This window comes from Ambystoma mexicanum, chromosome 3q (assembly GCF_040938575.1).
Source record: "Ambystoma mexicanum isolate Mex_15411 chromosome 3q, UKY_AmexF1_1, whole genome shotgun sequence".
Taxonomy (NCBI): Eukaryota; Metazoa; Chordata; class Amphibia; order Caudata; family Ambystomatidae; genus Ambystoma; species Ambystoma mexicanum.
In genome coordinates, this window is record NC_090926.1 from 821,007,506 (window position 1) to 821,079,594 (window position 72,089).

A 72,089-nucleotide genomic window follows, 5' to 3' on the forward strand; every position below is an offset into this window, starting at 1 on the left:
GTAATAGGGTAGGGGGCTAATGCAGTAGCAGAGGGTTCAGGCAAAGATTGCTTTGTTACAACATTGATGTTTCCAGATCTTAAAAGATATTGCTCTGTACGGTGAACGTTTTAGATATTTTGCCAGCTGTGTGGAGCACTGGTTATGTGTGTTTCAGGTAGCTAAGGTACTTGTTTGTATTATTGACAGAACATTTAAGTTTTTTGCTTCTTCTTTTTGCCACCAGCTCACCAGAGAGACAAAGGAGGGATGGACCAAAGGATCACCTGCAAGGGATCCAAGGCAAGGACCAGTAGAGAGTTCACCAGAGCAGCCAAGGACCAGAGGGGAAACTGACCAGCAAGGTTCAGTTTTACCTTAGCTTTACTTCATTCTATTTTTGCTGTAAGCTGAAACTATTGAACTGGAGTACAATTAGGAAGGACAGGACTTGTGAGGAGGGACCCTTGAGGGCGTTTTATTTACCAGCCCACTGATTGCCCATGGCCATGCTAATTCCTATGGCCAATCCCACCCACTACCTGAAGAGTAAGAGTATTCCTAAGAAACACTTGAGTATGAGCGCGATCGTATCATAAAGTCTAACCTTTGAACTGCCTGTTTTTTATGCACACTGGCAGGTGGTGACTTTACCTGGGTTGTGGTCTCAGTGAAACAGAAAATAGTAAAGGAAAGATGTGTCGCTCAAACTTACAATTAACATTCTGAAAACTAAATTGGAGATAGCAGAAGAGCTGCCATTTCAGAAACTGAAAATAAGCCTTTGGTAGACCTTCATGTTACCATCAACCTGACTTTCCTAAGATTCTTTTGTGGAGGCCAATGCGTAAAACATACCATTGGGTGCATTCCCATCATAAATAATGCAGTCCAATGGCAAGATACATCTAGTATTCTATTCCTACATAACTCAAACCCTGCGGAGTGCATCATATTCGATAGACATGTTGGCAATTAAAAACTCATGAGTGAGGATTTAGAGTGTGTCAGAGAGTGACGAGTCAAGGGAGAGGAACAAGGTAAGACAAAACAATGACCTTACTAGACCCAGTGACATTGAGAACACACAAGAGCAGGGGGGAGAGAAGAGAGGAAAGTGCAATGGAGAGGGAAAAAGTGGAAAGTGCTGAGCAACGGGTACAACAATACAGAAGGTAGTGCAGTGCAGGTTTTGAGCACACACAAGGGGTGTCTGGTAAGTGCAGGTAAGGGGACCATAGGGTAACAGATACAGACTCAATTGCAGGTGTTGCCAGGGGCAGTGCGGGTGAGTGGCTGGTTGGGCATGGACCTGGGCCGGAAAACAGTGGGAAAACCAGGTGCATTGTGCCAAAGTAGACAGATCAGCAGGGAAGAGGGGGAGCGAAGGTAGAGGCAAAGAGCAAGAGGTGCGTCTAGAACCATAGATGGTTTCAGAGTGGCAGGGAGGCTGTTCCAAAGAGAGACCCCTGCTGCGGGAAGAGTTCTGACACCAACTTGTTGCTTGGAGAAGCGACAGACCCTGAAGGAGTTGGAGGTGGAGAAGCGAAGAGCTCAAGAAGGAATGTATTTACAGAGGGAACGTTGAAAGTATTTTGGATCCAGGCCCCAGAAAGCCCTGTGGACAATGCAAAGGGTCTTGAATTTAATCCTTGCAGCCACTGGGAGCCAATGAAGAGATTTCAGGGTCGGAGAGATACAATTCCAGGGCTTGAGGCCAAGGACAAGTCTCGCACAAACAGGATTGTGGAACTCAAAATGTGAACCGTACTGGTATTAGTCTATGCGCATCAGACAAATTAATTAGTTAACAGTTAAATAATAAATAGAACTATATAAATATGCAATTCCTTAACTCTCATATATACAGAGTTTTCAACTGGACTATATACTACAACGGTATAATAGATTTCCTGAAATTCAGTTGTGTGTTTGTTTTGATGTGCCACCCCAAGATTTCCAGTTGCCTCATCAGGCCACCCCTATAACAATTTTCTGGGGGCGTCACTGGCTGCATCTTGCTATCTTACATATTCTATATTCTTTCTACAATGGTTGGTTTTTGTGGTGTTTTCTATTTAGTTATTGTTGCATATGGTGTGTTTAGTTAAAATGTTTATATGTTTCTAAAAACTTGGTTGGACATTCCTTTATTTTGGACTTTTGGACTTTGCTATTTGGGTTGCTAATGAAGGCACACCATGTGCGCTCACACCAGAAAAAATACAAGCTGCCAGGGAAAAAAGGGCAAGTGAATTCTTGCACGGATAACCAGTTTTAATCATACAAAAAGTAAGGGTGCAGGCAAAGAACTCTGCTGCTTGAGAATGTTCTGCCAGAATATGCATGTGCAACACATTATAAGGGTACACAGTGTCATCAGTGATATCAGTACATACAGTAGAAACCCACGCGGATGGTTGGTGAGACCCTATACATGGGCTTGCTCTAAAGGAGATGCCAGGCTACGATTGACTCCAGTCTTGTCCGTCTGTCTTCGCTCACATGGGGGCAGCTGGGCTCATCTCTCCAGGAACTGAAGTCAGGCTCTTCACAAGTTGCTATTACAGAGTTACTGTTGTATGATAATACTACTACATCATTATGGCATGTACCTGGGAAACTTTGGGACTGGCACAGGTTTTGAAACACGATCATGCTGACCCACACATTCTTTGCTCAGTTCATATCGCACTCTCCGCACCCAAGGCATCCACCAGGTGCATTGTGCCAAAGTAGACAGATCAGCAGGGAAGAGGGGGAGCGAAGGTAGAAGCAAAGAGCAAGAGGTGCGTCTAGAACCATAGATGGTTTCAGAGTGGCAGGGAGGCTGTTCCAAAGAGAGACCCCTGCTGCGGAAAGAGTTCTGACACCAACTTGTTGCTTGGAGAAGCGACAGACCCTGAAGGAGTTGGAGGTGGAGAAGCGAAGAGCTCAAGAAGGAATGTATTTACAGAGGGCACGTTGAAAGTATTTTGGATCCAGGCCCCAGAAGGCCCTGTGGACAATGCAAAGGGTCTTGAATTTAATCCTTGCAGCCACTGGGAGCCAATGAAGAGATTTCAGGGTCGGAGAGATACAATTCCAGGGCTTGAGGCCAAGGACAAGTCTCGCACAAACAGGATTGTGGAACTCAAAATGTGAACCGTACTGGTATTAGTCTATGCGCATCAGACAAATTAATTAGTTAACAGTTAAATAATAAATAGAACTATATAAATATGCAATTCCTTAACTCTCATATATACAGAGTTTTCAACTGGACTATATACTACAACGGTATAATAGATTTCCTGAAATTCAGTTGTGTGTTTGTTTTGATGTGCCACCCCAAGATTTCCAGTTGCCTCATCAGGCCACCCCTATAACAATTTTCTGGGGGCGTCACTGGCTGCATCTTGCTATCTTACATATTCTATATTCTTTCTACAATGGTTGGTTTTTGTGGTGTTTTCTATTTAGTTATTGTTGCATATGGTGTGTTTAGTTAAAATGTTTATATGTTTCTAAAAACTTGGTTGGACATTCCTTTATTTTGGACTTTTGGACTTTGCTATTTGGGTTGCTAATGAAGGCACACCATGTGCGCTCACACCAGAAAAAATACAAGCTGCCAGGGAAAAAAGGGCAAGTGAATTCTTGCACGGATAACCAGTTTTAATCATACAAAAAGTAAGGGTGCAGGCAAAGAACTCTGCTGCTTGAGAATGTTCTGCCAGAATATGCATGTGCAACACATTATAAGGGTACACAGTGTCATCAGTGATATCAGTACATACAGTAGAAACCCACGCGGATGGTTGGTGAGACCCTATACATGGGCTTGCTCTAAAGGAGATGCCAGGCTACGATTGACTCCAGTCTTGTCCGTCTGTCTTCGCTCACATGGGGGCAGCTGGGCTCATCTCTCCAGGAACTGAAGTCAGGCTCTTCACAAGTTGCTATTACAGAGTTACTGTTGTATGATAATACTACTACATCATTATGGCATGTACCTGGGAAACTTTGGGACTGGCACAGGTTTTGAAACACGATCATGCTGACCCACACATTCTTTGCTCAGTTCATATCGCACTCTCCGCACCCAAGGCATCCACCAGGTGCATTGTGCCAAAGTAGACAGATCAGCAGGGAAGAGGGGGAGCGAAGGTAGAAGCAAAGAGCAAGAGGTGCGTCTAGAACCATAGATGGTTTCAGAGTGGCAGGGAGGCTGTTCCAAAGAGAGACCCCTGCTGCGGAAAGAGTTCTGACACCAACTTGTTGCTTGGAGAAGCGACAGACCCTGAAGGAGTTGGAGGTGGAGAAGCGAAGAGCTCAAGAAGGAATGTATTTACAGAGGGCACGTTGAAAGTATTTTGGATCCAGGCCCCAGAAGGCCCTGTGGACAATGCAAAGGGTCTTGAATTTAATCCTTGCAGCCACTGGGAGCCAATGAAGAGATTTCAGGGTCGGAGAGATACAATTCCAGGGCTTGAGGCCAAGGACAAGTCTCGCACAAACAGGATTGTGGAACTCAAAATGTGAACCGTACTGGTATTAGTCTATGCGCATCAGACAAATTAATTAGTTAACAGTTAAATAATAAATAGAACTATATAAATATGCAATTCCTTAACTCTCATATATACAGAGTTTTCAACTGGACTATATACTACAACGGTATAATAGATTTCCTGAAATTCAGTTGTGTGTTTGTTTTGATGTGCCACCCCAAGATTTCCAGTTGCCTCATCAGGCCACCCCTATAACAATTTTCTGGGGGCGTCACTGGCTGCATCTTGCTATCTTACATATTCTATATTCTTTCTACAATGGTTGGTTTTTGTGGTGTTTTCTATTTAGTTATTGTTGCATATGGTGTGTTTAGTTAAAATGTTTATATGTTTCTAAAAACTTGGTTGGACATTCCTTTATTTTGGACTTTTGGACTTTGCTATTTGGGTTGCTAATGAAGGCACACCATGTGCGCTCACACCAGAAAAAATACAAGCTGCCAGGGAAAAAAGGGCAAGTGAATTCTTGCACGGATAACCAGTTTTAATCATACAAAAAGTAAGGGTGCAGGCAAAGAACTCTGCTGCTTGAGAATGTTCTGCCAGAATATGCATGTGCAACACATTATAAGGGTACACAGTGTCATCAGTGATATCAGTACATACAGTAGAAACCCACGCGGATGGTTGGTGAGACCCTATACATGGGCTTGCTCTAAAGGAGATGCCAGGCTACGATTGACTCCAGTCTTGTCCGTCTGTCTTCGCTCACATGGGGGCAGCTGGGCTCATCTCTCCAGGAACTGAAGTCAGGCTCTTCACAAGTTGCTATTACAGAGTTACTGTTGTATGATAATACTACTACATCATTATGGCATGTACCTGGGAAACTTTGGGACTGGCACAGGTTTTGAAACACGATCATGCTGACCCACACATTCTTTGCTCAGTTCATATCGCACTCTCCGCACCCAAGGCATCCACCCTTGTTTTGAACTATAATGTATTCCTCCCTGTATCTCGTATTACAAAGGGTGCATTTATGGGATAAGAAGAGAAGGTAGTGTTCGTTTAGATCATTTATGACCATTGGTTTTATGGTTGGTGCTCTAAGGTCACCTACTACCGCAGAATTCAGAGGGTCTTGGACTGGGTCAGTGATGGGTGCCATTATTCGTGGTAGGCTGGGTGGCGGTTGGAGATCTGCTGTTGGCCTGGCTGTGTTGAATGTGCGCCACGAGGAACCTGGTTCTGTCTCATGGCCTTGCAAGTAATTGCAACAGTTAAGGTACAAAGGTAAGTTTCTATGGGAATTAGCAGTGCAGGGTAATCTGCCCTCAATGTTTGGGCCTTTTTGTGTTTCTCTGCCGGGCCTACCTTTTACTGCACAGCCTTGCAGGAACGAATTTGTGTGCGATAACTATAAAATGGCATTTCTTTATACGAGCGCACTAAGTCTCTGCATCTATATTTCCTGCAATATTGTGCTTTTGCCAGCTTTCTTAGCATAGCCCTCACCCCCTGATACATCACTCACCTATCTATGGGACTCGCCTCAGAGCCTAAGGGGGTGGGAAAGGCTCATTTCCTTCCAACATTCCCCCCTTTCATTACGTCTACAGTAACACGTTCCTTTTTATAATTACCCTCATTTTCCCTCCTAACCACAGCTTCATATGGGGGCATATAGGCTGTCTTCCACTTGTGCATACCCTTGAGGAATACATGTCATATAGATGCATCCCCCATCCCTTGCTGAATCTACCAATACCAGCTTATAATATTCAGGTCTGGGTGAGGGACAATGATTGTGTGGTAGAGTCAGTCTACTTCATCTTCATAGAGTATGGGGACCATACAGGGAATGGAGTTGTCAGTTTGCATTACTATCTCCTTTGTGCTATGAGGTACTTTTGAAATGCCAATTGACACCATCATCATTGTGCTATTAGGCACTGCTCTGGCACAAAATCGGAGACCCAGTTGGCAAGATGCAAAAAGGACCAGGATTAACACGATGACAGGTACCAGCATTTTCTCCAGTGCTCCCAGCCAGGATGGGGCCCAGCTTGATGCCATTGTAAACCAGTCCTCCTCTTGAATGCCAGCTTCTTTTTTTCATTTTGAACCCTAGGTCGAGCACTGCAGCTATGATGTGTGACAGGGACCCATTGCTTGCATTTCAGAAGGCACAAACAGGCAACATGAATGCCCAATCTTTTTGCACACACCTCCTTCCATTGCTTTCATCATATCCAAGACATAGCCGTTCTGCATCATCATCAGTCACAGGGTGCGCAGCTCAACCTTTATGACATTGAACTCCTGCTCAGTGTCATTTGCCAATTGGACCAATTCCCAGTGCATTATTTGGAGCCATTTGGCATTGGCTCATGCTTGTACCCCAGATAGCAGTAGTGATGCAAAGAAAGTCTCAGCTGAGCTAAACAACTTTTATTCTTTGGGTATGTCGGTGTGGACCTTTACCTATGCCCCTTTACTGAAATAAGGCCCACCTCTAAAATGAGTAAGTTCGCCTTTTGTCCTTAAAACACGTTTATTGTACAATGTCCGGGAGGGGGGCTTACATGACATCTAAGAGTCAAATGAACCCTGGTCTCTCTGAACCATACAAAGAACACACATTATATACAATTTGCAAAGAATCAATACACTCAATTTAGCATTACAAAGTAATCCCCCCAAACATGATTGGTTGTCCTGTACAGAGAAGTCTAAAACCCACACAGTTCATTGGACACAGACATTATAACACAATCCTCTAAAAATGTATAATTACAAGGTTGACATTTTCAAGACACCCCTTCCCAAAAGTCTCTCCATAATTGGTGGTAGCCCTGCCTCTTAGTTACTCAACAACAGAATTCCTAATAATGATGCACACAGACCTACCCTAAAAATACCTTAGCACATGAAGACGAGAGAAAGACATGTAAATTCCCTATTGAACTATTTGTGTGTGCTAATCGCATTGACCAAACCGGTCCATTGTCTGATTTTTATGACTACTGACCTTTCCTATTCTTACTCTGCCCACTCTCTGACAACACAATTATTCTCCTAAAATATATTACTATTAGTCTCTGCAAGTGACCCAGGCGAGCCACCTGCTCCAAACAACCCCATGAATTCACAAGATGCCTATCTCTTACAACAATGAGCTCCTCAGTTCAGCAGAGATCATAACTTCCCTTGCCCTTCAGCACTTGAGCCATCTGCAAACTGACCACAGCTACCCCATAGATCAACTTGAAAATCATGTTCCCCAACTGCTGACAAAGCCTTTGCAAAAACACCCTTCTGATTGATCCACATGTTTCTGCACACATGCAAATCTACAAATGTATCCTGTCAACAGAAAATAACACAAAGTAACCTAAATGTAATATTATCCCATTTACCATAAATATTGTAATATTTGTAGCAATTTGCGAAAGTGAGAGAAATGATGGTGATGACGTGTCCCCCCCCCCAGTCAGTGGTATGGTGCACACATTGTTCCAATTTCCCAACATTCCACCCTTTAGTTAATCCATTAACTATAACAAAACAGTTTCCAAATCATCAACCTCACTATTTTTACAGAGCAAATCTTCACAACCCTTTTCCCATAATCCTCTGCTAAACAACCCCAATTTGACTCATCATTATTTCCGCAATCTACCAATCATTCTACACATTCACTACAACCTGGGTAAGGATGGAAAACCCCCCTCAATCATTCCAAAATCAGTTGTGTGCCCATGTGAAGAGGATTGGTCCTATACCTAGCCTTAGACGGGGTACAAGAAACCTGGCAGTAATCATAGGCATCTGAGTCGAGCAGCATCAAAGACATAACTGACAAGAGAAAAAAGTTTCTAGAGTAAAAATCAAAACAGTTGAAAGTACTTGTAAAATGATGTGTGTCCATGATGTCTTCCAAGAGAAAACAGAGTTAAAAAAAAGTATTGTCAGTAATTCCCGCCTCCCTCTCCGTGGCCCCCTTCAGAGTTTTGCAGTTCAGTAATTGTTCAAGACAAAGTTCTGTTATACCAGTCATTAGGAGGCACATATGTGAAGCAAGTTTTGCCCAATTTATGGCACTCCCCTTCCTCCATAGCTGTTAGGGGGTCCAGGATGCAACGATTCTGTAGGGCTGCAAGTCGCAAAAGCCCAAGTTCTTCTTTGATGGAACTGAAAGCTAACACAGAGGAATTGATGAATAATAGCAACTCGTAATGAGTTATTTGAAGCCATTTTGCAATAACAGAGTATTGCATGCCTGGGGCCAATAGAGAGGAGAACATTTTTTCTGTACGGCTAAACAGTCAAATGATCAGGAATGTTCCTTAGAGCCTCAGAAGATGCTGCTGACACATAGTTAGATTTTTTCGATCACCTCAAAAAGTCAGTTTCTTCAGAGTCCTGTAAAGTTTGTAGATTGTCCATGTCCAATGACACAAGGGATGCAAAGGGTATGGGGGACAAAGGGAGTACAAATGTGGTTTCATACAGTGTCAGGTGGCTCTGCAGAACCACAGGGATGGGTACATGCAAAGTGGTGATGCTGCATACAACAATCCAGGCTGGAGGTAATTGTTTGTATGAAAAGGGCCCACATGACCAGAATAAATTGAGAATTTGCGCAGTACCTCCCGCCAAATCAGGAATACACAGAGTGGTGCAGCAGTTTTGATTTATGACCACAAGCACCGTGACATTGCCCTTAAAACACACACAAAAAGTGTAAGTAACCGATTCTTAACAGGTTTCTCAGGCTCCTTGAGCCATATCAAGAAATTCACATGTTTTCTCCAAACTTTTCCACATGCCAAATTAGTTTGTGCCACCATTCCTCCAGCCTTGCGACTCATTACCCCTTGCTCCCATTGGTAGTTCACGAGTATCAAACCCTCAAATTTAAGCTGCACTCTTTGCATACAACAACCATCTTTGCGATCTTCCCCAGTTGAGTTTCAACATTCTTCATCTATCTGAAGGACGGACTCTGTGACAGATCACCCCTGAAAACCGCTCTCGAACCCTGCATAGTGCTAGTCGCACCAGACAACATGCTTCTGCCACTTATACCTCATCAAAATAAATAATCTCTGAACAGCAGAGGCATGGAGAATGAGGGAGCAAATGTAACTTGACTCAGTTACTCTCACCCGTCCCACTCTCTTATTGTGCTGGTAGCATATATAATCAGCTGGAGAACTGTGTGCATCACTTACAATTTCTGAAGTCCCATCACAATCATCGGATGCAAAATCAATATTGAAACTTTGTTGTATTTCCAATATTGTGTCCATTGTACCCAAATGTCCCAATGTTTCCTCGTCTGTACACATTTTTTACCCAATACATATGACCCAAAAAGAAAAAAAGAAAATAACTCTATGGGCCTCATTACGACCCAGGTGTTAACCATGGCGCTATTAGCGCAATGGTTGACGCCGGTACCTTACCGATTCCGCCATGGTGAATGGCGGAATTACCGCCCCATTCCAAGGTTGGCAGGGCGGTAATTCCCCATTCACCATTGGCCCTTCCCCATTCCCATTTTTGCCCCCATAGGGCTCAATGGAAATGGGGAAGAAGGTATCTTTCACAAACTGACGCACAAGGGCAGTCAGCTCCTCATGACGCTGCGGCCCCACCGGTACTCGCTGTCATGGTCCGAGCCTGTGGGGATCGAAGAGAGGGACGGCATGAGTGATGGTTTGAGAAGCATCATGCATACATTTGTATAATTGTTCATCTACACATTAGAGGGTAATAGGCAGTTGAGTTTGGACGATCATGTTGCTTGCTACATGGGTGGGTAATGCAGGCATCAGTCAGTGGTCACTCATGTTGGGGCAGACGTATGGTATGTGACATGCATATTTCTTGGGGCCTGCATGCAGTGTGACTCATGCCATTGACATCTTAGTGTGGTTTGTGTATGGTATGGCATTGCCTAGCTGCAGGCATCTGCATGTGTTTGTGCTGCGTACCACAACTTTGCTGGGAATGTGTGTGTATTGGGCCATGGTTTGCCTCTTTAGACAGACATATTGGTGGACTATTATCAGACTCTGCATTACAGTGCTTTCTTAGGACACACACCTCCGTCCGCCGATGACGTGGCGCCACACTCCATGCCAATCAGGCTAGCATGTATGTCCTCCCACCGGGACAGCTTTATGGGGGAGCTTGCTCCTCCGCCAGTTGACATTGCCTGGCTCCTGTTGGCAGAGAGTATGTGTCATGATGCCCGCTCCTGGGGAGCCGGTTCAAGCCCTGCGTCCCCAAAAGCGGACATCCAGTCCCCAAGGAAGGACCCAGCAACCCCATATAGGGGCCCTTTGGACAGTGTCCTGGCGCCTATGGCGCCAGGCTCATAAAAGACATCAGTCCTGGCGCCATAGGCGCCAGGCTCATTATGGATGTACTTGGGTGCACTTACCTGATGCAGACCATGCTGCAGGATCCCGGCCTCCTTGAGGCCTGAAAGGAACTACTTTACCTGTGGGACTAATTTACCATCCGGGCGTGGTCGGGGAAGGATACATACCTGATTGGGGGAAGGATACATACCTGGAACTTTTTCCAAGGCTATTTAAACCCCAACCGAACAGCCACACGTGCTTTGCGTTGTTCTGCATCTAACAGCTGGATGCTCACCGTGTCTGCTCCTGCATCCTGACTTCTGCCACGCCTGCCAGCATCCTGGATCACCTGCAAAGGAAGAGAAGAAGAGAACAGAAGAAGGAAAAGTCTTTACCTGCTAAAGCCGCACCCCGGAGACATCTCGCCGACAATCCTGAAAAGGAAGACTTTTATTTAAAAGCTCATCGCGTCGATCGCTGCAGCGCCGCATTCCACTCACCTTTACTGGGCGCCTCCATGTTCAGCAGCGATCATCCGGATTCGCAGTCACGCCCCAGCGCCTAGGGAGACAAAGACCAGAACACAAGGGTACCTGTTGATTCATTCCCTCTTCATTTCGGGCCGCACCGCATCCTGGCATTTCCGGACCCCGGCCCCTAAGGGGAAAAAGAGACATCAGCGTTAATGAGCGAATGAAAAGACATTACCAAAAAACGCTCATTAAAGACTTACCTGATTTCTACAAGGATTTCACCTCTCATCTCGGGTCGGTGCCTGTTCCCCGGCATTCCGTACCCCGGCCCCTATCGGGAAAAAGACACTAGCATTAGTACATTAATGCATGGACACAAGGGGAACCTCTTATCAAAAAACTTAACTGGAAGCCAAGCAAGTTTGGTTCTCACCAATCCGAAAATCAAGCGAAGTAACTGGATACCAACGCGCCCCTGCATCAGAAGCAGGATGGTGAGCTCGTCCTTCCAGACCCTAAGGTGAGACGCTACGAGGAATCACAGAAGGGTTTCGAGGAGGGTGAGAGGGGAAAGTGGGAGGCTGATTGCATTAGCGGCAGACAGTTAATCCCCTATTTTGGACTACAGAAGGATACTTCTGCGAGCCAGACAAGCCAGATTTGGGGGGCCGGTCCAGTCCGTCTTTGGAACCCTGTGCATCACCTTAGAAGAGGTCACAGCAGCGCGAACCAGGCCAGCGCCTCCGTGGGAGTCAGGTGAGCATTACAGAACGCGAAGCCTTCCTACAAATTCCCACCCAGGCGCTATGGAAAGTTCTGAGACTGATCAGTTGGCCCAATTACTGGGGGAATTACGGGCCGAAGAACATGCCGCTCGTCAAGAGACTAATGCCCTCAGGAGGGAATTAATAATATCAAAGGAAAGAACTGATGACCTGGCCAGACAGCTTTTGCAAGGTCAAGCTGGGCAAACTCCTCTACCCGGTTCCGGAGGGAACCCCGCTCCTGTGGTTTCCAGTAACCCTGTGCAGATTAATCTACCTGGAAACATGCCGCTGGCCCCACCCGAACGCTTTGCTGGGGACCCCAAACGATTCGCCGTATTCATGAATCAGTGTCGTTTGCACTTCCTATGCAGACCTGGGGCCTTCCCTAATGATCAGACCAAGGTAGCCTTTGTATTGTCATATCTCAGCGGCTGCGCTGCCGATTGGTCAGTTCCACTGGTTACTCAAGATGACCCGATTCTCCCTGATTTTCAAAGGTTTCAAGCAAGCAGGGAAAGGTTATTTGCTCGACACTCTCAGGGGCAGGCTCTGGATGACGAACTTCTATCCCTGCGACAGGGCAATCAGGACCTCCTATCCTATATTGCAACCTTTAATAGACTAATTGTGGAAACGGGATGGCCAGAGGATAAAAGAGTCACGTTGTTTTATCGAGGCCTACGCAGAGAACTTAAAGACATCTTGGCCCAAGTTGTAAATCTGCCCCAAGAATGCACAGAGTATATAGACTTAGTGGTCCAATTGGATCACAGACTTCAAAACAGAAAAGCAGATCGGTCCAGGTTTGAGACCCGGGTGTTGGTCAAGACCCATGCTAATCCCAAGGGAGTTGATGTCTCTGAGCCTATGCAAATTAGAGGGGTTAAAGGACCCTTAACTCAAAAGGAACGTGAAAGGAGGCGGCAGTTAAAATTATGTCTTTATTGTGGGAATTCTGGACACTTTCTACGAGATTGGCCGGCAAAACCGCCCCGAAAGGCGGTAGGAGCCGCTGATAAAAACCATGAAGACTCTGTTTCGGGAAACGACTCTGCCCGACAAGTGTAGGGGTCCGCTTGCCGAGCTTGAAAACAAACTCTCAGACCTCGCATTTCATTGTGCCAATGGTTCTCGTAGATCCACAACAGCCTAAGCGGTTGCATGCAATAAAGGCATACATCGATAGTGGTGCTATTGGAAACTATGTGGATCGTGAATTGGTCTCTAGGATTAACCTCCCTCTCCGTCCTAAAACCAGCAAAGATGTCATCACCACAGTCGATGGAACTGTAATTGCCTCTGGACCGGTAACACATTCCACTACTGAGGTGACTCTTATTGGTCCCGACGGCCATCGGGAGGGTGTTGTGTTTGATGTAATCAAGGCTCCACAGTTTCAGGTTATTCTTGGAATCCCTTGTTTAGAGACACATAATCCTCGAATTGATTAACGAGCTAAGAGAATAACCTTCCCGGATTGTACACAAACCTGCTACCCAGAAAACCTGAAGATTAATCTAGCATCTGTAACCTCTGCCTCCATGCAACTACCTCCGGAATACCAAGACTTTCAGGACGTCTTCCAATACGTTACCTCCTCACAGATCGTATGATTGCCAAATCGATCTGGTGCCCGGTGCACAACCCCCTTGTAGCAGGATTTATGCCCTTACCGAACCTGAGAATCTGCATTTGAGACAATATTTGGATCAATACCTAGCTAATGGTTTTATTCGCCCGTCAAAGTCCCCGGCATCCTCGGCTTTGTTCTTCGTGCCCAAAAAAGAAGGCGACCTTAGAACTTGTATCGATTATCGCGCATTGAACCAGATAACGGTTAAAAACCGTTATCCTCTGCCTCTGATCCCTGAACTCCTTGACCAGGTGAAGGACGCTTGCATATACACCAAGTTAGATCTCCGGGGGGCTTATCATCTGGTACGAGTTAAAGAAGGCGACGAATGGAAAACTGCCTTCCGTACTAAATACGGATTATTCGAGTAGCAGGTGATGCCTTTCGGATTGTGTAACGCGCCGGCTGCCTTCCAATACTTCATGAATGATGTCCTTCGGGAACTCATCGATGTTTGTGTTGTCGTAAATATGATGACATTCTGGTGTACTCCTCTTCGGAATCTGATCACAGAAAACATGTCAGGGCAGTACTTGAAAAACTGTGCCAACACAAACTATTTGCTAAATTGGAGAAATGTGTTTTCCATACCACGGAAGTCGAGTTTCTAGGTTTCATCCTGACACCCAAAGGAGTCCGAATGGACTCAAGAAAAGTGGATGCCATCCTCAAATGGCCATCACCTAGCTCTGTAAAAGGGGTTCAAAGCATGCTCGGCTTTGCCAATTTCTATCGCAGGTTTATCCCGGAATTTTCACGCGTGGTACAACCCATTACTGCACTCTTGAGGAAAAATAAACGATGGTCTGAAGAAGCCGAGCAGGCCTTTCAGGATTTAAAAGCTAAGTTTACCTCTGCACCTATATTGAAACACCCACGTCCAGATCTTCCTTATGTCGTCGAGACTGAAGCATCCAGCCTAGCCATGGGAGCTGTCCTGTCCCAAAGAGATCCCGAAACCAACCAACTGCATCCCGTAGCATTTTGGTCCAGAAAATTCTCGGCACCCGAGGTTAATTATGCAATCAGGGACAAAGAACTGTTAGCCATTAAGTCCGCTTTTAAAGCCTGGCAGCATTATCTGCTTGGCGCTCGACATACCATCACAGTGATCACTGATCACCGGAATTAACAGTATTTGAAAACCGCCAAGGCTCAGTCATCACGGCAGCTCCGTTGGGCTTTGTTTTGAACTGAATTTGATTTCGTGATTACCTATCGACCTGGCTGCAAGAATGGCAAAGCAGACGCCTTATCCCGAATTGGAATGGGAGAATCTGATACAAACTCAGAACCAGTACCAATAATTCCCGAACAGAGGATTCTAGGCATGACTTCGTTACAGACGCTTGAAGACATTCAAGCCAGAGTGAAACAACTCCTGGACCCTACAACCTTACAGGATTGGATACAAAAGGGATCAGACTTAACCATAGATAATGGTTTACCTTATTTTCAAGGACGCTTATTCCTGCCACATGAGGAATTACATGATCTAGTTATTTCCGGTTATCATGATGCATTAATAGAGGGACACCCTGGTATTGCCAAGACAGAGGAAAAGGCGAAACGACAGTTTTGGTGGCCCTCTTGGCGAAAAGATGTTAAATCTTTTGTGATGTCCTGTGGTGTTTGCGCCCAAAATAAAAGTCAAAAGAAAAGACCAGCCGGTCTCCTTCAACCTCTAAACATACCGCCAGCACCCTAGCACACCCTATCAATGGATTTTATTACGGACCTGCCTCCTTGTTCGGGGTACAATACTATTCTGGTAATTGTGGATTTGGGTTCCAAAATGGCCCACTTTATTCCTTTGAAAGGTTTACCTTCAGCTTCTGTCCTAGCCAAAGAATTCCTCGAAAATATTGTTCGGCTACATGGATTCCCATCTATACTAATCTCTGACCGGGGAAGCCAATTCATTTCCCACTTCTGGCGCAAATGTTGTCAAATGGCGCAGATCGACATAAGATTATCGACCAGTCACCACCCTCAGACCGATGGTCAGACCGAGAGGACAAATCAGACCCTTGAGCAATACTTACGGTGTATGTTACAGCAATCTGAAAGCAACTGGAAAGACATTCTTTGGATAGCCAAATACGCATATAATAATTCCGTACACTCTGGAACTGGCCACAGTACTTTTTATACTTTGTTTGGGCATCACCCTTGAACCTCAAACCTTGACTCACCTCAGAACCTCAGAATGCCTGCAGTAGAACATCTGCATTCTACAATTACCCAAGCCTTCAAAGAGGCAACTACGCATTTACAACAAGCCAAGAGAAAATACAAGGAGAATGCTGATCTACATCGGAGTGAAGCACCTCCGTATCAGATTGGGCATCAAGTGTGGTTAGCTACCAGACATTTACCACTCAAAGGGCCTCAAACTTTTAACCCAAAATATCTGGGACCTTATTCTATTACGGCAATAATTAACCCAGTGGCTGTTAAACTTGATTTACCAGCTAGTATGCAAATTCACCCTGTTTTTCATGTGTCACTTCTGAAACCAGTGGTACCCGGAACCCGACTACTCAAACCTCCAGAACCTATTCTAATAGATGGGGAGCCCGAATTCGAAGTGAAGAACATTTTAGACTCAAAAATGTTTAGGTCAAAACTGTTCTACCTAATTGATTGGAAGGGGTACGGACCTCAGGAGAGGTCGTAGGAACCCAGCGACCATGTGCATGCACCTCGATTAGTCAGGAAATTCCACCGACTCTTCCCAGACAAACCAAAACCCCCGTAGGGAACAACCTTGGGAGGGGCCTTGGGGGGGAGTGCTGTCATGATGCCCGCTCCCGGGGAGCCGATTCAAGCCCTGCGTCCCCGAAAGCGGACATCCAGTCCCCAAGGAAGGACCCAGCAACCCCATATAGGGGCCCTTTGGACAGTGTCCTGGCGCCTATGGCGCCAGGCTCATAAAAGACATCAGTCCTGGCGCCATAGGCGCCAGGCTCATTATGGATGTGCTTGGGTGGATTTACCTGATGCAGACCATGCTTCAGGATCCCGGCCTCCTTCGCGTTGTTCTGCATCTAGCAGCTGGACGCTCACCGTGTCTGCTCCTGCATCCTGACTTCTGCCACGCCTGCCAGCATCCTGGATCACCTGCAAAGGAAGAGAAGAAGAGAACAGAAGAAGGAAAAGTCCTTACCTGCTAAATCCGCACCCCAGAGACATCTCGCCGACAATCCAGAAAAGGAAGACTTTTATTTAAAAGCTCATCGCATCGATCGCTGCAGCGCCGCATTCCACTCACCTTTACTGGGCGCCTCCATGTTCAGCAGCGATCATCCGGATTCGCAGTCACGCCCCAGCGCCTAGGGAGAAAAAGACCAGAACAAAAGGTGAGAGAGAGAAGGGAATAAGGAAAGCTAAATCTCCATGTTAAGACTTACCTGTTGATTCATTCCCTCTTCATTTCGGGTCCGCACTGGATACCAACGCGCCCCTGCATCAGAAGCAGGATGGAGAGCTCGTCCTTCCAGACCCTAAGGTGAGAGGCTACGAGGAATCACAGAAGGGTTTCGAGGAGGGTGAGAGGGGAAAGTGGGAGGCTGATTGCATTACCCCGCAGACAGTTAATCCCCTATTTTCACCTACAGAAGGATACTTCTGCGAGCCAGACAAGCCAGATTTGGGGGCCCGGTGCAGTCCGTCTTCCGAACCCTGTGCATCACCTTAGAAGAGGTCACAGCAGCGCGAACCAGGCCAGCGCCTCCGTGGGAGTCAGGTGAGCGTTACAGTATGTTACTGACTCACAGCCGCAAGTCGTCCCACTGCTTCCTGCAGTCCTTGATAGTGCGGGGGGTGTTACCGACCACGCTTATTTTCTGCGCCACAAGTGCCCAGATCTCCTTCTTGCGTATTATGGCCTCTCTCTTCATGCTCTGGGCAAACACGACATCAGCATGTTCTTGTAGGGTCTCAGCTAGCATGGCCAGCTCATCTTCATTGAAGCGCTCCTTGCACTGGTGGGAGGTGCCCTTCTTCACAGCCTTAGACATTGTGGTATGGTAGAGAATGAGATTTCACAAACAGCAGTATCATACAGGTCCTGGCTGCTGAGGATGGCAATGGATTGTGTTTTTAAAGATGGCCACTGTGCTCCTTCCTGTTCCTGTGCGATGACGCTACTTCTGGTTCTGTTTATTTATGGTGACCGTTATTTGCGGTCACCGCTATTAGCGGTGGCCGCTAATGCCGCATTGGTTCATGCCGGTAGTGCAATCTGCGCTTTACATGATGCCGCGAAGAGCCTATTTCGGGCTTTTTTCAGGCCTTTTACGGCATGGCGGTGATGGCCTTACCGGCATGGCACAAAGCTTGTGCCTGCGAAGACGTAATAGCCCTCGATTAGCAGGCTTGACTATACGGACACAGTATTTGCTCCATGCCGGTAAGGACAGTTACTTAACTCCAAACTCATAATGACTCCCACTTTCCTTCTACAACCACTTCCTACTAAAACAAGTCTACATTTTAAAACAATTGCATAAAAATGGCAATTTATTAAAAGAATTCTTAGGTTTTCATACGCTCTCCTCCTACCTGTCATCTGGAACGAACCGTGATTACTTCAATTCTACTTAACTTAATTATAAGTTTACTCCTATTCCTCATGTGTCAGTGCTGGTGTACCGGTGTCCCTCTGAACATCGTGGAGGTGCACCCAAGTTTTAAATCCTTCTACTCTTACAGCCGTAGGAGTGGAGAAGATGACCTTATGGGGTCCGTGGAATTGACGGTTGTTCCAGCGATAGACAAAAGAGCAAACGAAGACCCTCTCCCCGGGGAGTAACAATGGATGCTGATGCTTGCTTGGTCCCTCGCCGCCTTCGATGCAGTAACCCGTGAGGACACAATTGTGACACTCTTGGTTAAAGCCTTAAGATAGACCCAACATTAATTTCCCAGAATATCTTCTTATTTGTGTATATTAGTACATATGCGTGCAGGCGGTAGAGGTGTAAACATTCTATGACCTGTCACCACCTCATTGGGGCTGAGGTGGTGAACTTTTCCAGGCTAATTCCACAAACAAAACAGTGCCAGGGGAAGGCAGTAAAGCCATGAATTATGCAAATCAGAACATATTTTTGACAATTGAGTTTTCAACAAGCCATTGAGACGCTCCACAATCCCATTGGCCAGACGTTGGTACACCAAGCACAACCTGTACCGTATCCCCAAAAGTGAAGTAATTTCAATGAACCAAGCAATAAAGAAGTGAGTCCCATTATCAGACCTTAACACTTCACAAATACCCCACCATTGAAAAACCTCCCTTACCAAGAATCTGGCCGTTGTCTTTGCATCAGGGTGCACGCAGTGTCCAGCCTCAAGCCATTGGGAAAACTGACACACAACCACAATCAAAGAACGATAGGTGCTGCACCTTTGTACCATATCAATGAAATCAACATGTCATTTGTTTAAACGACCTGGAGGTCGGTATACAAACCCTCTTACTACGCTCATGGTAATTCCTGGATGAAATTCCTTACAGAGTGCAATTACCAATAAACCTACTCACCAGCTCAGATAGGTTGGGCACAAAGCAATCATCCTGAAGTTCAGCTGCAATTTGACACTAAGGAGTATGTACCAGGAAATGTGGTTGCTCTAAAGTCACAAGAAGCAACTCTACGGGCATCACTACCTTCCCTGTCAGGTCCTGCCTCCACAACAAATCTGTGGGCAAGAGCAAAGCTCCTTTTACCCCAGTGGTGCTTTTCCCTGCAGTTCAACAATTTGTAACACAGGGACTGCAGTATACGGGACCGGCAATTGTGCCTGTTGGGACATCATTTCAATTTTAGGATATCTAGGAGGGGAAAATGAGCTGCAGCCTTTCCGATCCGTCCGCAGAATTGTTACCAAGTGCTACAAAATCAATTTTACTAGTATGCACAGCGCATTTAACAACCCCTACCTCAACTACATTGCCATATCATATCATATCATTTAACAACCCCTACCTCTCCTGCATTGCCATACCATATCATATCGCGCGTTGAAACACTTGTATATAGGCACATTATAAATGCCATATCATATCATAGGCAATGTTAACGCATCAATTAATCATGAAACCAGCACAGCATGCTGGACATGGGTCTCATCAGATCTTCTAAACCGTCTTCTCTGCCATCTAGATAACCCATAATGTATTGTTGAGGTGACATACACAGAGACACAGTAGATAGAGACTGCCTTCCTCTTACTTAATTCCAGCACCTCAAAAAGTGCCACCAACTCTGCTGCTTGTGCAGAGTAATGTGACGGCAATCGCTTCTCCACCTTAACCCGATACTCACCACCCACAAGACGTACAACCGCTGCTCCTGTATGTCCCTCACCAGTGCTCTGATCAATCATTGATGATCTATCAACAATATGTGTTCCTCCTGTCTACAAAGCATCTTCTTTGACACTTGTACTTTTTCCCTCCTCTCCATCATAGGCCACACAATCATGAACATCATCACCATACTGCACTGGGTCAGCTAAAAAAGTTGCTTGGTTTACTACATGACATGTCGCTGGTTGTACAGAAGCATTTGACAAAATAACCTCATAACTAGAAACTCTGTGAGAAGTCAAACTTGATGTTGAGGTCTTCAAAATTGCAAAAACTGCATGCTCTATGTACTGTGTCACCGGGCAGCCCATATTAATGGCTTAAGTATTTTGTATTGTAAAGGCTGCTGCTGCAAGAGATTGCTCACACCAAAACTGACCCTGTAAAACTGAGTCTAACAAACCACTATAATAGGCCAAGGGCTTGTGACCTGATGATGTTTTCTGTGTTAGGTCATTAGCTTCCAATCTGTATGTGCAAAAAGAAAAAAATAGCTTTTGGTAATCTGGTGTCGCCAAAACTAGAGCATTACTGATCACAGTCTTCAGCTCCTGAAAACACGTTCTCATTTCATCTGACCACTCAATCTGACTCTTCTTTTCTATGCTTCCTTGAGAGCTTGCAACAGAGGCCTCGAGTAACTAGAGTAGTCAAAAATCCAAGACCTACAATACTTACGGAGCCCCAAAAACTGCTGCATCTGTTTTACTGTAATTGGTTGAGCCGTGTTCTGAACTGTGGCGGCTCTCTCAGGCATCACCCTTCTCCCTGCGGATGATAATGCCTGTCCCGAAAACACTACTTCTGTTTGACAATATTGCAGTTTTTCTTTGTCCACTTTGTACCCCTTCTCCGCGAGCAGGGTGAGGAGTCTGACTGAGTCTACTCTACACTGTTCCTCTGAAGCACTACAAATGAGTAAATCATCCATCTACTGAATTACAGTACTACACATTTGGAAGTTACCATAATCCATCTGAATAACTCTGTTAAAAACACTTAGAGATTCACAGTACCCCCTGGTGTGTTCAAATCTATGTCCATGATATGTAAATGCTGTGAGGTACTGGGAATCAGGTTGCAAAGGAACCAAGAAAAGGGCATTTTCCAAATAAATAACTTTGAAGTGGGTTTAACCAGTAGGAATGTTACAGGATTTGGTACCACCGGAACTTCTGCTTCAACAATGTTGTTCGGAGGCTGCAAATCCTGAACCATCCTCCAACTAGACCCCTTTGCTTTCTTCACAGGGTAAATGGCCAGGCTATATGGGGATACAGATTGTTGTATAATGCCTTGCTTCAACAACACCATAATGGTCTCATAAATCCATATATCTGCCTCCTTAGACATTGGGTATGGCCTAACCCTTGGTAAAATGGCTCCTTGTTTTAATTTTATTTGCACAGTCCTACACTTTTCAAAAGCCCCACATCATGGGGATTGCTGGCCCATAAGTGACTGCACTCTCTCCAAATGCTCCTTCCAGTATGGCGATATTTTTTCTCACAATGAATATAGACTTTGGTACCTCCCTTTGCTCCACCATTACCTAACAAGTCACCCCAATCTCCAAAAAAATGTCAACTGCTTGTTCTGCGTCCTTGAACAATTGCTCATCGGACACGTCTCTTAACCATGAGGTCGGATGAATACTCAATACTGTGCGCCATTCACCTCCTTGCCTGAAAGAACCACCCTGTCCTTCTTCACAACCACAGTTTATAGAAGAATGGTAAATATAGTCCCTGGCATTATCTCCTGTGACTCGGCAGACCAGAACACACATTTTAGGGGTATTCGCCATGTCCGATCTCTTATTCCAGGTACCAACCTCAACACTGTCATTACCCCATACAAGAATAATGCAGAATGTACTAGCACCCCCCCCAACCGCGCTGTTGCTGCAATGTATGGGGAAAAGTGCTGCTCCTCTTAATGGGTACAATCCTGGAGTTGAGCATACTATGCCGTCCTTTGAAAACATGATCAACATATTGAGCTTGCTCATGGGGTCCCTTTCCAGAAGGTTCATTGGGGTATATTGGCAGTATAACAAGGGAGCAGGTAAAGTTTGATTATCTACCTTGATATGCAAATCTTCAGTGTATGGAACCGATAGGACCGTCCTAGAAAATCCCTGTGTCTCCATTGCTTTGCCTGATAGGGGACATCCACCTTCTTTAATACAAGATTGTGTGGCCCTGTGTCGATCATGAAAGAAAATGTCTGTTTACCTACTTTTACCCCTATCCAGGGTTTCTCGTCCAGATCTGTATTAACTGATAGACTTGGAGACATAAGAGATACCTCTGGGCTGGCCTATTCCTGATACATTTGAGCACCAGGATGCGAAAATGGATTTCCTCCGAGTACACTTGCTTCAGTGTTATGGGTGACTCTCCCATTCAGTAAAGGATTCTTCTCCCAAGCCTATACTAGTGCCTGTGGGTGACATAATTTGGGCATTAGTCTGTGTAATTCCAGTTTCCCGGTTGGTTCTGATCAACCTGTACTTGCTGCATTGGCACAGAGTTTGGGCCATAGAGCATACTTGGGTATTCGTCTGGAGGGGACCTGTGTTAAAATACTGTGGATGACTTTGACAATCCTGTGCACATCCCCATTCTTCCACGCACTCAACACTGCACTCCATACATTCCTCCATACCCCCATCATCATGCTTAATGTAGGATGGTTACCCAACCCTCTTTAACTTGTTCGATAAACACTAGATAAAATCAAATGTATGATTTGTTCGTAACAAGATTATCTGCAACCTGCATGACATGTAACAATAGAGGAAGGAACATTACCTCACAGATAAGATGATTAGGACTTATATACTAGCTACCATTTAGATTAGTGGTTTACACCTGAATGTGTGCAGTGTGAACTATTAGGTGAGCATCCATTTTGGTTCAGTATGGATTAGGTAAGGTACATTTATTCTGGTTGGACACTAGTTTAATGGGACGATTGAAAATAATTGTCTTTAGCATCAGTACCACAATTTGTTGAAATTATTGGTCGTGGACCTCTTAAGTATTCATGATCACAAGATAGGTTGTGAATTTAAGTTATATTTAAACAAAAATTTCAAAAATGAAATTGGAAATATTTGATGAATTATTGCATATGTAATTAACATATTATTAGATTGTTTGAGTAATATCTGATTTGTAAATGTTTCTCTCCTGTTTTTTCTTATTTTTCATTTTTTCTTATGATCATCATGTACTGTGTCCGCACTCCATAACGTTGTGACACATCAATGGTTTGCCAATGGTCTGTATAAACTTGTTTTAGATTTTTCTGTTTCATTCGTTCATTTTTGTTGTGGCAAAAGACCTGAGGAGGACCTTGACTTCAAAGGTCGAAACACGTGTCGGCAAAGTCCACCTATTATTTGAAATATTGAAAATGAAAGATATTTGTATCAGATTGATCAAGTGTTACCTCATTTTGTTATTAGGGTGTGTTTTTCAATTAATAATAAGGTATTGGCACAAATGGGATATTTTTTTCAGTTGGGACTTTTCACAGTTTGATTGGGCTTGAAGCTATCCCACCCTTTCCCCCTTCTTTGCAGGGTATCAGTGCCATACACTACTAATGTGTGGCTCATTAGATCAAAGGGTGGTCAGCGCAGTGGAACATTAGCCGACATTATAGTTTAATGGAACAGTGGACTGGAGGGTGGAGTGAGGGATAGAGTGAAGAATTGGGATCGACATAGTTATAGAGGAATGTAGTGGAAGGAAGGGCTAGATGGTGGTATGATGGGATGGATAGAGGGATGGGGAAGATGGAGGGCTGGGTGATGGGGGATGGAGGCAAGTATGGAGGAAGGGAGGGATGAATGGGGGAAGGATGGACAGATGATGGCAGGAGGGAGGGAAAAAGGGAGGGGAGGATAAAATGAGGAAGGGAGGGAGGCCAGGAGCTGTGATTCAAACTTATTTGACCCCATCCAACTTACAAGACTCTAAGGAGCTGTCTTTGGCCCTCGACTGATCTTCAACCTCTGAACTGCACTCATGAACCAGTTCACCATAGCACCAGGCCAGTTGCGTGAGTGGTTGCTTAGGCTGAAAATGAAGCTCATTCCTAAACCCACCACGTTCAAACCACTTTTTGAATTGTCAGTATCTTTTTTGCTGATCCATATCAACAGGCAAACTGAACCTATGGCCTCACTGCATGACTTGACTGTGCATCCAGTCACCAGCATCTTCACTGTTGAAACAACTTTTGTATCCTGGTGGCCTTCACAATCCACACGTATTCAAACCCCCTTCAATCGAAACTTCAGCTCAACGCCTGCTCAACACCTCCTCTCTGACTGGAACAATGCGGCCACCGTATTCAAACCACATTCAAACCAATGAAATGCACAAACAGCATCGTGAATTCTGGTTCAATGATGTTGAAACTGTCAAGAAAGGTATTTTTAACTGGTAACTGCACCCACTTACCCATCTTTGAGCCTTAGAGATGGATTAGGACACATTTTATCCTTTTTTCGCTCCAGCACATAGGGCCTCATTAGAAGTTTGCCGGTAGCCTTGCCGGTAAAACCGGCAGGCTGCCGCCAAGCTTCTGAAAATATCCGGCACCCGCGAATTGACAATTACTGGGGTATTCCGGCCCTGCCGGACCCGGTAATTGTCCTTTCGAGGGTGCCGGAACTGGTAGATCCCCATTCCCATTTGACCCCCATAGGGCTCAAATGGGAATGGGGATGCCTGTAACACCGGCATGGTTCATTACTGTGCCGGTGCTACAGTCTTGCTGTGCTTGCGGGTGCCTTTCATTCCGCCAGGTCAAACCCGCCAGAATGAAAGGCACCCGCAAGCACAAGTCAGAGTTTGCTGGTCCGGATACAACGGTACCGGCAAGCTTACCGGTACCGTTGTATCCGGACCACCAAACTCGTAATGAGGCCTATAGTCTTTTAAAGAACATTGCAGTTTTTGATTGCTTTCCACCCGCTTCATTAATCAGAGTGCTGCATCTTTCTATCTTTGCATATTCTGTCTTATTTCCACAGCGGTGGGTTTTGGTAGTGTATTCTATTTAGTTATGTTTGCATATGGTGCATTTAACTAAAATATACAATATATATTCACTGAAAAACCAAAGAAATTCACCAGTTATGGTAAATTATGCAACCATAACTTGTGCCACCGCCGTGCCCTGCTAAGACTAACACACAGTACTATAGCAATGTTTTTTCAATGAATTTTATAGGTTTCTATTAGTGCAACTTAACCATAATGTCCCTTTAATAAGGTGTTTCATTAAATGTCAATGTTTTTCATAAGTGAAAATGTTTCATGATATTACAGTACTTTATATAAATTATTAATAATCCCTCCTTTAATATTTATATGAAAGGGCTCCTTTAACAAACATAATTTTTGCAGTGCACACTGAAGTCTGTCATTTTTAGCAGCGCATGTTTGGGATGCAAGTGAGGGTTAAATTACCAGGGGTGGTGAGGCTAGATCATGACCTCAGCCACACCAAACCCCCCAGTTATCCACTGCACGTAGCCTGTTCTGGTCCACTGTCCACTATACCTCCATAATGTGATGAATGGCCAGTGCTCATGACTTACAGCCATGGCCAGTGTCTACAATGCAAGGGGCATGAACTTCAGCCATACCGCCGGCCCCAGTAAGTGAATCAGTGTAGACATATGTCCTTGCTGAGGGCCAGGCCACTGCCCAGGCACCAAAGTTATATCACTTTCTTTTGTCATGCATTATGAAACTTTGAAGAAAAAGAAAGGACACATTTGCAAAAGCATGCTTCCAGTTCCTTGCTGTTGCTGCATGTGCAAGTTTGCTGCAAACCTGCCCAGCACTTCGGGCTGTAGCCACAAACAGAATTACTTTCCCATTCAAGCCCAGCCTGATTTTGAAAATGTTACCAGATTGCCGAGCCATGGTTTTCCCGGGCATAGCTTGGTATGGAGGAAGCTGTTTATAGTCAGAATAGCTGTTCCAGCTATACCATACGCCATTCTAACATATTTTAAATGTCAATATTTGTTGGTAATTCATAGGGTGACTTCTGTCCCCCTTCTTAAATATCGGAATTACCACTGATTACTTCCCAGAATGGGGTGTAGGTCCCTGTGACTTATTAATGGTCATTGAAAAGGTTAAACGTATCAGACGTATCAGGCAGAATGAGAGGTATGCGCGTACGAGAACTGTGGGCCTCATTAAAAGATTGCCAGTCTGGGAACTACAGTACCGGTAAGCTTGCTGGTACTGTAGATCCCGGACCAGCAAACTACCAGTTCTGCCCGTGGGAGCCATTTCACCCACCAGGTCGGACCTGGCGGGAAGACCGGCACCTGCGATCAGAGCATTTCGAATGCACCGGTACCGTTATAAACGGTGCTGGTGCATCTGATCCCCATTCCCATTGAGGCCTATTGGGCTCAAATGGGAATGGGGAGCATCCTATTCTGGCACCCGCGAATGGGCAAATACCTGGTCTGGCATGGCCAGATTGCCCTGGTAATTGCCCATTTGCGGGTGCCTGAAATATTTGCAAGTTTGGAAGTAGCCTGCCGGTATAACAGGCAAGGCTACATCCAAACTTGTAATGAGTCCCAGTATCTAAGTTCCATAGATCACACAGGCCTCTTTGATGTGTCTTTGTGGACGCGTAATTGTCAACTTTGTTCGATTGCAGAGTTCCCATGATGGGATAAGATTGCGTTATAGCATAATTACAGTTTTGACTTTCAGTTTTAGCTCGGGAGGAGCCATTTGTCCTACAGCGTTTTGCTCTTTAGGGACTGAAACGCTGAGCTGGGACACTGGAACCACTATGCCCTGTGTGAAGAGAAGTGGGGCTGGAAAGTAGTAACTTTGAAACTATTCTAAATGTTTGCAATAGTGGAAGTTGAAGGTGACCACATTGAACTGTGCTTGTTCACCATTTGGACAGAAGAGGGCAACCTAACATTGATAAATTGCATCTGTATGTTGAAATGATAGCTGTTGTTGAAGTGGGTGCACTTTGTCATTTGACAGCAGAGGGCAACCTAACACTGATAAATTACATCAGTTCAGTATGGAAACATACCTATGTGTTTTATATATATAGATATTATGGTTTCACCCTAACCCATCGATATTTTAGAAAGTAATGTATGCTACACTTGAGGATATCACAGGCATCCAGCTCCTACCCACACCAACCGTATGCTTATTCAACCAATTTGGTAAAACCCACAAGCGTACATACACGTTTTGGAATTTATGTTTTCTCCTGGCCAAGAGATGTATACTTGAACGTTGGACTCAATGTCTCAAATAAGAAACATTGGATGAAAGATATAATCAGTTCCAACAACATGGAAGAAACACTACTATCGCTGTCACCAACATCAACTCTCCTGAAAGACAAATGGTCCAATTTAACAACCTATCTAGTCACAAATGCCCCAATAGCAGAGGGACTCTCATATGGTAGATAGTATTACCGCGCGCCCACCCTTCTGCTAGGTGTGTTCCAAAATGTCAATTTCATCTTGCCAAATGTTATATGTCATTTGTATGGCACTCATTTAGTTCAAAGTTTACCAAATTGTGCAGCTTCTGTCAAGCCAAGCAATAAATACAGTTTATTAAAATTAAAAAAAGATTGAGTTTGTTCCACACAAGCAGAAAACAAAATAATGTGCATTGCACATACTGAAAAACATATGTATTCTGTATTACAAAATCAGGTAGTGAGAAATAAACAATACGTTTAGTAAATTATGTTAGTAACAGTAAAGTTAAAACAGCAACAATTCTGAAACATTATCTAATCGCAACTAATTTGAGAATAACATGACAAGTACAAACTAGTGCAACATTATCTATTTTACATGAGTGAGTTGCAGGTATTTATCATGCAAAAAGAAATATTTAAACATGAGGTAAGTATTAAAAATGCAATGGATGCTTCAAAAACTCTAAGTCCCAAAGGGTAACTGTGACGAAAGGACTGTCTAAGTATAAGGATGCATGCATGGTAATGTATAAAACGCGGCACTACGTATAGAACTACCAGAGAGGAGAGGGAACATCTCAAATTAGAACAAACTTTTAAGCTGTTTGCGAAAAGTAGAAAGGACCTGGATGCTCCTGACATGCAGTGGCAGGGCGTTCCACAAAATCGGAGGCAGCACCGAAAAGGATCTGCCTCCCTCACGGGAGCGTTGGAACCAGGGAACAGTCAGCAGAAGCTGGTTAGCCGAGCAAAGATCACTGTTTGGTTGATAGAGAGATAACTTTGACTGAAGAAACTTAGCACCCGTATAGTGGATAGCACAGTGAACCATACTGTGGACCTTAAACTTCACCCGATTTCTAACAGGCAGCCAATAAAGCAGTGGCTAAATTGCCTATTCATTCCCTTTTCATACCCACACTTCTATAAACCAGCAGCTATCCAAAATCATAAAGGTAAAGCAGGCACAACTGAGAGAAATGCCTCATTTGCCTTTTGTGGTAATGTGGGATAGCTCTACTATGAAGTGAATAAGAATGTGAATGTGGGAGTTGGATTGAATGTGATCCAGTAGTGACACAAACAGCGAAGAATAGCTGTCCAAAATAAAGCAAGGTCCTATCAAGTTTCCACAGTGACACTGTAGTGTGTGGTTCAGATTCTCAACTCATAGATAGAGCGGTTGTTGGGTGGCTTAAAGGTTTTTCAACATTTGACAAATTCTTACAAAAATTTGGAAACAACGTCTGAATTATTTTGCAAAGTTTTGTGTGATTTCGTCAAGTGGGTGACAATCTGTAGAGGGGTCACAAAACCTTTGAAATCTGGATAGACATGAATGGAACAAAATGTTGCTTGTGGTTACAGCCCAAACCGCTTGACCAAAATTGTGCAAGGAGCGGCAGCTTAGTCCTGAAAGTCTGCTTTTGCAAATGTGGTGTTAATCCATATGGTAGTTTTTCTTTAAATGCCCAAAATGTAGGTCAAAATAATTAGTGATATCTCTGTCCGGTCCGCAGACTCACTTCTTGGTTCAGTGTCCGCAGATGCCTCTGAGCCAATCAGGAGCTGTGTAACATTGCAGACATTGTACGTGCCCATTGACTGGTCAATTAAAAACTTGAGGTGGGTCAAACATTTTGAAGCATACGCAAAATTGGATTCACAAAGCATGCCGTAGTCGGCAAACATCGCAGTAAAACATATTTAAAAACATAACTTTACACTTGTCAAACAAATTAAACTATCTCTGGGGATGTGAGGGGGGTTTTCTTCTCTGATTTCCGTGAACATCTCAGATGTTCCGGGACAGTGGTGTGATGTTCATGAACTTGAGAAATGTTCTTGGACATACATGCATATGTGTGCATTACAGGGTTGGTGAAAAGCAGTTATTAGACGTCTTTTAACTTTGGTGTCGATCAACGAAGCTGCACAACATTTTGTAATACAACTATAGACCCAACTTTAAATATTGTTGCAAAGTTTGATGCTGTTTTGTCAAAAGGGGGTAAAATTAGAGGGGGAGTCCCAACATTGTCGGAAGGCTTATAACCGTGATTTCCGTTTTTAATCCACACACACGTTTGCAAACATATTATAGACCCAACTTTGACTGTTTTTGCACATTTTGAAGTGATTTTGTCAAGAGAGGGTAAAATTGAAAGGCTGTCACAAAGTTTTTGAAATCAGGAAAGGCTTGAATGGAACAGGAAATTCTGCTTGTGGCTACAGTGTTCTATGGATGTGCAACAAACTTGTGTGATGAGCATTGGCAAGGACCAACAAGCATGCTTTGTAAATATATCCTGAAAAGTTTCAAAACGTAGGTACATAAAATAGTGAAATCAATGTGGTGCCTGAGGTATAGCCTGTGGTTAAAGTGGTAATAGACACTAGGGACAAACCTATGGGGTTAAAGTGGGCAGTGGGCCTGGCTCATAGCAAGGACAGGTTATAAAAAAAGTTATATAACTTTGATGCCTGTGGCGTAGCCTGTGGCCATGGTCAGTGGCCAGATTGTTTAGCCATGCCCCAGGCAATCTGGCCACTGGCCATGGCCATGGGAAACATACCCGCACAATCTTGATGGAAAAGTGGTATTCTGGATGGGGTATAATGCCATCTCTTAAAAATGTTTAGCAAAGTGGTGGCCAAGTGCTAACAAGCAGTCTGCAGTCACAGAGATTCTTATCTTTTGCTTTGGAACTATTTGAACCTTGTTAATTGCTGCTTGAAGGCGCAAGGTAGCAGAAGGAAGTACACTGCACCTTAACAAATAAGTTGACGCTGTGCGGGCATGACATGCTTCACCCTCCTGCAACACTGTGACCACCACCTCTACCTTAAAACCCCACGAGAGAGCGAAGTAGTAACAAAGTGGTGGCCAGGTGCTAACGAGCAGTCTGCAGTCTGCAGACAAGCAGAATGAGCATGTGTTGGATTGACGGACTACTTAAGTTAAAGTTAAAAGGCTGTTAGAGACTTTCGGGACTGTGGGGCAGAAACCCTTCGACCCAAACTGGCCCGAGACCCGAACTGGCCTGGGACTTGCAGGTGACTTGTACTCCACTTTCTTACTGCAGGCATAATGGAACAACTACGGCCCCAAAGGTCCGACCAACTGGACCATCAGGTACTGCCTTCCGAGGACGGCCGAATATCCAATCAAGTGGAAATGTCACCCATAGAGGAGAAGGTGATTGAAAGTGAGAGGACACGCTGCCTGCTAGAGGTGGCAGTGCAGATCGGCCAATGTACCGCCTCTTCAGCGAATTTGATGTCCAGTGAGGATTTGAACGTGATGTGCAATCTCAGGGCTCCCATTCCGGACCGGGTGGAAGTTCCGCCAGAGGAAAGTATGCAGGCTTGAATTATTAGAACTCAGTAATGGGGGTTTAGCAATAGATACTCTTACTCCTTTGCCACAAGAAACTGCACACCTGAACAGAGCAATGAATGTGATGAAAGACCACGGAACAGCAGAGGGGACAATGTCTCCTAGTACCTCGCACATCCTTACATTCGGATAGCGTGGATTTACCACCCTCCCTCTAAAAAACAATGGTGGTAACCTTCCCTGAAGAAAGTGTGGCAGCCAAGCAGCCTATTAATGGTGCCATTCTCCAAGCACATTTTCTTCTATAAAAAACCAGTCCGCAGAGAGACGTCAATAGTTGCAAATTTGCTTGCCTGAACACATCTGAAATCTTACTAGCTGATAAATTGGCTGCATTTAAAAGACCAACTACTTCGGGCTCCATTCTGAATCTGGAGCAGGTACAACCAGGTACAGCCAAAAGGGACCTTGCATTACTAAAAGAGAATGGACGTAATCCGGCAAGGAGTTTTCCCTCAAATTTGAAGCCTTTAGTAGAACCTGGCGTAGCAACGGGAGAAATAGCCCCTCTAGAGGAAAGGGCTAAAGAAACCCCTTACATCTCCCCTGCTCTAAAAGCTTTGGTGAAAGATCTGGATCCTTCGAGAAAGCGACTCTGATCCTTAAATACGGAAGCACCAACCCAAGAGGGAAAGAGAGCAAAAAAGAGAAGACCCCGAGGATATCAATCTTGAACTGGTAATCCATGAGGGGACGTCTGAAAGAGCTAGAAGAAAACCACTGACAACAAGACTCTAAAGGGGGATGGGCCACCACGAGCCCAGCCCTTACCAGGACTCCCCATAAACAGCTTTACAAGGCAACTCCCTACTTAACTATTTGCAGTCCTCTCCTTATCAGCGGCGGATATCACTCACACAAGATCTCCTATTTGGCTGGCTCAGCAAACCCCACACCCTTCTCTAATTTCCCAACCCTTATTTTACTTGCAGATAAGCTATCCAGCTTGCAGCAGGCACCCTCAACAAGGAGGCCCTCTGACCGCAATATCTTTCATCTCGCATCCATGTCACCTAACTTGTGTCTGGTAAGCACTGGCATCCTTGCTCTTTCAGTAAACATGATTCCATGCAGCTCTAAATCAGCTCTTACTCCCTCCTTTATCCCCTTTTTCTCCTACTTTCTCCCCCTTTTTTCCTTGGTACTGTGTTCATCATGCTTTATTTTGACTAACGGTTATCAAATGACTATCAAGCTTCAATTTTTCTAACACCTCTGACGTCAATAATCACCCCACATTGGGCTGGCCAATCACCATAACTCATTGCACATCACTGCTAAATATGAACAAAATCATTTGAATTGACCAACAATGTGTATATGTCTCTCTATGCAATGCAACCATGTGGCCTACATACGGCTTAAGACTATGCTTTAACCTTCAAATGTTGCATTTCATCCTCCACCACTGCGCCGCCAAATCGTGCACTTTTATCCTCACTCCAAAAACATCACCTACCACAGCTTTGATAAAGACTACGGTCTAAACGCGCGTCGGCTCTTTGTTTCACCCTTATGACTAATATTGCCAGAATTTGTCATGTGTTATTGAGTACATTAAAAACACAGAAACAACCTCTGACTGATGTGTCTACATTCTCCACTTACTCACGTATAACTGATGCCAAGATAAACTGCACAGAAAGTGGACAACCACAAACTGCCAGTGCCAACTACCAACAAGGCTTGTCACCCCACCCATTATTGCAGATGGGCTTGTCGCTGTCCCAAAAAGTCAAATCATCAGATCAGGTGTTGCAGATGAAGTCATCGGAGCAGCCCAAAAAACAAACACCAGTGTAGAACATAAAGTCATTTTGGAGAGCCCCACAGAGATCACCAGTAGTACCAAAAGACCCACAAAACTTGTCCGACTCACGAGTGAATAAGGATCTGAGTATTACAATAAAAGGCTTTAACCAAAAGAAATCAGTGGATATTCAGAAACGGAGAGCTGATGAAGAAGACTGGAGTTGGATTGTGGGGCATTTAGCAACTACACCTCACAAGCAATAATGCCTAAAAATCAAGGACATGACATCCGACCCATTTCTAACCTTGGGAAGCTGGAATACCAGTGGGTATTGGCACTTATTTAGGAAAGAGGATATGAGTTTGACCAGTACAACATGGTGTTTCTACAGTAAACATTGCTGATGGAAGCACCAGCCTTGGATGGTTTTTCGCTGTATCTTAACCCAGCCTATAAGGGTACTAAAGGCAGACCCATGGCAGGCTTACTCACTGCGATTAAGCACATTAGAGGATTACAAGTATTGGAAATAATGCATCCAACCTTATTGATCCAGGCTTTGGTATTCCAATTAAAGGGCACACAGGAGCATCTGTTTCAAACTATTATGACCCTGAATTTGTATTGGAACCTGACATCGAATATGGCCCACCAGTTCGAACTACAAGTGCTAGAACTAACTGATGATGCTATGAACTTCTGGGACAATCTTGAATGCATTGTCTGCAGAGATCTTAATTTACAATGTTTTGATGTCACAGGGGATCTAATAACTACCCTTCCACTACACGCGTCTCCAACATTTATCAAAGTTTTAAGGTGGAGAGAAGAACTGGCCTCACGTAACAACAAAATTGCACAGGGACACACTGCCTGGCCCAAATTGGAAGAGAGGTAAGTTTGAGGAAAAGATCCAAGATTACTTCTTCCCCTCAGGCAGTCTATATGATAGTCTAAAGGCTATTGAGGTCGTGAAAACTATTGATAGCGACAGCAACACTCTTAAAGTGCCTCTTACCCACTGGTCATTGCTTAATTTTCCCCAAATGCGCCAGAAGATAAAAATAAACCCAGGAAGCACAAGGCTAAGAATAGCTCCTGCAAAAATAAGCAACATGACTCAAGCGTTAAGGGAAAAACTTGCAGTAAGACAGGAATTTCAATCCAGCAAGCAAAATTAATATACGTCCGTTCTCTTGGCATTTGCTGAAAAAAGTTCTGGGGGTTTGAAAACAACACCTGTCAAGCGACACAGTTGTGATGCAGATGTTTCAACCAGGAAAAAACACCTTCAAAAGGAAGTGAGAAAACTGGTAAAAATGTACTTAATAAATGTAAGGTATGTGATAATAAACTCAAACAAAAATTTAATAACTGGGTTAAGTCACACAAATTATTATAGTTACAAAAAGACTCAGGGAAAATGCTCAAGATGATTGCTGCCAAAAACACTGCAGAGATATGGAGGACCTTCAATTTTTTGAGCCGTCCAAAGGCATCATCCCTTGTTAACGCAGTACCCGCAGATGTCTGGGACACTCACTTCACAGGTTTACTCAAAAGCTCTGGCAACAACGAAACACTGCTAACACTACACTCTGCAGATCATTGGGTTTTCAACACCGACATAGAGGAAATGTTATCATTGATCCATCAGGCTAGTAACTCAAGGGCTGCAGATCCAGATGGTGTAACCAATCAAATGATGAAAAACAACCCAGAAGAGTGGGCCATGTTAATTGATTAACTATTTTTTCATAGACAAGCTACAAAGAAGATCCCCAAGTCATGGACTCATTCCATTATAGTGGCAATTTTTAAGAAGGGCGATAGTTTTGATCCTAAGAACTATAGACCTATCGCCCTATTGGACGTAATGCCAAGATTGAATGCAAGAAAACAGACGCAACCAATCATCACTGAGAATGGGTTGAAGCAGGGCTGCAGGCTAGCTCCTGCAATATTAAATCTATTCATCTCTGATATTGATATGGCATTTGCAGATATATGATGTTTCCCGCCAAGGTTGATGGGCGAGGACAATAACCGTCTCCTCTACGCAGATGACCTTATACTGATGGACCAGACCCAGATAGGGTTGCAACGACAACTAACTGCTCTGGAAAGCTATATTGAGGCAAATGCTTTAAAAATCAGTGTAAATAAGTTTAGGGTTGTGACGCTGGGGCGAAGGAAAGGTGGGAAAAACTCCTAGTATACTTGCCACTTGAAAGGGGAAAACATTCTTGAGGTTCCCTCACTGAAATATTTGGGAGTTGACATTGGAAATAGTGAGATGGACAGTCATTATCAAAGTCCACTGGGGAAGAGGGTAAAGACCTTGGCTGTACAGGCAAAATTGATTTCAGCAGAATACTGTAAATTCACTCTAAAACCAGAAGTCGACTTTGACATCAAAAATGTTACCCCGATCCTGACTTACGGTGCAGATACAATGTTGGCCTTATCTTTCAACTTATGGTCAATTCTGGAAGGGCTTTTTTGGAGAAATGTACTTGCCCTTCCGGATGCAATTCCAATACAGGCCATTAGAGTAGCACTTGGATTAAACTCACTTTACATCGTGGTCGTTTGGAAATCCTTGGCATTCCTCAGCAAGTGTCTGACCGCTCAAGGAGAAGGAGGATTGATGATCCTGAAATGGGCGCTTAGGGCAAAACAGAGCCTCTTTTAGATCTCTGGAAAAAGACTTGTGTTACTCATTTGGCTAGCTTCAACTCTACACTAGACGACCTTCTCAAAAACCCAAATTCAGTCAAGAAAAAAACAGTTGGATTTGGATTGGATTGGACAGTTCACATGGACCGTCCTCCAGCAACTAACCCCGCAGAAACGAGGAGGAGACATTAACCTCGCTCTTACCAGATTGGAGCAGAAATGGGTCCACAAACTCGACACTGTTAAGAATGGACTCAACAACACAGTGGAATGGAAATACTTCTGGGACTAGTCATTTAGTACCATACTCCCACGTGGGACTTTAGCCTACCACAACACCTTGGCCACTTGTTAACTTTGGGTCCGAGTTGTGGTTACACACACAATACCCGAATGGCTCACACATGTTGCCAGCCAGTACCTGTGATATTGCACTGTTTGATGTTATTGTATCTACAAAATATGTACGTGTAGACACATGTGGTGATATCACACATGTACAATTGTGTTTTGCTTCCTCGCAGATGAACATATGCATGGACATGCACAGAAAGAATTTGTATTCAGCGCTTGTGACATCACTGTTGTCCCTCTACATGTTTCACATGAGCTCCTCGCCCATGCACTTCTAGATATCACCTGTCCCATTCCACACTGCATGGATACACCAATTGCACGGGATGACTCCCTTTGAGTGACAGCATTTAGTAGCCTAGCATAGGAGGTTCACGACACCCTCACCAGTACTACGCAGACCAGCACTGGGATTGGCCCAGTATATGGAGGGCGTGTCTAACCCCCTCCGTTATATCTGCTGATTCACGGCAGGCAGTCCTTTCCACCGCCACCGTGCACCCAGCAAGAACTCAAATATCGTGAATCAGGTAAGCCAGGCCCCTTTACAAGAACGCTGCACTGTTTGACACGTCTGGTCCCGCCTCTCGTCACCATAGTGCTCTGACAGGGACATACTTTTATGTCTCCCCAGATCAATGGCTTATCGTAAGCCCAGCGCCGTTTAAATCCGGTCTCCCCGGCACGGCCGATCTACACCAGACCTAGGACTACACCCAGGCCTCTTGACAGTTTTACGGCCTTGCTCCGGTCGGACGGTAAGCTGTGTTCTCCAATACACCACTGGTGTATCTTTCTAGCACCAATGAGCTGTTATTTATTAACCCCTAATTCATTATGCACGTTATGCGATCCTCATAGTTCTCCTCCCTCCCATAGATCTTACCTACGGACAGACTCTTCAACTAGTCTCTCCTGATGAAGGCCACCACAACTACTAGCTTCAACCCAGCGATTATGGCCGAAACACAACTGTGTCGATCACTTGTGGCACAACTGTGAAAATACCCTTCTGTTGTATGTTTCGAATTTCGTGTTGTGTACACTGTTTCTGTTTGAAAAACTACACCCGGGTTGAAAAACAGCCACGGGCAGCACTGATCTGAGTTACCTATGTCACCTACGTTGTATACTCACATGTGCTTGTAACCAGGGGACTCATCTTTCACATCACGATGAGGGTGCACAACTGCATCTCCCTTTGTTTGTATTAAAACCTGTCCGTTATTTCTCTCGTGCTTAGCGAGAGTTTGTATAAAAATTGAAGACACCGGTTTTTAAGATGGAAATAAATATGTCTAAAAACCGTGGATTTTTGTGAGGATCTCGCATCCTGATTATTTGTGTTATCAATATATGTACCCACCTGGGCATATCAGGACTTTGCCAGGCGCCCTTTATTTTCTTACCTAATCAGTACAACCCGTGGTTGTAGGGCCACTCTATTTTTATTGGAATATACATTACTATCCATATTCCAAAATCCATGAACGATGGACAAAGTAAACATTGTGTCCTACATAGATGAATACTTTCAAAAACTGTTAGGCACCACATCAGCCTTTGCCTCAGAAGGAGGAGCAATAGCACAAGGCTCCAATAAAGATGACTTAGACCTCATACATCAAAAGAAGAAGAAACTCATTCGCACCGAGATGCATGGCACTTTCATGCTGGAATATTTAAAAGCCGGAATTATACCAGAAGGACTACAGGTCAAGAACATCCCCCATGTGTTTACGGACAATCCCAAATTCAAGACCAACTTCAGCGGGGTCGGCAATAAATGCAGCAGAGATTGGGTTATCCTCATAATAGATAGAGCAGAAGAGGAATGCAAAAAGCAGGTCGAAGAACTAGCGGAACGTGAGAAGAAATTTTGCGAGGAACCACCATCACAGAAGCAAAAAAGAAACTAGAGAAACTTGAAGAAGAAGTGGCCAAGTTTAGACAGATAACTGTTTATCGAAAAGTGCAGAAATTCAGGAAAGATCTTGCACAATACGCCGAGGAAAAAACGTATCCGTGTCTAAAAGAAACATACTATAGCGATCTACAACAACAACAGAAGACCAACTATAACAGACGGAACCGCATAGTCAATTTTTCTGGCAGCTCTAGATCATCGAGCGGAGGCCCACCCAGCCCCCCCAGTGGGAACAATTCCGCAGGACCACCCCCCCAACACCCTTTTTTCAACGGGGAGGCCAACGGGGCAGACCAAGGAGGCGACCACAGCAGTCAGCCAGTACATGCGGACACGCCAGTGGTACTCCAATCAACCATGACTACCATCCCGATCTTCAATCTTTCATCCAGAATCTTGAGCAACCCAGAACATACCCTACTACAGAGAGGTTTGTCGTTTGTCCCCGCAACCAAAGCAGACATTTTCAAGACTGAAGCAGAACTCAAGAAATTCTTTCGCACCTTAAGATTGAAATACTTCTTCGAAATATACTTAACTGAGAAAAGAAAATCAGAAAACATCATCTCACAGGACCGAGAGACACCACGCGAGAACACCAGTGGTCTAAAACCAAAATCAATTTTCATGCCGCCCGCCCATACCATCCCGGGTGAATTCGACACCTTCAAAAAGATAGTAACACGAACCATGACCACCAGCCTCATACGCAAAAACTTCTACCAAGAAAATCTGAGTAAAGAAGAACGAGCAGCACTTAACACACTGAATATGGACAGATCTATCACGATCAAGCCAGCTGACAAAGGCGGCGGAATTGTCATTATGAACACTACAGAATACAACGAACAATGCCCGCGATTACTAGCAGACACCAACTCCTACAAAAAAATACATGGAGATCCGACAAAAAGACTACAAGATGAGATTAACAGTTTAACCAAGCACGCAGAAGACCAAGGATGGATATGCGAGGACAAACACAGGTTCCTTACGAAAACGCACCCTAGGATCCCAGCATTTTATATCCTCCCCAAGATCCACAAGCACGCCACCAAACCACCAGGGCGGCCGATCGTTTCCGCCTGTGACTCCCTTCTAGAACCTCTGTCCCTTTACACAGACCACTTCTTAAAACCATTTGTGGGCCAAATGAAATCTTACATTAAGGACAGCACGGAAACTATCAAAATTCTTCAAACAGTGGATTTAACACCCAACTCCATCCTGGCCACTCTGGATGTCGAGGCCTTATACACCTCCATTCCACAAAGCGAAGGACTAACAGCACTCGCCAAATGCCTTAACAAAAGAACAGACGTTACTTCGACTCCGACCAACTTCATCCTTGAGTGTATCCGCCTTGCTAAGTCAGAAAACTTCTTCCTGTTTGAACACCAAATATATCAGCAAGTCAAAGGCGTGAGTATGGGCGCTACGTTCGCACCAGATGTGGCCAACCTATATATGGCCCAATACGAAGACGACCACATATACAACGAAAACAACCCGTTTAAAGATCACATCAAAATCTGGCGGCGGTACATTGACGATGTCCTTTTGATTTGGGAAGGAAACAAAGAAACTTTGACAGCTTTTCACCAGTGGCTCAACAAAAGAAACACACACATCAATTTCACCATCGACTGGGATTTCCATGCCATTAATTTCCTGGACCTACACATCTACCGCTCTGGAAGCAACTCAAAACTGAACTCTTCCGCAAACCCAGGGACAGGAACAGCCTGCTACATTTCACGAGTTACCATCCTCAGGGGCTCAAATACAACCTGCCCTATGGACAATTCCTTCGGATACGCAGAAACTGCACTGAGAGGGACAAATTCGAACAACACGCCACACAGCTACAAACACGATTTATGGAGAGAGGATACCCCAAGAAGTCCATAAAATCTGCCAAGAAACGAGCCGCCAACACAGACCGCACAATTTGCCTCACCCCCAAGATCAAAGATCCAACAGATAGAACTGTTTGTGTGACCACATTTAGCCCTGTAAGCAATCTCGTTAAGGCCACCATCAACAAACACTGGCATCTCATCAAGAACGAAGGGAGCCTCTCCAAAAAACCGCTGTTCGCCTTCAAGAAAAAAAAAACCTCACAGATACCTTGGTGCACACCTTTCTTGAACCAGCTAGAATAGAATCCACCCTATGGAACCTACCACCGGCCTTTGGACATTACAGCTGCGGCCACTGCGTAGCCTGCAGATACACCAAGACCAGCAAAACCTTCAGCCACAAAGACTTCAAATGGACAATGAGGATCCACATGAACTGCGAGAGCAAATATGTTATTTATGTCATCAGCTGCCCATGTGATCTGATATACATTGGCAAAACAATAAGGCCCATAAAACAAAGGATCAATGAACACAGATCCTGTCTCAAAAACTCAATCCTAGACAAACCTCTGGTTGAGCATTTTTCCAAAAAAGGACACACACATGAACAGTTCACATGGACCGTCCTCCAGCAACTAACCCCTCATAAACGAGGAGGAGACATTAACCTCGCTCTTACCAGATTGGAGCAGAAATGGGTCCACAAACTCGACACTGTTAAGAATGGACTCAACATCACAGTGGAATGGAAATACTTCTGGGACTAGTCATTTAGTACCATACTCCCACGTGGGACTTTAGCCTACCACAACACCTTGGCCACTTGTTAACTATGGGTCCGAGTTGTGGTTACACACACAATACACGAATGGCTCACACACGTTGCCAGCCAGTACCTGTGATATTGCACTGTTTGATGTTATTGTATCTACAAAATATGTACGTGTAGACACATGTGGTGATATCACACATGTACAATTGTGTTTTGCTTCCTCGCAGATGAACATATGCATGGACATGCACAGAAAGAATTTGTATTCAGCGCTTGTGACATCACTGTTGTCCCTCTACATGTTTCACATGAGCTCCTCGCCCATGCACTTCTAGATATCACCTGTCCCATTCCACGGGATGACTCCCGTTGAGTGACAGCATTTAGTAGCCTATCATAGGAGGTTCACGACACCCTCACCAGTACTACGCAGACCAGCACTGGGATTGGCCCAGTATATGGAGGGCGTGTCTAACCCCCTCCGTTATATCTGCTGATTCACGGCAGGCAGTCCTTTCCACCGCCACCGTGCACCCAGCAAGAACTCAAATATCGTGAATCAGGTAAGCCTGGCCCCTTTACAAGAACGCTGCACTGTTTGACACGTCTTGTCCCGCCTCTCGTCACCATAGTGCTCTGACAGGGACATACTTTTATGTCTCCCCAGATCAATGGCTTATCATAAGCCCAGCGCCGTTTAAATCCGGTCTCCCCGGCACGGCCGATCTACACCAGACCTAGGACTACACCCAGGCCTCTTGACAGTTTTACCGCCTTGCTCCGGTCGGACGGTAAGCTGTGTTCTCCAATACACCACTGGTGTATCTTTCTAGCACCAATGAGCTGTTATTTATTAACCCCTAATTCATTATGCACGTTATGCGATCCTCATAGTTCTCCTCCCTCCCATAGATCTTACCTACGGACAGACTCTTCAACTAGTCTCTCCTGATGAAGGCCACCACAACTACTAGCTTCAACCCAGCGATTATGGCCGAAACACAACTGTGTCGATCACTTGTGGCACAACTGTGAAAATACCCTTCTGTTGTATGTTTCGAATTTCGTGTTGTGTACACTGTTTCTGTTTGAAAAACTACACCCGGGTTGAAAAACAACCACGGGCAGCACTGATCTGAGTTACCTATGTCACCTACGTTGTATACTCACATGTGCTTGTAACCAGGGGACTCATCTTTCACATCACGATGAGGGTGCACAACTGCATCTCCCTTTGTTTGTATTAAAACCTGTCCGTTATTTCTCTCGTGCTTAGCGAGAGTTTGTATAAAAATTGAAGACACCGGTTTTTAAGATGGAAATAAATATGTCTAAAAACCGTGGATTTTTGTGAGGATCTCGCATCCTGATTATTTGTGTTATCAATATATGTACCCACCTGGGCATATCAGGACTTTGCCAGGCGCCCTTTATTTTCTTACCTAGTCAGTACAACCCGTGGTTGTAGGGCCACTCTATTTTTATTGGAATATACATTACTATCCATATTCCAAAATCCATGAACGATGGACAAAGTAAACATTGTGTCCTACACAGATGAATACTTTCAAAAACTGTTAGGCACCACATCAGCCTTCGCCTCAGAAGGAGGAGCAATAGCACAATGCTCCAATAAAGATGACTTAGACCTCATACATCAAAAGAAGAAGAAACTCATTCGCACCGAGATGTATGGCACTTTCATGCTGGAATATTTAAAAGCTGGAATTATACCAGAAGGACTACAGGTCAAGAACATCCCCCATGTGTTTACGGACAATCCCAAATTCAAGACCAACTTCAGCGGGGTCGGCAATAAATGCAGCAGAGATTGGGTTATCCTCATAATAGATAGAGCAGAAGAGGAATGCAAAAAGCAGGTCGAAGAACTAGCGGAACGTGAGAAGAAATTTTGCGAGGAACCACCATCACAGAAGCAAAAAAGAAACTAGAGAAACTTGAAGAAGAAGTGGCCAAGTTTAGACAGATAACTGTTTATCGAAAAGTGCAGAAATTCAGGAAAGATCTTGCACAATACGCCGAGGAAAAAACGTATCCGTGTCTAAAAGAAACATACTATAGCGATCTTCAACAACAACAGAAGACCAACTATAACAGACGGAACCGCATAGTCAATTTTTCTGGCAGCTCTGGATCATCGAGCGGAGGCCCACCCAGCCCCCCCAGTGGGAACAATTCCGCAGGACCACCCCCCCAACACCCTTTTTTTCAACGGGGAGGCCAACGGGGCAGACCAAGGAGGCGACCACAGCAGTCAGCCAGTACATGCGGACACGCCAGTGGTACTCCAATCAACCATGACTACCATCCCGATCTTCAATCTTTCATCCAGAATCTTGAGCAACCCAGAACATACCCTACTACAGAGAGGTTTGTCGTTTGTCCCCGCAACCAAAGCAGACATTTTCAAGACTGAAGCAGAACTCAAGAAATTCTTTCGCACCTTAAGATTGAAATACTTCTTCGAAATATACTTAACTGAGAAAAGAAAATCAGAAAACATCATCTCACAGGACCGAGAGACACCACGCGAGAACACCAGTGGTCTAAAACCAAAATCAATTTTCATGCCGCCCGCCCATACCATCCCGGGTGAATTCGACACCTTCAAGAAGATAGTAACACGAACCATGACCACCAGCCTCATACGCAAAAACTTCTACCAAGAAAATCTGAGTAAAGAAGAACGAGCAGCACTTAACACACTGAATATGGACAGATCTATCACGATCAAGCCAGCTGACAAAGGCGACGGAATTGTCATTATGAACACTACAGAATACAACGACCAATGCCCGCGATTACTTGCAGACACCAACTCCTACAAAAAAATACATGGAGATCCGACAAAAAGACTACAAGATGAGATTAACAGTTTAACCAAACACGCAGAAGACCAAGGATGGATATGCGAGGACAAACACAGGTTCCTTAAGAAAACGCATCCTAGGATACCAGCATTTTATATCCTCCCCAAGATCCACAAGCACGCCACCAAACCACCAGGGCGGCCGATCGTTTCCGCCTGTGACTCCCTTCTAGAACCTCTGTCCCTTTACACAGACCACTTCTTAAAACCATTTGTGGGCCAAATGAAATCTTACATTAAGGACAGCACGGAAACTATCAAAATTCTTCAAACAGTGGATTTAACACCCAACTCCATCCTGGCCACTATGGATGTCGAGGCATTATACACCTCCATTCCACAAAGCGAAGGACTAACAGCACTCGCCAAATGCCTTAACAAAAGAACAGACGTTACTTCTACTCCGACCAACTTCATCCTTGAGTGTATCCGCCTGGCTATTTCAGAAAACTTCTTCCTGTTTGAACACCTAATATATCAGCAAGTCAAAGGCGTGAGTATGGGCGCTACGTTCGCACCAGATGTGGCCAACCTATATATGGCCCAATACGAAGACGACCACACATACAACGAAAACAACCCGTTTAAAGATCACATCAAAATCTGGCGGCGGTACATTGACGATGTCCTTTTGATTTGGGAAGGAAACAAAGAAACTTTGACAGCTTTTCACCAGTGGCTCAACAAAAGAAACACACACATCAATTTCACCATCGACTGGGATTTCCATGCCATTAATTTCCTGGACCTACACATCTACCGCTCTGGAAGCAACTCAAAACTGAACTCTTCTGCAAACCCACGGACAGGAACAGCCTACTACATTTCACGAGTTACCATCCTCAGGGGCTCAAATACAACCTGCCCTATGGACAATTCCTTCGGATACGCAGAAACTGCACTGAGAGGGACAAATTCGAACAACACGCCGCACAGCTACAAACACGATTTATGGAGAGAGGATACCCCAAGAAGTCCATAAAATCTGCCAAGAAACGAGCCGCCAACACGGACCGCACAATTTGCCTCACCCCCAAGATCAAAGATCCAACAGATAGAACTGTTTGTGTGACCACATTTAGCCCTGTAAGCAATCTCGTTAAGGCCACCATCAACAAACACTGGCATCTCATCAAGAACGAAGGGAGCCTCTCCAAAAAACCGCTGTTCGCCTTCAAGAAAAAAAAAACCTCAGAGATACCTTGGTGCACACCTTTCTTGAACCATCTAGAATAGAATCCACCCTATGGAACCTACCACCGGTCTTTGGACATTACAGCTGCGGCCACTGCGTAGCCTGCAGATACACCAAGACCAGCAAAACCTTCAGCCACAAAGATTTCAAATGGACAATGAGGAGCCACACGAACTGCGAGAGCAAATATGTTATTTATGTCATCAGCTGCCCATGTGATCTGATATACATTGGCAAAACAATAAGGCCCATAAAACAAAGGATCAATGAACACAGATCCTGTCTCAAAAACTCAGTCCTAGACAAACCTCTGGTTGAGCATTTTTCCAAAAAAGGACACACACACGAACAGTTCACCTGGACCGTCCTCCAGCAACTAACCCCTCAGAAACGAGGAGGATACATTAACCTCGCTCTTACCAGATTGGAGCAGAAATGGGTCCACAAACTCGACACTGTTAAGAATGGACTCAACATCACAGTGGAATGGAAATACTTCTGGGACTAGTCATTTAGTACCATACTCCCACGTGGGACTTTAGCCTACCACAACACCTTGGCCACTTGTTAACTATGGGTCCGAGTTGTGGTTACACACACAATACACGAATGGCTCACACACGTTGCCAGCCAGTACCTGTGATATTGCACTGTTTGATGTTATTGTATCTACAAATTATGTACGTGTAGACACATGTGGTGATATCACACATGTACAATTGTGTTTTGCTTCCTCGCAGATGAACATATGTATGGACATGCACAGAAAGAATTTGTATTCAGCGCTTGTGACATCACTGGTGTCCCTCTACATGTTTCACATGAGCTCCTCGCCCATGCACTTATAGACATCACCTGTCCCATTCCACACTGCATGGATACACCCATTGCACGGGATGACTCCCGTTGAGTGACAGCATTTAGTAGCCTATCATAGGAGGTTCACGACACCCTCACCAGTACTACGCAGACCAGCACTGGGATTGGCCCAGTATACGGAGTGCGTGTCTAACCCCCTCCGTTATATCTGCTGATTCACGGCAGGCAGCCATTTCCACCGCCACCGTGCACCCAGCAAGAACTCAAATATCGTGAATCAGGTAAGCCAGGCCCCTTTACAAGAACGCGGCACTGTTTGACACGTCTTGTCCCGCCTCTCGTCACCATAGTGCTCTGACAGGGACATACTTTTATGTCTCTCCAGATCAATGGCTAATCATAAGCCCAGCGCCGTTTAAATCCGGTCTCCCCGGCACGGCCGATCTACACCAGACCTAGGACTACACCCAGGCCTCTTGACAGTTTTACCGCCTTGCTCTGGTCGGATGGTAAGCTGTGTTCTCCAATACACCACTGGTGTATCTTTCTAGCACCAATGAGCTGTTATTTATTAACCCCTAATTCATTATGCACGTTATGCGATTCTCATAGTTCTCCTCCCTCTCATAGATCTTACCTACGGACAGACTCTTCAACTAGTCTCTCCTGATGAAGGCCACCACAACTACTAGCTTCAACCCAGCGATTATGGCCGAAACACAACTGTGTCGATCACTTGTGGCACAACTGTGAAAATACCCTTTTGTTGTATGTTTCGAATTTTGTGTTGTGTACACTGTTTCTGTTTGAAAAACCACACCCGGGTTGAAAAACAACCACAGGCAGCACTGATCTGAGTTACCTATGTCACCTACGTTGTATACTCACATGTGCTTGTAACTAGGGGACTCATCTTTCACATCCCGATGAGGGTGCACAACTGCATCTCCCTTTGTTTGTATTAAAATCTGTCCGTTATTTCTCTCGTGCTTAGCGAGAGTTTGTATAAAAATTGAAGACACCAGTTTTTAAGATGGAAATAAATATGTCTAAAAACCGTGGATTTTTGTGAGGATCTCGCATCCTGATTATTTGTGTTATCAATAGAGGATTTTGTGATCCACCAAGTCTACGACAACTGAACGGTCAAGCAGGAGGAGGTGGGTAAGTTTGCTGTTGTCTTTAAGCTCATCCATTTGTATTTTTAGTTCTAGAAGTGTGGATTCAGTTCCATGACCTGGACGGAAACCAGTTTGGTGCAGGCAGAGAAGATTGTAGGTTTCAAGGTGCTTTTGGATCTGTTAGTAAGCTTCTAAGTCCAGAATTGTGAGTAGGAAAGAGACAATTGTGATAGGGCAATAGTTGGTGGGGATGCTCTGATCAAGTGTCGGTTTCTTGAGAAGTGGAAGGACCCATGCCAGCTTTGAGGTTGGAAGGCACAGTGCCAATTAAATGAGGTACTGGTTAAATGAGGTACTGATAAGTGAGGTAATGAATGGGGCTAGGTCTACAGCACAATCTTTGATGACAGAGGCAGGGCAGATGTCGGCTTGACATCTGGAAGGTTTTAGGCCTTTGATGATTTTAGTTACTTCTTGGTCGGATACCTGGTTAAATTCAAACAGATGGGTGGCATAGTCTAGTGGTGCAAGGGTTTGTACTAAACGTGTTCACTTGGCCATACGTTTGTTTTTTTTTTGCTGAGATTTTTGTTTGTAGAGAGGCGATTTTGTCCACTAGTGCATTCTGGATATTTGCACACCAGGTGCTATCTTTGAGGCAGTTGCCAGGAGGGGCAACTGGTGACTCAAGTTCACAGAATATTGCAAAGAGCTCTGAGGTACCTGACTGAGCTTTATCGATTTTCTCATTCTAGGATGCATTTTTTTCGCTTGGAGTATAGCCTATTTGAAGGTTGTGGACATGGTGATAGAGTGTTTTTTGTTGGTGTCTGAGGGATAATTTTTCCAAATCCCCTCAGATGTTAGTTTCGCGCAACAAATGGTTTTGCGATTATTGTTTGAACCAGGTGTTCACATGAGCTGGAGGCTTGGGTTTACAATGGCTCAATGAGGCCACTTTGTCAAAAGCTTGGAGGAGTGAATGGTTGTATAAGTCGACCATTGCTGTAGTGCCATTTGTGGATGATTGGAAGGCTGTGAGGGGTTTCAGAAGTGGGAGGAAATTGGCAGATGTGATGTTCCAGGCCTTTCTTAGTAAGTGTGGCTTGTAGTAGTGGTGCCTGCTTGGGAGGATTACTTACCGGGATGGAGAAGGAGATCACGTTGTGGTCTGACCACAAGTATGACAAATTAGTAAGTATCTTAATGTTACTGTTGCATTCTGCAAGCTAATCTAGAGGGCAGCCTTTGTCGTCAGTAGGCCCTGAGATGCATTTGGAGAAGCCCAGGACTTTGATTGCTTTGGCTAGAGAGAGAGTGCATGGATTTCTGTAGGGTCGTTAAAACTTAAATTTAAGTCTCCCAAAAGTGGAATTCTAGATGATGACTTGGCCCTGGGTGAAAGGAGTAGTGAGATGTCTTCATCAAAGCACAGTACTGGCCCAGGGGCCTGTAGATGAGGTTAAGGGTAGCTGTATGGGAGAGGGTCTGTTTGATGGTCAGAGGTTCTCTGAATTGGAATGCTGGGCTACTTATTCCTCTGATGGATAGCGCTTTATTAGCAATGAAGGATACTCTACCCCCTTTTGTTGTCGGTCTGCCTTTCCTGAAGATGGTGTAGTTGTCTGGGAAAGAGAGGGGCCAGCTGTGGGATGTAGCCAATGTTTCTGTGATGGCCAAAATGTCAATGTTGTTGGAGGTGAAAAGGTCAGAGATGTCTAGGGCATGTGCCAATAGGGACCTTGCATTTATTACAGCTCCTTTGAGAGGTGCTGGTGTGAGAAAGTTGGGGGTAGAGGGTACAATTTCCTTGACCATAGCACTGTGGCACGATTGTTTAGGTTCTGAAAGGGAGTATCCGCAATGGGAGAAATAGCCTTAAGATGATGGCTGGTCAAAGTAACATTGGCAGTGGTAGCAGACACTGTTTCAACCAGGTGAGTGCAGGTTAAGATAATCTCAGTGGGAGCTACAGGTCTCTTAATCCTAGAAGGAGAGCACATCGAGTTGTTTGATGCACAGGCTGTGGTGACATTCACATAAGCGGGAGTAGCAGATAAGTCCTTGGCATCAGAAGCAACAGGGATGGTGGCATTGCTCTGGGCAGTCTAAGGACATGGCATTTTCAGCAGTAACTTTTGTAGGAATAGCATTTCAAGAATTCAGAGACAATTGCATTACACTGGGCAGGAATATCAGACATTACCAATGCAGGACTAACAGATAGAATCTTGACATCATTATCATTAATGCCAAAGGTATTTTGTAACACATCAGAAACAATACTGCTAAACAGTGAATGGCCTGCATGAAACAATGATATTGGCAGTTACGTGTTTGTTTGTTTGTTTATTTATATAGTGCTCCCCACCCAAAGGTATCTGGGCGCAAATGTGCAAGTTACACTTAGAGTTATACATTTTACAAGGTTACAGACACAATACATGTGTAGTACATTACATTAAGTGAGGTACATAATTTCACGTTGTATTTACAGTGTGCATACAGACAGAGTGGCAATATACCTATTGTAAGTGCAGATTTGCGGCAGTCGTGATCATTTAAGGGTGATTAGACAGATTAGTTGAAGGGAGGTAGTCAGAAGGTTGTCAGCTAGGATAAGCCTTAAATGTCCTAGATTATTCTTGAGATACTAGCCAGGTTTTAAGTTTTTTTAAAAAAAGTCCAGTACACTGTCTCTATTCTGATGTCAGAAGGTAAAGTGTTCCGCTGTTTGGCGGCTTGGACCAGGAAGCTCCTCCTCCTGGATTTCACAAGTGTATAGCTTGGTATGATGAGTTGGTTAATTGGTGCTGATCAAGTAGGTCTGTTGGATAGATTTTTAGAGAACTTGCAGTTAAGGTATTTGGAGGATAAATTGGCTAAGCATTTATGGGTAAGAGATAGCGATTTATATATTATTCTACTCTTAACTGGAAGCCATTTCACTTTTTCTCTGTAGGCCGTGATGTGGTTGGCTCTAGGTATGTTAAGGACTGCTATTAGAGCATTATTTTGGCGTACTTGAAGTTTGTTCTGATTGCGAAGACTAGTTCTGTTGTATAGTGTGTTGCAATAGTCAATATTCTTTAAGTTAAGCGCTCTGGCTAGTTTGACACAGCTTTCAGGAGACAAGAATGGTCTGCAAGCGCTTATGAGCTTTGCCGTAGGCTACTGATGAAGCTGACTGACTAAGGTTCGGGTCAAGGTACATTCCAAGTGTTTTGACTACGTTAGCAACTTGAATGGTATTGTTATCAATGATGAATGATTGCAATTGAGCGGACAGTTTGTTAAGACGGTTTTGGGTGCCAATTAATAAAAGTCATGTTTTGCCATCATTCAGGCAGAGGCTGTGGGTGGCCATCCATGCCTGAATGTTGAAGTAGATTTTGTTCAGGAGATTTCAGTCAGCTGTGTAAGGAGCCTGTGAGGGGGATGAGTATTTGGGCGTCATCTGCATAATTTGTGTAGATGATACCCAAACTGTCTAGGTGATCAAATAGTGGCATCAAAAATATATTGTACATACGAGCCTTGGTGCACTCCAACTAAAACTGGTGCTGGGTGTGCAGTTGCAGAGGTGGAGAATACGCTGATAGTCGTGTTTGTGAGAAATTATTGAATCCAGGCGGTGGCTTTGGTGGAAAAGTCAGCAGCTGTTGTTAGGTGATTGGATAAGACTTTATGGTTAACCAGATCGAAGGCCGCCAAAAGGTCTAATAGGAGGAGGAGGGCTATGTTACCTTTGTCCTTTATCACATCCATTTGATTTTTGATGTGAATGAGAGCCGTTTCTGTGCCATGACCTGGTCTAAAACCCAATTGGTGAAGGCCAAGGAGGTTGTTCCTTTCGAGGTGTTTTTGAATTTGGAGGTACGCTATCCTGTTCAAAATCTTCAGTAAGAATGGTACTGTGGATATGGGTCGATAATTAGTGGGGTGTTAGGGTCTAGTGAGTGTTTTTTAGAAGTGGGCGGACCTATTCATCTTTAAGGTTGGTTTGGACAGTGCAGGTTTCAAATGAAGAGTTTATAAAGGTTGTGATGAAGGGTGCAATATCAGCTACAGCCTCTTTGTTGAGGGTGGGCGGGCAGGTATCACCCTTGTATTTAGAGAGTTTGAGGCTTTCAATAATGTTAATAACTTCTGGCACTGAGACAGGAGTGTACTGGAAAGGAGAAGAGTGATTGTTGGTGGCTTGAGTATTATTGAAATTTCTAGTTTCGCTGGAGAGGCTAAGTTTTTTTGCATCAATTTTAGTTTGGAGGAGCGTGATTTTGTCCAGCAGTGCTTTTTGGATGTGAGCACACCATTTGGTATCTTTGATTCAATGGTCGTCAGGTATAACGGGTTTTTCCGATTCTCGGAAGATAGAGAAAAGTTCTTTGGTCCCCAATTTAGCATTACTGATTCTCTGATTGTAGGTGTCACTTTTTGTTTGGTGTATACCTTTTTGTAGTTGGTGGACGCTAGAGCAAATTTCTCGTTGTTGAGGGCTGATGTTTTTATTTCCATGACCCTTCAACTGCTTGCTTAATACTCTGCAGCCTTTTTAGGCTTATGGTGTACCACGAGTTGAGGTGGGCCGCTTGTTTGGCTTTCCTCATTTTTAGTGTGGCAACTTTGTCTATGGCCGGAGAGAGGATTTGGTTGTATAGATTGATTAATATTTCCGGTCCTAGATTGTTGAAGGTCAGGGGGCAAGTGATGGGGTGGAGTAGCGGAAGCATCTTGTCCACTGTGATATTCTTTTTATTTCTGGTAAGTGCCGGAGTGGCCGTAATATGGCTAGTGGTTGACATAGGCATGTCCTGGATGGTGAAGATGATCACATGGTGTATTGGAGAGGACATTGATGTCACAATTAAGGTCTGCAATCCAATCGAGGTCTGTACCCTTATTGTGCGCAGGGCCAGTGATGCGATTAAGAAAGCCGAGTTCTGTTATGGTGTTTGCTAGCGCTAATGCATTAGTGTCATTAGGGTCGTTCAGGCCCAGGTTGAGGTCACCTAATAGGACAATTTTGGATCGTGGTTTAACATTCTTAGTAAGTAGTAGTGTGATCTCTTCATCTAGAGTGGGAGCTGAACCAGGTGGCCAGTACAGGATATGAAGAGTCAATATAGTTTATGGGGAGAGTGGTATTTTGACTGTGAGGAGATCTCCTGTGGAGATGGATAGGTGGGTGGGTGTATCTCTATCGTCCAATAGTTTTTTGCCGATAAGTGCTACACCGCCTCCTCTGGCTGATTCTCTATATATCCTTAGGCTCATATGGTTGTCCAGAATAGCTAATGACAGAGTGGGCAACCATGTTTCTGAGACTGCTAGGAGATCTAGGTCGTTGGTTAGGATGTGGTCCATAACGTCCAGAGCCTGAGCATTGAGTAATCTCGCATTGATGAGTGCATACTTGAGGGGCTGGCATTTAGTTTGTTGTGCATCCAATCTGGTATGAGTTGCCGCTAGTTTGAAGGAAGCAGAGGGAGTCGGGAAGGACTGTATGTGTGGCTGGATCTCTCTGCAGTGTGTGCCTGTAGATGCTTTGTGTTTAGAGAGTTTATTATGCTTCCCAGGAGGTGTTATGTTGTGAGGGCATGTTTTCAGATTAAAGTCATAGTTCCTGTAGATCTGAGTCTGAGGTTCCTAGTGCTGAGTGGGCACGTGATGTTTGGGGTAGGCCTGGGTGCACATTTCTTTATCCATTGTATAGGGGAGAGAGTAATGGTGGTGGATATGTTTGTCTCAGTAGAAGAGTGAGAGCACTTAAGCTGTGGAGATAGCAGTGAGCAGGTAGTAGGGGGTGCAATTTCAATGGGTGGTGCCGATAAAGTTGTACTGGGGGTAGTTGCTGTAAGTTCAGGTTTGTCCCAGGCTGGGGTATTCAAATTGAGTTGTGGGCAGATCAGGGGTAGCTAAGTCTTGATAGGGTGGCCAAATTGCAGGGGAACGGGGTCAAGTTCCCTAGCCGTGGTTAGACCTGGTTAGATTTAAAGGTTTTTGAGACACAGCGTCATGTGCCATGAAAATAATAACCAGCATGTTTGTAGTAATGCCTTCTTTGGTGTATAGGCGAGGAGCGTAGTTCTTCATAGGTTTTTGTACAGCAACAAGGTTAGCAATATGTCCAGGTACTGCATAGATGACCGTGGATGCTGGAGTTGAGAGTTTGCAGTCAATGTTGGTGGTGGGGCGGCAGTGATGTGGGTGAGAGGAGGGCTGGTGCTTGGGTCAGCCGAGAAGGGCTTGCCTTATGCAGAGGGCAGTGGCATGATAGCTTAGCTGTTCATTTCTAAGGTGCGCTGACATTGGTATAGTGGGTCTCATGTTGTGCCAAATGAGGTGCGTACAAAGGCACTTGTTTTGAGCTCAGAGAGAGCAAGGTTTGGCAATCCATTCCCTGCAAGTCGGTAGCGACCATCAAGCTTAGTGTTCATAAGGCTTTACATGGTAACTGCATTGCGTAGGTAGAAGGAGGTTAGGATGAGCGCATGGTTGGGCAGGTTGTATGAAATGCAAATCCTCACCATATGAAGCCGGAGAGTAGGTTGTGTGGGTCGACTTGCAGGGGCAGAAGGTGGGTGGCATCCAGTGGCCAGACCGGGCCTGATAAGGGACGCCAGAGGCCTTAAATGTGGGCCTTTATTAGGCAGTTCCTCAAGGAACGTGCATATTTCAGTGTCTGTGCATATATCTTGTTGTGTATACAGTGAAGTAGAGAAAATACCAGATTTATTTGTTTACTGGTATTAACTACACAGCCCTCTTCATTTTACACATATGGAATACAGTTTCTGCCCTTTACCTGCATTGCTAGTCGAGCAAGAGTCCTCCGTGGTCTCTCCCCCTCCCCATAATGGCAGGCCGCTGTGGGAACCTCCAGGAATTTTATTTTCTTACCAGCATTCATGTGGACATTTTCAATTGTATTCCTCATGTATTGTATTGGTTCTCTCAAGGCTGGATTACTGTAACAGCCTCTATCTTAATCTGCCTGCCTCCACTCTCCGCCCTCTGCAACTTATCCAGAACAGAACTGCGAGACTTGTCCTCGGCCTCAAGCCCAGGGACCGTATCTCTCCAGGACTGAAATCTCTTCACTGGCTCCCAGTGGCTGCGAGGATTAAGTTCAAAACCCTCTGCATTGTCCACAAGGCCTTCTGGGGCCTGGGGCCTAAATACCTTCAACTCTCTCTTCCTAAATATCTTCCTTCACGAGCCCTTCGCTCATCCATCTCCAACTCCCTCATGGTCAGCCGCTTCTCGAAGCAACGAGCTGGGGGTAGATCTCTCTCCGCAGCAGGGGCCTCCCTCTGGAACAGCCTTCCTGCCTCCCTGAAACTTGAGGAGAACCATCTCCGGTTCCGGAAGCACCTCAAAACCTTCCTCTTCGCTTCTGCCTTCTCTCTCCCTCTCCCCTGCTAAACCTGCTTAACTCCCCACTGAAATTCTGCACTAAACCTGCATCTTAGCCACTCTCAGCGACCTCGGTCCAGGGCCCAGCCACTCTCCACTTGCACTGCCTCCCTGGCTCCCCCTGCACTGTGGGACTGTCACTGTATCCCTACAGCCCCCTTCCTAGCACTTGCTCTGCACTTACCTCGCACTTGCCACCAGCTGGCCCTTTTATTTATTATTTATTATTTTATTACGCTACTTACCGTGTACTGCACTTTCCCCCCCTCCTCCTCCCCCTGCACTTTCTCCTTTTCCCCTTACCTCTGCACTTGCCCGATCTGAATGACACCTGGCCTAGTAGGATCGTTTGTCTGTCTTCCCCTTGTTTCCCTCCCTCCCTGCCTCGTCGCGCCTTGAAACACTTGTGTATAGGCGCGTTACAAATACCATATCATATCATATCATTGTTAGAAGAGTGTCCCACTTCGAGTCTGTGTATTTGCTCCTCACTCTCCTGACTATCTTTATAATCTGTTTTCAAAACTATGTTTTCTGCTGTCATGGTGATGCCTTTAATGAAGGCCTTAAAATCCTGCCAGAGTTCCAGCCTCTTTCACCCTGCCAGTATTAATATCAATGAAAACGTTTACATTATCATGTATATTGGATTAAAATGCTATATTTTGTAGAGCTACACTGTGGCTATATCTACAAAGAAACAGGGAAGTTCTGTGCCCACACGTGGCCATCAAGTCACCAAACAAGTTCCTTATTGTCTGATCATACTAGTTTAAACAAAACAAAGATGTAAAATCGATTGGGCTGCAAGTGAGCTTAGGGTTTAGTTAATGGTGTGGGTAATTACTCCACGTTGGTCCAAAGAGATGCTGCTGCAACTGGTTGAGGTCGGTATCCTCAGAGTCAGTAGCAGATCACCCAGGCCTGTGTTGGTTATGGCGGTCCTGCTCGAAACGCAACACCTCGGGAGACCAAGCTGCCCTTCCAACACTAGCAGTCCCCCAGTGCACGCACTGCAGCAGTGTGAGGCTCTCCCAAGTCAAGGGACGATAGAGCTGTCAGATTGGCGGGCAGCACAAATTCCAATCCCCGTACACAGCCACTCCCAAAGCATACTCCTTCCTAGGTACAACCTCTGCAACTCGGAAGACACAACCTCTTCCCTGGTGCCAAGGAACTGCCTAGACTGGGCACCGCAGCCACTCATTTCACGGGCCAGACACCAGCTGCAACTGCTACGTCATCAAGGTCAGCCCAGCAATGTCAAATTTGTGCCTCATTCTGGGTGCTGGCTCCCTGGTGAGCTCTGCCAGGAAGCCCCACGAATCTGCGCCACAGTTTGGAGGCATTTTGTACCGGTACACAGCTAACAGGTAAGTGCTAGTTGAGTTAAGGTGGCATATGAGCGTGGGGCTCTAGAAGGCTGTTGCCATATTGCTTGCTGTGCAACAGTGCCCCCTAACAAACTCTATCTTGATTCCAGCCTTCTCTCCTCCGAAGAGTGAAGCCAGACTGCTCTGTCACATTAACATTGTAAACTTTTGAAATAATAGTGATGATAGTTGCATCTTCTTGAACCCTTCACCAAGGGTCATCAGAAAAGCCTCCTTAAGAATCATTATTTTTGCAAGATGGAGTTACTTCTCACAGCACAGATCAAAGTGGCTCAATAGGCAGTACTGGAATAGCAAACCACATTATTATTGTAATGTACCAATCAGTGCACAAGCAAACGTGAGATGTAAGATAGGATATAACTTTGTAAATACAGTGAGGAAAGTCAAACCGATAAGTGCAGTGTGCATTTAGAGTGTAAAGGCCAGTATATATTATGATTGCTAGCCTAGGGCAAAAGTACGACAAGGGCCTGTGAGGTTGAACACCACTTTATTTATTTATTTATTTGTATTTAATAGTTTTTTATAAGGCACCTAATACCATATCTGTGTGTGGTTTCTAAGCACAGATCTGGGATTTGTTGCCCCTGTGCTATCCTCCTAATCAGTACTTCATTTGTGGGCAAGCAGTGCTTATTGTGTGGGGGTGTTTGCCAGCGCTTGGCCGTAGAGCTTATTTTCTGAGCCCCGTCACTTATTTTCTCAGAATAATGTTGATTATTAAGTAATGACAGCCAGATCATCCGTTAACCTCGATGAGCATGTGAGAGCTGTAGTTTAACCCCAAAGTGTCAATGCGGGAGACGCTGCGGGTAGTCACATCAATGGTGGGGAAATACCCACCTGCAGAGTCACACGTATACTAGTAGATATTTGTGCCCTGGCACTTATTTTCTTTGAAATTAAGCACTGGTTTCAAGCCAGGCTGTCTTCTCCCTGTTAAGAGAACCAAGCCCATTCCAGTACATTTTTTTGGAATTCGTGAGACTAAGGTCACAACAAACACAACAAAAGAGCATTTTTAATTCGGGGGTTCTATCTTCCAGGGACCCCGTTCAAAACAGTCTTTTCCACACCTTGGGTCACAATCTACAACCCTTTTACATTCCTCATGTTTCTCAGCAAAGTAGGACCCACTTGTACCATTATAGACCCTGCGCTATTGACTGCAATGTCTTTTTTGGGTTACTTCTACGCCGATCATTATAGTCTTCCACCAAGGGCACTCTATTGGGTCAAACATTGTTCCTTATATTTTGTCTTGTGGGAGCCCTTCCGGGATGAGCACTGATGTTCTTCTTGTGCGTCAAGGCTGGAAAAGTATGACACCTCCGAGTCTTCCCATAAGGGAGCTTCCAGGGAAGCTGTCACTGATTCTGGGATGTAAGGCAATTGTTTTTTATTCTAGCTGGCAGGCTTGGCAGTTCCACCAGATCCATGGTTTAACTCCCCACTAGCATTCCTTTTACTTCTTGGTTTTCTGCCTTATTTGATTTCAATTGTTCTTTAGTCTGATTGTCAGGCTTGCAGATGCCACCAGATCCATATTATGGTTCCCAGACAATCTCACTTTTGTCTACCTTTTTTGGGGTGTTAAGAATTGGGACCTATCAGTTTGAATGTCTCAGCCCTGGTACTTTGATCACTCTCCATCTCACACAGGATCTCCCTTCCACCTCCTATTTACTGGTTTCTCTGGATGTCGATGTCCACCAAATTATCTTCTTCACCACCTTCTGATAACACATGCTTTCCTCTTCTCCTCTCCACTCAGCTGGCTTCCCTCTTTCTTACATCTGGCTTTCTTCTGCAATGCCTCATGTTTTCTGATCATGCTTTCCTCCTTCCTCTGAATGATCCTCTTTCCTGAGACTTGCTTGTTACTTCCAATGATGTCATTCTCCTTGCGTTCCACCTTGCTCCTACTGGTTCCCTTTTCTCTTCTTCCTCCTGAGTTCATTCTTCTCCCTCCTAACTTAATCCTTCAAAATTCTGTTCTTGCCCTACTCATACAATTTCCTCTTTCTTAGCTTTACATATTTTGCATACCTTCTAATATACTGCCTCTTTCTTCCTTAACATCTTAAAACCCCCACAATAACCGTGCAGACCAGCTGCTTATATACCCTTATATTGTGGTAATTGGGTTCTATAAGTGGTTGAGCAGGGGCTCAAGTATCAATTTAATGGAAATGTTTACATTATTTTGTGCCGCCCTGTGATGAAGCTAAGGAACTAATGGTTAAATAATGATTACTGCTTGGCTTATGGTTCCAGGGATTGGGGGGATAAATGTCCATGCTGCCATGCATCAGTTTTCCCTTCAACTTCTGTGTCTTTCCTGTCTTTGCTCTGCTGGCTGATAATGATCTTAGATATGCGACCTCTGTCTTGGAGCCTTCGATAAATTATCCTCCAAAGAGCATTCGACATGCTAGGAGCATGCACCTAACAGTTCTCTCCTTCTGAGGTTCATATTCCATGCTCACCATCTTTCTGCATATGTGCCTGGGAACCTGTGGGAAACACCTTATATCTGACTTTTTCTGTAGGGATCCTCACCATGGTTGAAGAGGCCACAAAGGGGGGAGAGGCACTTGATGTTCTGCCATATTTCAGGTATGGGGTTTATATCAGTTGCGATCCTCCAGCTACATTGTTCACACTCTTTCTCTCACTTCCCACTTTCAGACCTTCATATCTGTAATCTACCACAATATTGGTCCCGTACAAACATATTTGCTAGATGCTGGAATTAACTGAATTTCAGCCAGGTCGTATTCTCTGAGAAACCTTTTTAATGTTTAATTTTGTTTGACTGCATTGCCTATAAAAGTGCACATGTGGTTGGAGTACATCTTGTTTGGAGCTTGTTCTTATTCTCAGGACCCTTTAAGAGAGGCAGTAGGGTGATGATGGATGTAGGCGTATGAAATGTAAGAAAAGATTTTTCAATTGGAGTGGAGTTATAGTAGTACTGTATGAAGAAGTGTTGAGCGAAGTGGTGAGTGATTGGAAACTAAGATAGTAGAGAAGTGAAGTAGGTAAATGTTTTGGCTACACAGCACTATAAGACACATTCAGTTATTTTCAGTAGGTGAATAACACAAGTGTCATCTAGTATGATGTTAGGGTGAGTGAATCACTGATAAGAAGAGTGTATTCCAATAGTATCCCTGATGGCAGTATGTATCTGTGCTTTCTTTGCAGAAGCAGATGGGATTCAGAGAAGTGGGCGATAAATTATTCATTGTCAACCTGGTGAACTGACTGGAAAAGACACATTCCATTAGGAGACACCTAGGAAGATGATCAGAACATATCTGAAAGCATCTGGTATAAGAAGCACTGCTGTGCGATTTTTGGGGGAGGAATAGTAGGGTATTTAAATCAGTCTACCTGATCTTTACCTCCTGCTCGTCCATGGCTCAGAGCAGTTCCAGAGGTCACAGGAGACCACCCGTTTGACAGCTGCTGTGAAAGCAAAGTCATTGCCACACAGAGGCAGCGTTTAAGAGTGCACATCAGGTCCAAAACTCTGCTAAAATATCACAGAGTGGCAGGATAATCTGAAAATATATGTCATACCTCTCCTTGGAGCCTGGCCTCACAGAGGAAATTCCATAACAAAGTCCTGCCGCACAATAGGGAGTTGCACACCAAAGGGCCTTTGAAGTGAAGGGATAATGGAGGTGGTGGGTTAGGCAGTCAGGTAAAGCACAAGCGAGGAATGAGTCCTCGCTGTTGGTTTCTGTGAGATTCTCTTTCTTTCCTGTCTCCTATACTTCCTGCACAGCAAAGTACTTTTTGCTGTACTGTCAACATCAGGCCTTACCTGTGGCAACTTGTTCTTTTTTGGAAATAGCGGTTTATCATCCGCAGAAGCCAACTTCCTGTGGAAACCGACAGGTTGGTGGCCTCTGTAAAAATACCCAATTGAAGGAGGAAATAAAACCAAAGGGAACAAACAAATGAGTAGTCTGGATTTCCAAGAGATGTAAATAGGCAACTTTACTATGAGTAAATGATGAGTGAAAAACAAGATGTATGCTGCGCCAATGGTCAGGAAGGCACAGATGAAAGGCAACTGGATTAAATTGTTCCAGAACCACAGAAGGTCCAAAATATTTGGTAGACAGAATAGAAGGGACTAAGTGGCAGGGAAGAAAGTTGTAAGCTAACCAGACCTTATCACCGGGATGATAATCAGCACATTCGGTTTCTTGTCCGCTTGAATCTTGTTACAAACTTTTGAGTCTTCTATGCTGTGAGTAGGCATTTGTAGGTCTTCATGCAGTCGTGAAGATGAGCTTCCAAAGTGGGAAGCAGCGTCTCCTTACAGATTGGCCGGGGAAAGGGTTGTGGGTGATAACCATAAGAACCAAAAATGTAGTCATACGTATAGCAGAATGGTAAGAGTTGTTGTAGCAAAACTCAGCCATATTCAACAATGGCTCCCCGTTGTCTTGAGCGGCTGACATGAAACAGCGTAAATACTGCTCCAGAGACTGGTTGAGTCAATCGGTTTGGCAATTAGTTTGTGAATGTTATCCAGATGACATAGCTTGTTCAATCTTCAAAGGTTTGCATAAATGGAACTAAAATCTAGACACAAATTGGTCTCGACAGTCTGAGATGCTGTCCTGCTGGAGGCCACGAAGATAAAATATGTCTTTTAAGAAGACTTGAGCAGTTTCAGAATCCATAGGCGGCATAGGTAGAGCAGAGAAATGAGCCTGCTTGCAATAGAAATTAACTGTGAAAATAAAAGAAGTGTAACCATTTGAGGGAGGTAGATGGATTATAAAGTCTGTTGAGACTGTATGCCATGGTCCCTCTGGAACAGGATCATGCTGCAGTTTCCCTGGGGATGGTCTATGTGACGGTTTGGATTGAGCTGAAAAAAACAAACTATCTTGATCTTATTGCAAACGAAAAGAATTGTCTGACTAAAACCTTTGAAACACTTCTTAATTCTGTGTAGCATTCTGTATTGCAGACATGAAGGGTGACAAATGTCTAACAACGCACAGGTCAGGAATAATGTAATCCAGTGCAGGTATTGGATTCAGAACGTAGTCTGCAAGTATATTTTCTGAGCCGGGAATATGAGTTATCTTGAAACCGTACTGCAGGAAAGAATAGGCCAAAGATTGGATGGCTTGTAATTCTCTTGCCCTTAATGATAAAAAGACAGACTGAACTCCTTATTGTGGCATCTAAAAACACCCGGGCAAAACTTGATCCTAACTACGCCTCTTCCCATATTACCAATAACACCATCGTAGTTCAAAAGAAAGTTAAGACCTTAGGAGTAGTTCTTGATGAAGAACTCTCCATGAAATCCCACATTTCTAGCATAAAATCTAGTTGTGGTGCTATAAACAAGAGAATTAGATATATTCAACCATTCATATCGGAAGAGAAAAGTGCTCTATTGTCCACTGCATTGATAAATTCAAGATTGGACTATTGTAACAGCCTCCTGGCGGGCACCACGGCCTCTAATATTCAATCCTTACAAGTAGCACAGAACAATGACGTGCATAACATTTTCAATCAGTCACGTCACACACACATCTCTACTTTTAGGAAAAGACTCCACTGGCTAGCCATAAAACACTACATAACACATAAGATGCTTACTACGACCCATAAATGCCTCAGTCTTAGCAGCCCAACCTATCTGTCATCCTGTATAGGCATGAAACCCAACGTGAGGAACCTTCGCTCTTCTTCGGCAGTCACTCGCAATTATCCCAAATTCAGGCGAGCCAAATTTGGAGGCACTGCACGGGATGCTCAGGGTCCCCTTTTGTGGAACATGCTTCCAGCAGGTATACGGCAGATCCAGAGCTATACCGCATTCAAACGTGCCGCCAAGACTCACTTATTCAACTTGGAATAATTTCCGACTCACTTCTTCCTCTTTTGCTTGTTTGTCTTGTCTTGTTCTTGTTCTGTGTGCGCCCTAAGGCCCACGGGCATGTTGGTGCGTTACAAAAATTAAAATAAATAAATAAATTAATAAAATAAATATCTACTATTCTGACACTCTACCTATTAGAGAACATGTAGGTTCTGCGATCTGTCCCAATTTTGATGGTGTGAAGTGACCCCATAACTAAATGTCTCCACTCAAGAAAGGCCTGTTTCAATGCTAAAAGCTCTTTTTCGATTGCAGAATAATTCGATTCATAGGGTAGTAGCTTGCATGAACGGTAGGCTACAGGATGTTCATTGATGTCTGCATTCTTCTGCAGAAGACCTGCACTAATGGCTACATTGGAGGCTTCTATCTCCATGATAAAGGGTCTCGTATTGTCAGGATTTCATACTATAGGTGCTGAATTGTGCATATTTTGGAGGTTTTTTTAGAGGCAGAAGGAACTTCTAGTGTCCACACAAATGGCTTGATACCTTTTAAGGTGTCAGCTACAGGTGCAGTGATTTTGGAAAAGTGCTGGATGAACTTGCTATAAAATGTCTGAGTCCTAAAAAGCTGTGCCCGGTCTTCATGGAGGTAGGCTCCAGCCAATTGGTTATGGCTGGTATCTTTTCTGGGTCCATTGAAACCCCCTCTTTTGACAAAAACCAAAGCTAAGTAGGCTAAGGAGGATTGGTGAAAGGAGCACTTTTATGGTTTGGCTAACAGCTGATGGGTGCATAGTCTATGTAGGACTTATCGCGCATGGGTTACATGCTCCTAAGGGTTGGATGAATATATCAAGATATAGTCTAAGTAGACAATGACATTGTGGTATAATATATCAGCAGAAACCTGATCCACATATCTTTGGAAAACAGCCAGAGACATGGTTAGGTGAACAGGCATGACTCTATATTCAAAATGACCATACAGGGTGTGGAAGGCGGTCTTCCACTCATCGCATTGTCTGATGCATAGTAATTGAGAGGCACCTTGTAAGTCAAGTCGGCTCCTCTCAGAGCTTCAAGTATATCCAAGATTAACAGTAAAGGATATCTATCCTTAATGGTACACTCATTAAGTCTCGATAGTCCACACATGGACGAAGTTCTATGGAACCTTTTTTGGAACAAAAAAAAGCAAGGCTCCTGCTGAGGACTTGAATGGTACAATAAGACCATTTTTTTGGTTGATATCGATGTACTCCCTTAGAGCTTTCTTTTCTGGATCAGATAATATGAACATATGACATACAGGAATCTGGGGCTCTGGGCGGGTTTATATCACACAATAAAATGAGTGATGGGGCGTAAGAGACTTCTCACTGAATACATCATCAAAATCGGAATATTGTGGAGAAATGGTACGCATAAAAGACAAACAAGAAGAACCTTGCTAAGAGGCTTAAGACAAAAGATGTACCACTTGATTCCTCTTCTCAATACGATGTTGCATACAGTATTTGGAACCCAAAAATAGCACCTCAGAAGCCCAGTCAATATAAGGGTTATGAAGGCACAGTCAGGGAATTCCGAGTATCACCAGAAAAGGGACAGTTTTCATCAGATTGAACGAGAGGAATTCCATATGATTGACAATTTTAATATGCAGAGAAATGGAATGTTCCACTAGTAACTCCCAAACTAAGGGACTTTTTGTGAACACCTTCAAATGCCAATGCTTTGGATTTCCTTTGTCAGGTTATATGTTATTGGTTAGCCCAAACATCATCCATGAAAACTGTTTGTGCTCCTTAGTTGATTAACGCTGGAACAGAAGTGATAATGCCGTCCTTCCACTCCAAAGCCATACTGATCACAAATAAACTGGAGGATGAAACTTGGGACATATTATCTGTTGGCTGTAGCGTGTTGTTTAGGGAACCCACTGCTTTTTCCCAACCCATGGTTACCTCTATGGTTGGGAGGTGGTGTTAACCTGCTTCCTGTGATGGGCAAAGGGACACTCACAAACCATATGACCAGCTGAATCACAGTACATGAAAAGACCTTGTTCCTTGAGATGGGTTCTTTCCTCCATAGAATGAGGCCCTCTGCTATATCCAACTGCATAGGTTCAGGAACATCATTTGTGAGTGGAATCTAAGTAAAAGGAACAGACCTCAAACGTATTTTTTCTGTCTTTCTCTACTGCACCCTATACTCCAACTGCAGGACCATAGTGAGTAGACCCTGAAAGGTAGCAGGCAGGTGAACCCGGGCATGTTCATCCCTCAATTCGTTATTCAGTCCACACCTGAATAAAGTAAACTTGGTTTCCTTAGGCATAACAGAGAAGAAAAATAGATCCTTGTCAGCAGTCCAACAACTTCTCTCGTGCAGTTTAAGTAAGTTCCAGATGTACAAACATTCATTGTAATTCAGTAACAAAGGCATCCAACTGGTCCAGGAGTGGGCTTGATGTTATCACAAACGGGTTGGCCCAGCTTAAGAGACACAACCAGTTAAATGAGATACAATGTAATCAACCTCTGATCTTGAAGAGGCTTGAAGGTGAACTGAATCTGACAAACATTCAAGAACTTTTTTAACTGTTTGGGATTGCCGTTGTATTTTCCACAGGCAATAGTCCCCAAAGGTGGATCCATAGGAACAGTGTCTCGGTCCATAACAATCTGGTGGCAGCGTTCTCCTGGCAAATTGCTTGCACTTCTTCAGTCAGGTTATGCACTGCCCAAGAACTATTTTACTTGACTAGAGGTGGTGAGGTCCTTTTAGTTCTTTATTGTTTCAACGCCATGCCTTACCTGTGCCAACTTGGTTTTTGAAATCGCTGCCTACGGCTGCAGATGCCACCTTCCTGCAGAAAACGACCGGTTGGTGGCCTCGCAAATATATGTAATACCCAATTAAAGGAAAAAAAAAACCAAAGGGGAGAAAAACCATAGTAGTCTGGATTTCCAAGAAATATTATTAGGCAACTTGATTAGTACTCGAATTAGGCAGGACTCCAGCAGGCAATCAGGTTATCAGCAGAGCACAGGAACAAGGTGAGGGGCAGAAATGAGGGAAAAAGGGCAAGGCAAGAATAACGCTAGGCAAGGAAGAACCACCACTAACACAATAAAGCACAGCTTACAGGGTCGGCCGTCGTTTGAAGTAGTGTTCAGCACTGCAAAAGAGTGAGCGCTGACCCCGCAAATTTTTGAAACACCAGCCCCTGAAGCGCAGTACCAGGTATGGCATGACATGTACATAATCTACAAGGCTGTCATCCTGAAGCCCCCAAGCTACTTCACTGAGAAACACATCATCTCCGGAGGCCTGTGAGCCACCAGAAGTAAGGAAATGTGCACATTTTAATTACAACAATGTAGGAAGGAAAGAACCAAAAGACTGGCCTTCTCTCTCTATGCTCCAAGACTCTGAAACCTAATCCCTGTCGGCATGATACTTGCCAGATCACTTCTACAGTCAGGAAATAGCTGAAGACCTTCCTCTTTATAGCTCCTTCATAACACCTAGGTCCATACACCCTGCACTCCCCACCCTACCTGAGGCTCAGTGATCTGCTCTCCACAATCCTCCCCCAGCCTCCCAATGGCTCATGCTACCAGATCCTTTTTCTCTGCTTCCCTCACTGTGTTCTTCCCCGTATGATTGTAACATGTTCCATTGCTTCTTGCCTGTAGCTAGATCTGAGCTTAATGAATAACCTAATAATAATAATAATAATAATAATAATAATAATAATAATAATAATAATAATAATAACTTTGACCATGGTGCAAAAAGGCACAAGTCACATATTACCTTAACAAGGGTTGGACTCCTTTATGCATGTTTGCTTTTAACCAACCCCCTGCAGCGTGTTGCATTTATAAGGCAGTGGCATCTCGGTTCATTCCTGGCAATCAAGGAGAATTCATGTGCACCTCTTTTGGGAAAGCAGTTGGGAGAGCAGACCTTTCTAAAGTCCTCTACGAGTGAGGTGAAGAAGGAGTCTTCAAAGGCAGAGGCAAGCTGTGCCTGCTACCTATTCCCAGAGAAAATTGGAGCTACTCTGGTAACCAAGACTTACCTGGAGGTGAACAACTCCTGCAGATGGTGGCAAGCCTCCCCAGGATTGGGAGTGAAGAGAACATGAACCAACGATGTCCCTGAGCTCCTGGATTGGTACTCACAGAGCAAGAAGAAGGAAAGCAGCTGATCCTGACATTCATCCATGTCAAACCACAGCAGAAACATTATGTCTACCATATTCTACTGCATTCGAAACAACAAGACCCGTGGTGCTGCCTTTGGAACTTCAAAAACCATTCTGAAGTTCAAATATTCTGGTGGATAAAAGATACATTTAATGGCCATAGTAATGTGGAAAGTTTCCTCTTACTTAAGGAGGCACAATGGATTAATCTGTGCGGGACACATATGGCAGGTCTGAATGATCAGTTGACTATTCCATACTAAAAGCTATGGACATCACAGTCCAGAAGATAAATTCCCTTTACTTTAGCATAACAAGTAGATTACAATGAATAGACTACCATTCTACACTTTTCCACTATTCACTTTTGCATTGGAAGTAGAGGATCTCCATATGTAACTCTAGACTCATGTCTTGGCTGTGCACCTACATGATCTCACGTATGATGTCATTACATCATTACGTTAAAAAACGCCTTTAAATAAGTTTGGTTTCCAAAATGGCATCTTCAACATTACTGTGTAGTAGATGTGCGAAAGACACGGTCAGAACTATGGGTGAGTAGTGTCTATTGTATATTGTAGCAAAAATGTTGGTATAATTTCTCTTCTTCCTGCGTGCCTTCAAAAGAATACTGTAATTCACTATCTTAAAACAAAGACTGTACAATGTGATTTAAACATTTTAAGGACTCTTCTTACCTAGTCCTTGCCTCCATCTTGGTTTCTGTGAGCTTCTCTCTCTTTCCAATCTCCTACACTTGCTGCACAGCAAAGTACTTTTTGTTGTACTCCCCTGTTGCCTTTGGCACTTCATGGAACTGCTGTTGCTGCTCTTCGAGCCTGTATGCTACTGCACCGTTCCAGCAGAGCATGTTGCTTGCCCTAACAGGATGTTTGCGCTACATAAGTCTCCATACTACCACATTTTGAACAGCAACTGAATCCGTCAGCCGTCCATAAATTTACTGTTGATTAATAGGATCTGCATGGAAAGAGACAAGACTGCTAAAAAATGGGCAGCCCTCAGTCTTGTACGTCAACATTAAGGTGACAATTTAAAGAGATCTAGAGCAACCTTTAGGAACAAATATAAAAAGAACCTCAAGCTTAATAATGATTTCATATCATATCTACCCCACAGTACCATGATAGCATCAGCAACAAGAGGCGGTAGCCTAACGAGGGGTGACAAAGAGGGTGACAAGCCTTTATTTTTTGGGAGCGTCAACAGTTTCCTACACATTAATAAGAAATACAGGGACATCCAAAACATTGAAAAGTTCTGTGGTATTAATTGAACAGGATAATATGAGTTTCCAGTGGCATAGCAGCTATTAATGCGGTAATACAGGGTCTCTTAAGTAGACTTCTACCAGACATTGTTCCATCTATTCAGCAAGCTTCGCTCTAGAGCGCCTTTAGACGCAGAGAGCTTTCTCGACCAAAGTAAGGGCATGGTACAGAGTAACATTAGGGTCCTAGTTGACAGCACTGTAAGACTCACAGTCCTGATTGTGAAAGCTCAATAGGGAGGTGGTTACAGAAGCCTAAGCACTTTGATTGGTTGCATACGAATTGTTCATTTTACAACTGTTCGAATTACAATTGACCTTTTCACAATTGACCGAACCCCCCACAACCCCCCACCCAATGCCAAACCCCCAAAACCCCTATATGTATATATATATATATATATATATATATTCAGTGAAAAAACTTTGTTAAAGGGACGTTATGGTTCAAAGTAAAACTGAAAAACCCCTGAAATTCAGCAGTTATGGTAAGATAAGCAACCATAACTCGCGCCACCGTGCACTGCTAACACTAACACCCAGGACATCAAAGATGACATCACAGCTTTAAAATGAAAGTTAAACCACGTTCCTAGGACAAACGGTTCCGGAGATACAGACGATTTAATAAAGGTAGATTTTCGGATTTAAAGTAAAACTCAAAATGACAGGTGACAGTTTGCAGCTTTAGAATGACAGATGACAGTTGTGCAGCTTTAAAAATGACAGATGATACAATTTCTAGGAGGCAGTTCTACTTAGGTTAAAATAGCTTTTAACTAAGAGATTGGTTCTGTACAGTTCTGCTATGTACTCACAATATAAATTTGAACTAGGCCTCGTCACGGATCTGGTCAACACGTCCGGCGGCGGTTCTGTCTGCTCGGCGGGTCAATCAGGCACTGGTTCTGCTCACAGCGATCCGGATCTCGGGTTCTGGATACTGTTCTGCTTTCCGGATCAAGTGCATTCTGGATGTAGCACTGCTTTCTGGGTACTGGCAAAAGTTCTTGGCAAAAGAATTCAGACAGCTCGCCTGGCTGTGGAATAGTTTGCAAATGATTTTAAGGATGCTGAGGCCTGCTGAGAAGAGTTCTCAGTTTGTGGGTTTAGGCCTTTGCTTTAAGTTCTGAAGTAAATTTCTGGTCTCTGAAGATTGATGGATGTGAAGTCTGGAGTCTCCCGCCAGAGCGTCCCGCAGAAAATTGAATTGAATCTCTCTACCTGTCCCAGCAGTCTCTTTTTATGTGTTTTGAAAATGGTTTTGTGCCTGGGCCTAGCTAAGCCTGCCCCTCTCTACTTGTCATTGGCCCAATTCTCCCCTCTCCCATGATTGGGGGAAGGAAATGGATTGTCATCATGATGAGGTCTGTTTATGGGTCAGAGGATCCTCCCCTGGTCAATTTGCCCACAAATCTATATTTGATTCAAATACATATTTCCCAGATACACAATTTGTTGAAATTACATGTACACATTATATATTCCTTATGGTCCATGCTTGTCCACCTCTGATCTTCCTGGGGGCTTGCATTCAAAAATGACAACATTTTGCACTTTTTGACTGGTTTACCAATATCGGACATTTACCAAAAATTACACACATGTGCGCAAGGAGTATGGACATTAATTGATGAAGTGTCAGATTTTTAACATGCAGACATTTGGAGTGAGACCCTATTTTCCGCTAGCAACCCCCCAGAATACACCACAGGGTCCTAACGCCTCTTAAAACGTGCACAGATAAATCACAAGAATAATGATATTACTTATATAATTTTGACAAGTCCGCTATGAATTATCCATCTTTTTTAAAATTATGCTCTGGCCAAGATGGGTGTGGTTTAGGTTCCAAAGCACATGGGGGAAGCTTCTGTCTGCCCCCGCCTCCAGCTCGGGTGGCTCCCAGAGGCACTTATCCTCCCACTTCTCCCAAGAGGAAGCCACTTTACGGCCCCCCCCAATATAACATTTGCTTGAGTCCAGGACAAGGCTTTGTTAAACCTCCCCTAATCTAATCAGAGAGGTGTCAACTCCTTTTGGTGGGGAAGCAGGATGCAGCTAGGCCTGGGAAGAGTGGCTGAGCAGGTTTCTCCTGTCGGGGGTAGTTGTCAGGCAGAATTCAGCTAAATGTCACTTTAGTTCCCAGTTTTCTACATTCAAATCCAACTTACATGCAGCTATTTTTTATATATACATTAAATAATTACTGCCTTCAAGTCATTTCAGAATATAGTTTTACATTGTATCCACCTCTTAGCAAGTCTTTCCTTGGCCTGGTTTCGGTTCATTTGTTCAGTTTTATACAAAATTCTGGTGGTTTTAAAACGCCGGCTTTCTGATAGTGGTGAGTACCGATATTGCATCAATTTTTGAGATCTGTCTTGAATTACTGCATTTCAATAGAGTGGTCTTTTGCTTGATAGTATAGGACCCTTGCTTAACATTGTTTTGATGGCATCCTTACAGTAGAGTGGTGATGTGGAACCCTCCACAAGAAGGTTGTATCTTTGGAGTGGTCTTGTGCCAACTGCGCAGTTCTCCTGGATTCTGGCGTGAATGTGGGCGGTGACAGCTCATCCCCACAACAACCCAGTCTATTGATTTAGTTTGTTCTGGGATAGAATAATGGGTGGCGACAGCTCATCCCCACATCTAACCAGTCTAAGGATTCAACATGGGTCAAAACCCTTGACACCCTTCTTCCATTTCCACTTTACTCTCTGTGCCATTCCCTCACTGCCTACAGCTAAGCAGTCACACAATACGAAGAAATTCCTCAGAACATCCCCATTTTGTTTATTTTCGAACATTTCAGGACAATTATCATTTCATTATTCAACATATTAACATTACAAATATTATACTTTCATCTTGTACGCTGCACACAATGCTATGTTTCTCCATTAGTAGCTCAGTACTAGATAGAACCCCATAATACAATGCTATTCATATCAATGCATCGTTCTAAGCACTAATTACGGTATGATATTTATTGCAATGATCCTTGACACTTTTTTTGCAACATTATAATAAAAATCCCTAGTACACAAATTTCATGAAAAGTAAATGCACATGTGATGTCATCAGTGATGTCATGAATGAGATTTGCAATGTCATCTTTGATGTCCTGGGTGTTAGTCTTAGCAGTGCACGGTGGTGGCGCGAGTTATGGTTGCTTAGCTTACCATAACTGGCGAATTTCAGGGGGTTTTCGGCTTTACTTGGAACCATAACGTCCCTTAAACAAACTTGTTCTATTAGCACGCAAACAATATACAAAGATGTAGTGTAAACAGCAAGTTCTCACAGATGGCTTTACACAGAATGTTGCAAAGTAAGCATTTATGCTCGTTCACAGTGAAGGTCAGCTGCTTCCATTTTTTTCTCGCGGCCTGGAGAGGCCCACGACTCCCAGTATAAGGTTCTATTTTTTTTTTACTTTGACAGACAGAGATTGTGCTGAAATACTTCTTTTGAAGAAGTGTAGCAAAAACGTAAGACACGATAAAGATGAAATTTCTGAAACGAAACCACTTTTGTATATTATATCACTTTGAGAAAGATCGTTGGCACACGCAGAGTCGTATTTTGGGACTGCACTACACTTGGACAATGGAAAATGCAATTATAATGTAAGTAACCCTTTAGATTATTTTATACCGGAATATAATAACAATAGCGTGGCATTAAAGCCCGGTCAAGTTGTACTTCTTCGTTCAATGTGGCATATTCTTTTCTACCGCACAGTATCACCGCTGAATTGATCCCCTGTCGTTTAGAGGGCTCTGAAAAAGGCAGACGACACAGGGTGGGTAAATAGAAATAAATTAAACTGTCTGTAGCCGGTCAAACGCTCTACTCGCTGTGCCACTTCACTGTAGCCGGTCAAGTGGCACAGCGAGTAGAGTGTTCGCTTTGACATCCGTCCACAGCTTGCTAACGCAGGTTCGAGTCCCAGCACGGCCAACCTCAGGCTTTCATCCTTCCCTGCTTGATAAATGAGCACCACACACCGTGGGTAATAATAAGCAGCGCTGAGATACCTGACGGTTCTTAGCGCTATATAAATGTGAAAATATTATTATTTTATTATTAACATACTCCGTTGCACTATTTTCACTAGCAAATAGTTTCACGCCCTAATAAATAAAATTAATATTTTTAATAAAGATCGGCTGGTGAGACTAATTTATGTTTTTTAAAACAGGTATGTTGCCCCATTTTCCCAATGTCACGATTTTCATACTCCAGCAGATTGATTTTTCAACTGCCAGGTGCAGCTCCATGTAAGCAACTTCATGACCCTCAACATTTTATGGGACAATCGCCAAGGACTAATATGCGCTTACGCAGTACTAGCGGCTAGAAGCAACATACCAACCATTATGGTGGTCTAATGCCTCGTTGTTGGAGCAACCTTCCGATTATCAGTGAGACCATTTACTGCTTTTATCATAAACCAACAGCCTATCTACCGCAAAGGAACAGTGCGTGGCTCAAAATAAACTTTTGATGATCGACAGCAGAGACAATTGCAAATCCCTGAATATTCACTAAACATTTCATGTGAAATAAATGTACTTTACCAAATGTGCAATCCTGCTGTTTACTTTTAAACCACAGTTTCATATTCCGAATTGTGGCGCACTGTGTTCTAAGCTGATCTAACACCCTCTGGACCGCAAAGGAACATCGCGTGGCTCAACATGAACTTTTGCGGATCGACAACAAAGACAAATGCAAATCGCTGAATATTCTCTAAACATTTGATGTCAAATAAATGTACTTTACAAAATTTACAATCTTGCTGTTTGCTTTTAAATCACAGTTTCATATTCTGAATTGGCGCGCTGTGTTGTGACATAATGTGTGTTGTCTTCCGGGTTCTGTGTAAAGTCCCGTAGGACTGGAGATGACTGGGCGCGTTTGATGACGCACCCTGTAACGTCACGGAGAGAGGCGGGGAATATGAATGCTTTCATAATGTCAGGCTTAGGGGTGGGAGATATGTTGCGAACAAAAAGGACACATACTCCGTCCTCTGAACACCTCACCATTTAGTTTATTTACAAAATGTCAGAACAGCCGTGTTCTCCGCGGACAAATCAAACACAACAAAAGCATATAGCTCATAAAAAAACAAAACATTGAACCTATCTCATACTCCCGCACCCTCCACAAACACTCTTACACACCAACACACTCCACTAAATACGATTTTTAATCCAAGTTTCACCGCGCTGTACGCGGTCGACGGCGAATACAAGATGGCGGGCGTCACAGAAAATCTGACGCGCTCCACGCCCCACGCCATCCAATCAGCGAACACGTCGCATGTCCGTGGACATGAGCCAAGCCCATGGGCCAATCAGGGTGCTGTCCGCGGAGCAAACAGGGAAGTCTGTCCGCAAAGAGAACACAGATATCACTAATTTTTTGCCTTACATTTTGGTCATTTTTTTAAAAAAACTACTGGA